The 72,089-nt window shown below is 37.5% G+C and overlaps 1 long non-coding RNA gene and 1 other non-coding gene across 2 annotated transcripts; both read left to right on the top strand.

The window, feature by feature from the left end:
• The first annotated feature begins 31,402 nt into the window (after nucleotides 1-31,402).
• LOC131828009 (uncharacterized) lies at nucleotides 31,403-40,415 on the top strand. Its single transcript, XR_009352181.1, has 3 exons — nucleotides 31,403-31,546; nucleotides 38,532-38,641; nucleotides 40,368-40,415. It is a non-coding gene; the product is annotated as an uncharacterized LOC131828009 (long non-coding RNA).
• A 13,437-nt stretch (nucleotides 40,416-53,852) lies between these two features.
• Nucleotides 53,853-53,956, top strand: LOC131828404 (U6 spliceosomal RNA). The gene has a single exon (XR_009352417.1). It is a non-coding gene; the product is annotated as a U6 spliceosomal RNA (small nuclear RNA).
• The last annotated feature ends 18,133 nt before the right edge of the window (nucleotides 53,957-72,089 follow it).

Consider the following 72,089-nt stretch of genomic DNA (forward strand, 5'->3'; position numbering starts at 1 on the left):
GATATCCCAACATTCTTGATCTCCTCTGAACTTTGATTAGTTTAAGAATTTGTTTACGCAGCCAGTGATGGTGGTTTTCACCACCTTCTTTGAGAATTCAAGCCACTCTCAGTATCTTATTCTCCATACATCTGTGCTGGAGATTGTGGCTCTAACTGTAGAAATAGAAAAAAAAAAAAAAAAAAAAAAGTCCCTGACTTTAAGAGACTACTAATCTAACTAGAAAGAGAAGATCTAAAAATAGTTAAAAACAAGTAAACACACATACCACTATGGAGAATCTCCTGGACACTAAAAATTTAAGACCATCTAGTTTATTTTACAGAGTTCTTAAACCTCAAAAATTTTACATTTTAATTACTTTTTTTTTCAGATTAAGGGAGTAATTTATAATAAATGGCCTTAGAAAACAGAAAATGATAGAGATAGGATTTAAATTTTAGTATAACTCCAAAATCATGATCTTTATATAGGGCTATTAGAGGAAAGTGAAGGGCCTCTCCCTGTCATGTACTCGGCCAAAGACTGCCACCTCACTTGATTGTATATTTTCACCCTCAGAGCTCTCTTCTCAGTGGCTGGTTGATGTTGGGTTTCAGTGGTTCCTATGCTTCAACTCAGAATATCTGTGAATAGTCATTCCCACCCCATGGATCACGAAGCCCTCATTTTCACTTGCATTGGAGCTCAACCTTTTCTCCCAGTCTTTGGTTTCTCATACCAGCACAGGAGCTATTCCCTAGTTTGTTTCTGTTTTTGTTTTTTGGTTTGTTTTTTTTTTTTGAAGATTTGATTTATTTATCTGACAGACAGAGATCACAAGTAGGCAGAGAGGCAGGCAGAGAGGGCGGGGTCTGGGGGGGGAAGCAGGCTCCCCGCTGAGCAGAGAGCCCGATGCAATGCTGGGCTGGATCCCAGGACGCTGGGATCATGACCTGAGCCGAAGGCAGAGGCTTTAACCCACTGAGCCACCCAGGCGCCCCAACTATTCCCTAGTTTATTTCCCTGTTAACCTCCTGCAATCCAAATCTCTATGTCAAAGTCAACTTCCCAAGCACTGGGCAAGAACTTATGCCATAGATCAAATCAAGAATTAATTGCACATAAGTACAATTTATTTCAATTATTGAACATTTAAAAAATAATTACAATTATACAGGAATGGTAGAGCTGATCTGAATTTGTCCATCTTTTCTAGATACACAACTAATAAAGTATTTCACAAGGTAGTAAGTGATAGTATGATTCATAATATTAAGAATAATTAGTCAAAAATAACTAAACATTTAAATATTCATTTGTATACCATTCTATAGCTTATTTTTGTGCAAAGCAATCTGCAAGGATGGTGAGAGATACCAAGAATTCTGTAACTCCCCCAGAACCCTCTAAAATAATCATAGTTATTCAGAGTTACTGTTAAGTGTAATATATTTATACTTTAAAAGATTATTCAAATATGAGGCAAGAGGAGGTAAGGGGCAAATGAGAGGCATAGCCAACGTATTCTTGAAATGCTCAGCTACATGGTTAGTATGGGGTAGCTTCCTGAGCTGATGGTTGCGATAGTCTTGAGTTATAAGTTAAGAACTAGACTAATGAAGTATACAAACAAAGGGTTTTTCAATGAGGAAAGAGGGTGAGGAAAAGAACACAGATCACTGTTTATGGAAGAATGAGATGATCTGTCTGCTTGTCTGAAAATTCCTCTTGGGGAAGAAAAAGGGCCCTGGGCCTTTGTTGGCTGAAGTTTGAGCTTCTAAAGGGCCAGAAATGGGCACCACAATAAAAGTAGAGGTATGGTAATTCTCAAACTGGAAATAAAATCAGGAAAATCTTTAAGGCAGTATCCAAGGTTGTCACATAGTCCAAGGACTGAGAGTCTGCCCAGTGCTTCAAAGGCTTCTGGTCTGAAGGATGAAGTCAGAGGCCAAGAAACTGGATAGAAATCAGAGAAATAAAATGACAGTGAAGTTTACAAAGGTGAGTGGGAGGTTAGATCTGGGGTGACTCCCTTAGGATCTGTGGGTACCTGAAAGTCAGGTATTTTTATAAGACTTTGAAGTGTTCCCCTATTGGAAGAAAGCAACTATTGAGAACATTGCACTGGTTTATGTGTATTGTTTACAATACATAGGAGACACAGTTAGAGATGTAATTTGACAAATCTACTTCTGTCTTTGTTTTACTGAATTCAAATAATGCTAACATGCTAACTCATGCTTGACATTGTCATCTTTTATTAATAATCAGAACAATTTTCCATAAAGTTTCTGCCTCTTGTATCCTACAATAATAATTGATTTCACATATTCAGCAAAGTGAGAGGTTTAGTGAGGCAACCAGTGGTCTGAGAAATGAAAAAGTAGTTGGCTTGAGCTATGCTTACTTGGCCCTAAATTTTATTTCTTAAGCTTCAAGGCTGATGTTAAGATGGATTGAATGGTGAATGCCAAAGGGTGTTTCTCAGTTGCTTCCTGGAAGTACTGCTGGCTGCTTCATTCCCCTGCTTTTCAGGGCAGTTGTATGAATCTATTATTTCATTAAATTATTCATTTAGTGAACATTTATTATTTATCAATTATATTCCTACAACTCTTATATATGTCCAGAGGGACAGGGTACCAGTGGTACAGTGTGGTGGGTCTTGAATCTTCAAAGCACAAAGATGAACAGGGTGACATTTCTGCTTTCAAAGGTCACAATGCTTATGTCTATATATAAGAGGCATATAACTGTGGGATGTACTAGGCCCTTACCTGTGCTCCAAGGACAGGGGTAAGATCGCAAGCCATCTCTTAATGACATGATAAAAGTCATGTCGTAAATTATACTACTCAAAGACAGGATCCACATAACACTTCCTGGCAATGGTATAATATTTTCCATTCTTCCACGAATAAAATTTGGAGTCAGACTCTGAAACAATCAAAGTAGATGAAAATCCACTTCTAAAATTATCTTATTCATTCAATTTGTAAAGGCATATTGACAAAGTACCTGGTGCCAAGACTTCTAAGGGATAAAAATATCATATAATAAATATAATAAATAAATAAATATAATATAATAAAATGGAAGTTATGAAAACAAGTGAGACTTCATCTCTGGGATTTGCAATTCATTTCTTCAACCAGCATCCATTTGTTTATCTCTTGCCAATGTGTAAAATTTTACCGTGGAAAGTATTTTCATCATCTAGGTCATACATTTTTTAAACAGAATATTATGAAAGTATTTGTTACTTTTAGAGCCCTAAGAGCATTATCTACTGGGGATGGATTAAAAAAAAAAAAAAGAATAGCTAACAGTATTCCAAAGTGAAAAGAAATTGCTTCTGATTTTTAAACATTTTTACATTTCAGTATTTTATGTGTAGTTCTAATTAACAATTATCACACACTTACTATATGCAAATCTTATGGAAGGATTGTCAGACTGTCAAGTGGGATTAAGCTATTTAAGAAGTTCATTATTTATTAGGAAAGAAAGAAAATAAATGCCATTAAAAGATAGGATGCAATACATATTTCTATAACTCGTATGTAGATATGCTTAAAGTGGTTAAATAAACACCAGGCAGAACAGTGATTAATAATGCAAAAGGAAAAGTGGAAAAAAATTGTTTTGCTATTTCTTTGTAATGTGCGTGTGTATGACTCTGTGCAAGTATGACGAATCAAGACTCATTGGAAGTACATCTCTTCTTGACAAAAGCCAAGGAGGTTAATAAAGGCCACCCTTTCAGCAGGGATCTAAAAGCCACTCTTGGATTCTTGAGTATTTGCTGACAGCTGTAGCTAACAATTTCGTAGGGAATGCTATGGAAGCAAGAGTTGTATTTTCCACATTAAACATATTTGAACTTGAGATAAAATTGACATCTACTATGGAAAAATGAATATACAAAGTCTAAATTTTAACCTTTTTGTAAGACAGCCTAAAAAATCTAAGCAAACACATGTTAGAAATGGTATAAAAAAAGTAATAATCACAATATGGAAGAGCATAGGATATGACAACAAATGAGCAACCAAATAAGTAATAAATGGGCAAAAGCTTCTGAGGTAGTGAGGAAAACCTAAGAAAATAGTCAAGAAGAAAGGAGTAGAAAGAATAAACTAAGGAATACAAAAGAGAGTGCGATGGGGAAAAAAATAAAATAAAACAAGGACAGATCATAGGGAAAATACTTATTTTTGGATTATCATTATCTTGTCCTTATTCATTTCGAATTCAGCTGGAAGATTCTCAGCTAGAAGTAGATGGAAAGGTATACTGATCTGGGACTGGTCAAGAAAACACGGTTTTCTTTTTTGCTCTTTTTTTTTCTTTTTTGCTACATGCAATGTAGCGAAATAGCTATAAAAGTGTTGGAGGCTGAAAAGCCAATCAGAGGACCGTGAAACAAAGCAGAGATTAACAAAGCAGAGATTAACAACCTAAACACTTGCTGGGTTGGAGAATTAAAGGAGGCAGAGAGACAGAGGCCAGAAGCCAGCAGCCCATTGAGTAAAATCTAAAATCATGAAGGAGACACAGCCACCCCTGAAATCAGTGCCCACAGCCAAATGAAGGGAGGTTATACCCTAGATTGTCCCTTTCTCCCAGTACTGCTAACACTCCCAGTTACTAGTTAAAACCATTCAGAAATGCAGTTTGCCCCTCTCAGACTTGCATGACAGAGCAAAGCAGGGAGACTGAGCCCTGGATCTCAGAGCAGAGAAACAAAGGAGAAGCCTGGAGACAAAAGAAAATGCACCAAAAAACACAGAAAGATCAGCCGTGCAAAGAATAATTCGGCCTAGTTGAAGTGAGGGCAGAATGCCAATTTATCAAATGGGACTAGATAAGGGGAATTAGATCAAGAACTGTGAGGATCCAACTAAACAAGCCAGGTGAGGAAATAGCACAGGAATATAGAACTTCAATTTTGAAAAGGTCATTCAAATAGAATTACCTTAAAAATGGGATGTAGATAGGAAATCACCGGAGTTAACCTAAGCTTTTTCTAAACCTTGGTGGCTGTTAGAGAATTAACTTTTCATATGCCGCCAGGTCAGGCTTTTTCTGGATCAGGGTTCAGGGGGCTTGAGAGCAGGTGGATGGCTTTTCCTGCTACGTGTTTCTCAGAAAGAGGGACTGAAATACCCTGAATTTGGGTGTCTATGAATCACAGAGTCCTTTGGGTACTTGTGTCTCTATGTGTCTATGTTTACGTTTAACTGTGCCATTCATTACACGAGGTTATGTAGTGTAACTTAATGTAAAATAAAATAGAGACTTTAGTTAATAGAGTTAACCATGTTGTTTCAAGAAACTGTATACATAATTTGGCTCTATTCCTGGACTTCTAAGGAAATGAAGGTCCTTTATTTTATGTCTTTGAGCGACTGTAAAATGGGGACTACTGTTGAGTTTCTCAGTAGATTATGTGGCAAAAAGAGCAAGTGATTTAGAATAGTGCCTTGTTCATAGTAAGTACATAGCTATGTATATTTATTTTTTTATGCTTTTACTGCCTTTTTAATTGTTTTAGTAAAATTATAGTTACCCACTTTGGATAAAGAATTATTTTATGTATTTGACCCAAAACTGGTGCCCAAAGTAGAGAAGACAGATGAAATAAATAGCACCCTTTTTAACATCCTGCATATAACACATAACCAGATGTGCATTCATTCAACAGCTGCTCCATTCGCACAGATGACACCTAAGTGTATATCTTTCCTGACCCTCAATCATGTACATTAAACTGTCCAGGAGACATCCCCCTCTGGCTATACCCAGTCATTTCAGACTCATCATTTCCAACCTGGAACTTACTCTTCTTGTTAGCTAATCAGGGAAACGCACTATTAAAAATCAGTTCTTAAGTGAGAGTTTATGAATTATTTTTGAGTTTTTTAATAGGTTACTTCTGCTTCCAATTGTCAACCATGGATTTTAAGTCTATTTCCTCTATATTTTGAAAGCAGTTTACCTTTACTCACCCCACTGTCAGCACTTTAACACAGAATATCTTAATCACTTGGCCACATTACTAAACAGGCTTCCAAATTAATTCATCCCAAACTGTACGGTTTCCCTATGTCCTAATATATTGCCTTCATTTTATAACATGAGTGTGGATGATTTTGCAAGCATCCACATTTGATTATGCAATTTTTGCACATAGAGCTCTCAAAATGCCCTTGCTTTCAGCTTAAACCTTCCTTGACATGCAATATAAATGTCGCTATAACCTGCTCCCACTTTACTTTATCTCTTGGCCTCATCTCACACAACCCCTTACATTCTATTACAATCTCCAGGGACACTAAACATCAAGCTGATGTTCCTTCTCTGGAACTTCTTCTTCTTCTTCTTCTTTTTTTTTTAACTTAGCCCATCTTTTATAATCGTGTCACTTCTGAACACAACCTAGAAAGAGAAGAGAACATAACTAGGGAGAAATCTAGAATGTTATGGAAATAATCATGGCATGTGGGAAGAATTGGTGGTCAGAATACTGACACCAGAAATGGAGGGAGAAGAATGAATCCTAGTGATTACTCAGTAATGAATAGATAAACTTCCAAGAGAATACTGGTGACATTAGGAGAAATAAGGAAAATGACAATGGGAATTGAGTTTAGCTGCATGTTCGTCTCTCTGTCTATAAAATGGGAATGTTAATTGTCTGCTTTACCCTTATCCTATAAAGCTAATGTGAAAATAATATAACAACTGTGGATGTGCTTTGAAGTAATGCATTTCTGTACAGTTTGAAAAGCTTTAGTTCATGAATTGGCCAGACCACATGGTACTGTTAGGATTTTTGGAGCTACTCCCTTTTCCATGGGACTCTCCATCCCGCATGTAGCATTGGAATACATTTGTTAAGGGTAATTGCTGCCAGAAAAATACTGCACGGTTCTTGAAAGATTCCAACTGGCACTTTAATCAGAAATGATAGCATTTAGGTGTATTCTTTGACAAATGAAATTTTGCTGTGCAAAAGTTTTTCTTTTAGGCAACTAAGTAGGACATGGTGCTCAGGTGCATTTCTACACAGAGAGCTTGAAGCCAGAGTAGAGGAGAGAGTTAAATGAGCTCAAGAGCTAATACCAGGCTTCAGAGAAGGGACCAGAAAACTGATGCCAGATTATTCATCTGGCTAATTTTCAGCCAGTTGGGAGAACACAAAAGAAAACAAATATGTCACAATTGAAAAACACACATAAATGCACACAAACTGTGTGGCAAATGAGGACAGGGAATCAGTTATTTTTTTTGGAGGTAAAGACTTAGCAAAATGTGTGCTTTGACTCTGCTTCTGGTACCTCATTCTTAGGGGCTAAAACATGCAGGATGCTTAAAAACAAAGTTGAGATTCTCAAGCTATATATCTATGGATCGATTTGCTTAAATCCTGACTTCCGAGAAGAAGACATGCAGTAGATGTTTCTCTGTATTTGGGTTTTGTTTCCTTCCAAATCTTCTTTCCAAATTTCAAAAATTTCTTTCAAAATTTCTCTTATTCATATGAAAGAAAATGAAAATCATAACTAATGATAATTGATAAGAAAAAAGTAAAACTTTGAAGAAAGATCATCAGAAATTGATTTTATTTATGACCACTACAGTAAAAGCCCAGAATGAAAGGTACCACAGAATACCTGAAGGAAGGCAAAATCTTTTGGAAATTTATATTCTCTTCTCTTACCTTTTTTTTTTTTTTTTTTTTTTTTTTTGAGAAGCAGAAGCAGCAGCTTTTAATTGTTGTATAGGAGGAAAATACTTGAAAATTTAACAGTCCATTTAGTTTTAATAAAGTATGACCTTTGAGGATAATTTAAAGTAACTATTATTTCCCAATTTCCTGTAGAGGAATATATAATCTTGCAAAGTACATAAATTGTGAAGCTGCTGTGTGGATTTACTTTTTGCCCCCTTCCTGTAACATCTCTGCCAGGTCAGTATATCTGGATATGTAAGAATGTTTGGCTACAGTTCCAGATCCCCAATACTTGAGGTAATTTTGCCAAAGAACATGCTTTTAGGGAGTTCAGATGTGACCAGATGTAAGTTTTTCCAACTGAAACCACAGGTCCTCCACAGGTCATTTGTAGAGATTTCGTTGGCTATGGTTTAAGTATCTCCTATTCTGAAGAAGCTTCTGGCTTCGAAAATGCAGATGAATCTGACCATCCTACCTATCTCCCTGAAATGTCCTGAGTCTAAAGTAAGTCCACATGTGCAAGCGCTTTGGGGGGTAGGGGGAGTCAAAAGCATTGCATAAATCCAATCAATGTTGTGAAATGCAGACACTGAACAGAGATGACTCCCAGGAAACCTTCTTTGTGTGCCTGAGAATATAAAAGTATCAACCAAACTAGTGTGATGAGAAGTTTCAGAATTCATTTTCACATCACTCCCCAAATACTCTTTTAGTATCCTGTCACTGTGTATGGGGAATCCACTTAGGTGTCTTTGAGTAGAAACTGCGGGGCAGCCATCCGAGCAAGCATTCTGAATAGCATCTGTGACGTGGCTTATTGATTTGGTGACAGAGATATCCCAGAAGTCAACTGGTGTCCCTTTGCACCATGACAACTGCACAGGATATTTTGTGTATTAACTATTCAAATTGAGGAAAGGCCTGGACCAACACTCAGTAGACTCCTCTCCGCACGTCATTGACGTTACTGCACAAGTAACTCATTTGAGATGGTTCTATCACTGTCACTGGAAAAATGCTTTATACTTTCCATGTGTTTACACACACAGTTCACACCTTTTTAATTTTACTTTTGTGGGATTCACTGTGGTTGACCCCCTTTGTGTCTTCATCATGAGTTTTACACTACAGAGCTCAGGAAGAGCCTGTCTCAGCTGGGACTCCTTGCCCACATTTCTAGAGGTGCGGACTCCTTGTCTTTTATTAATGGTTAAGACAATTTCAACCACACACTTCTTTTCACTTTTGTGCCCTGCTACAGTGGTCTGAGAAGTGGAGAGCACATCATACCTTCTATTGTGTTTTGTTTTGTTTTGTTTTCTCTGTAAGCTCTGTCAGCTTTCTTTGGAAGAAGTAGCTGAAGCACAACGCTTTTCAAAAACTCTTTTCAACTTCTATTTTTCTTTCAAGATTTTATTTATCTATTATTTGAGAGAGAGAGAGAGAGATCAGCAGGAGAACCTGACTCCCTATCAAGCAGGGAGCCCAAAGTGGGACTCCATCCCAACACTCCAGGATCATGACCTGAGCCGAAAGCGGTCGCTCAACCAACTGAGCCACCCAAGAGTCCATCTTTTCAACTTCTTTTAGGGCAAAGTTTTCATCTTCATCAGCTGCACATGATTCATTGTGGAGCCTCATAGAAGTAAGCGAATCTTAATGGCCGTACTGTATCCTGAAATCCAAATTATGTTATCATTTCACTGTGTTATGTTGGAGTAAACAAGTACAGGTCTGGAAAGATTGGTTATAATTCTGTGTTTACCTTAGTATTGTCTTGTGAAGACACCTTTATCACTACACCACTTTTTCCTTCGTTCTGTTGTGTCATCAGTTGCTTTCTTTCTAGTCATTCCTGTGGGTGGAAAGGCATGCCTTAGCAGTCTTGTCAAAACAAACCGACGAGCAAGCCAACAAACGCAATGGACATGCAAAGAAATTTTGACCATCTGATTCCTTTAGTTAGGTTGCCAGTTCCCCAACATGCTTCAACACGAAGCTTTTCAAAATACCACCTGCTCTTCCTGTTCCCTCTTCCTTGACACTCAGTCCCTTTTCAGACCACTCCAGTTGGTCTTTTAATTCCAGCCTCTCACTAAAATGTCTCTCGGGCGGGCTGCTAGTGAACCCAGTATCATCAGAACCCATGGTTAGTATTCTGTGTTCATCTTACTGAGACTCTCAGACTCATTTAAGAGTTGAAGAGATAATTCCTTTGCTCTAAAAATAGTTTCCTTTCTTAGTTTGCATGACCCCCAATTTTTCTGTCTCACTGTATAGGCCTTCTTATGATCCTTTTCTATGTCTTACTCTTTGACTTCCTTAATAAATTTGTCCATGTTCCAGCCTCTGTCTTCTGTCATATTTTATTCTCTAGTTTCATTTTCCCTTTGGATACTGTATGTCCTCAAATAATATATAAAAACTAGTGACCTTCAATTTATGTCTCCAATCTAAAAGACTCTCCTGAGCTGCATAGTCATAAATGCATATGCTCTATTTGGTGTTTGCTTTGGGGAGTACAATAAGCATGTCAAAATTATATTGGCAAGAATGGAACTATTTTTCTCCACATGCCCCCCAAATGACTCTTCCTACATGTTTTCACTAATTCCAGTAAATGACACTCTATTTCACTCAGTTGTTTTGTCTTGGAATCTAGAAGTCATCTTGAAATCATCTATTTCTTTCATATTGTACATCAAGCAAATCAGAAGACCCAGGAGGATAATATACTTTCAAAATATACCCTGAATCCAATCACTTATCTTTGTTGCCACTTCTACAATCTGGGCTATTTCTATTTCTCAACTAGAACAGCACAGAACCTTCTTACTGGTCTCCCTGCCTCTAATACTGCATTCCTTTGCTCTATCTTCTAAACAGAAGCCATGGTTATCTTTGTAAAAGCGTTCCTGAAATCATACACCTCACTGATTAAAATATTAACCAATGGTGTCCTATTATACTTTACCCAAATATAAGGCCCTAAATAGTAAGCAGGATTTGCCTAAGTTGGCTTACATGATTTTTCTTTACTCTTCATTCTATGATTTTCAGCCACACTTGCTTCAGTTTGTTTTCCTGTACAAAATCCAAGCCACCTTTTCTAGCTAAACCTTTTGTTTGAAGTGTTCTACTTTCTAATAATCTGGTCTACCTCTCCCTCAGGGAGAACTTCCTTTAACCATTGTTGCCTACCACTCCTTCTAGCAAACACAAATCTCTTTCTACAACTTAACCTACTTCTGTCTTCTTCATTGATTTATCAATTCTTGAAGCTATTTATTTCTGATCAGTTTCTCCAGTTAGAGAGTGAACTCTGTGAAGAGAGAAACTATGTCTGCACTACTCTAACTTGTCCCCAAAGCCAAGAATATCTGATCCCTGATAACAGCTCAATAAATTTTTTCTGAAATTGTCTCATTTAATTTTCATGATGATACAGTGAAAGATACTGCTACCACGAAACTGAAAATCCTGATCATAGTTTTTTGGGGTTTGTTGGGGGGGGGTTTGTTGTCGTTGTTCTTATTTTGGTTTTGTAGCACCTCTTTTGGCAAGCCTATTATGTATTGGGCAGTCTGCAGAGCACTTTATTTCCTTTACACCACCTTGGGGATTTGTAGGATCTCCCCAGTCTTCCTTTTATCAAGCCTTCCTTGATTCCTTTTCAACACAGCATTAGACAAATGAAACTGAAGCAGAGGCTTCTTGAAGACTGTTTGCTTTAGAGAGTACGCTGAAGCCACTTCTTCCTTCTGCCTTAAAATCCATTATGCCTAAATTTGCAACATTCACATTGTACAAAAGTAAAAGCTGGGAAGATCTGAGAGTCACCCTGATGTAACCGAGCTCTTGAACAGTTGCCAGCAGCTAGCTCTCTCCAGACGACTTGTAATTTGAAGAGAGAGACATAAAAAAGCAATCCCTGGGGTGCCTGGGTGGCTCAGTGGGTTAAGCCTCTGCCTTCGGTTCAGGTCATGATTTCAGGGTCCTGGGATCGAGCCCCGCATTGGGCTCTCTGCTCAGCAGGGAGCCTGCTTCCTCCTCTGTCTCTCTGCCTGCTTGTGATCTCTGTCAAATAAATAAATAAAATCTAAAAAAAAAAAAACAAAAAAAAAACAATCCCTTATTTGTTTCATTCACTGGTGGATGCATTTACTTGAAATTAAATGCATCCTAACATCAACCATTGTCAAGGTTTAAAAAGATCCCATGTAGAGAATAATCTTTATTTAAAGAAATAAGTTTGTGTTATTTCCAACTTTCAGGTAGCAAGACATGATCTATTATGTATATTCAATAAGCATCTGTCTTTCAAAGTGCTTTAAAGTACACTAACATGTCCCATTCTTCAATTTTTGTCATTCCACAATAGAAATGTCAGTCCTGACTAATATCCCTTTGGGCAATGTTTCTCAATCTTAAGTGTTCCTCATAATTCCCTGTGGGTTTTTCAAATGTAAACACTTAGAAATAGCCATTATATTAAGATTCAGGAAGATATATCTATAGAGGTATCCTATATCTATATATAATATTTTAGTATGTGTTGTACATTATATATAATATAGTTTATATATTATTTTACTATATGGGCAATTCTGGAATATATTATAGTTTAGAAATCACTGCCTAAATGTTATACTACATGGCTAAGTATAAATAATCCACAGTTTCATAGCATTACACCGGAGAGTATTTTATTCCCTTAATCAGTTAGCTCCAACCTGAGTGGAGGACTATAGGAGGACTAAACAGGATTAGGTAAAATTCAAATAAATATTGTAGAATGGGCACAAGTTTTTTAGATCATTCATGGAGATGGGAGCCTTGCTAAAAATAGCATTGAGCAGCAAGTACAGAGGGGCACTCACTGAATATTAGGAGGGATGGGGAGGATGTTGGTTGACAACAGCAAAGACCCATTACCTCAAAGTTGTTCTTGCTTTTGCTATAAATTCCACTATTTCTCAGCTTTTCAAACATATCCTGGGTAGGTTGTTATTTTAATAGTTAACTTAATCACACCTCAACTACTTTGGCAGAAAGAATTAACATAGACAGCTGTTTTCTATCAGTTAGTTACAATTAGTTGTACCATGTAACAAACCATCTGAAAACTTAGTGACTTAAAACAACATCCATTTATGAATTCTTATAGTCTGTGAGTCCGCAGAGTGGTTCTGCCCTGTGAGCCAGGCGTGGGTGATCTCAGCTGGACTTGCTCATGCATTTATGTCAGTCAGAGAGGGGTTAACTCTTCCCGGTTATCTTCAAAGGAGCTGACAAGACCTTGTACCACATGGTCTCTCTTTTTCTAAGAGTTTTTTCTGGGATTGTACTCATGGTGTGGCGGGGATTCCAAAAAGGAAACAGACACCCACAAGTATTTTATATGCCTCTACTTATGGCAAGTCCGTAATTATCCTAATGGCCAAAGCAATTCAAATGGTTCAACCTAGAATCACCATGGCAAGAAACCAGAAGACAGGAATAAAAGAAAGCCAGAAAACTAGGGCCAATTAACCCAATGGTGATTTATTTCAACACTGTAGATTTACAGTGATTATTGAAAAGATTTCCCACCATGCACCTAAACTGGTCTTTCTCCTGAGTAATGGAAGTTTTTATTTTTGGTGGGAATATGTCCACCTAGGAATAAAGACTGTATTTCCTTCCTCCTTTGAAACTATGTGTAACCATGTGATTAAGCAGCAAAGTAATGTAAGAAGTAATGGTAATTCTAGAAAGATTTCTTCAAAAGATTTTATCTTGGCTTTGTCATCTTATTATTTCTCCTTTTTTCTGGGTTCTAGTATCAGTTTAGGCATCAGAGAACCAACAACCAGTTTTTACTCTGAAATGACCATGAAGAGGAAAACCACATATTATAATGGTGGAGTAGAGAAATAGGAGCTTATGTCTCCAACAGCACATTGGAGCCATCATAATAGCTATATAATGCCTACTTTTAGACTTGTTTTCTCAAGAAAAAGAAACAAACTTCAATCTTTTCCAAACACTATGATATTCTTGTCATTTCTAGCTAAGTCTAATTTGTATGTGCAGATCTCAAATATTTATAAATGCTAATTAATTATCTATATTTTTAAAAGAGGGGAACCAGATAAGGCAAAAATAAAACACTTCTGGAGAAAATATCTTAATAGGTTTCCTTTATGTAGGATTTCTCAGAACCTTAAATGCTAATGAGTATATTGAATTACTAAGAAGGAGAGAGCATTCCATGTTTGCTATTAGATTGTAGAAGCAGAATGAACGTTTTCCAGAATAGAGTTTTGCAAATCTATTTTATAGTTTATATAAGCTATACCAATATAGTACATTGCCCATAGTTTCATCTGGTTTTTTTCCTAATCATCAAGCTAAATACTATTTATGCCACCAACTACTACTCTATAAGAAAGTATGACCATGGGACATCAACTGATACTGTTGTGTAAGGAAGTAAGGGGATGTCCTAATTTTGATTGGGATAAGAATGGAGAAGAAAGATTTTCTGTAGCAAAGAGTTTGTAATAAATTATCTCACTACAGTGTCTGCAACATAAGAAAAATGGGCATCTATAGAGAGTGAGCTATGTAATTTGTGCCTATTTTTTCCTAATGAAAGACACTGAACTAGAGGAAATGAAAAAGACCAATGCTAAGAAAATAAACTCACAAGGATAAAGAAAAGGGTATTTTCTGTTTGCTATTTCCTGGTTCACTTTGGAATATTTCTTTTTTCATGGAATTTATTTTAGCTTGGCATCAGCCTGTGAAAAAGGTGATCTCTCAAACTAGAACATTTTCTCAAGACTTTCCCAGCTGTAAAAATAATGAGTGAATCTTAGACAAGAACTCAGTAGTTCCTGAATATGGCCTCTGAGGATGGATACTCTAGCTGTAGAATTTTCTCTGGTGATTTTCTGAATATTTAATGACTCTTTATTTCACAATTTCCAACTTCTTTTAAATTTAGCTCATGTAATCATCAAGAGTACACTTTATTTTTTTACTGAAGTAGAGTTGACATGCAATGTTGCATTGGATTCAGGTGTATGACATAGTAATTGGACAGCTCTAGACCTTATGCTCTGCTTACCAAGGAGTGTTTACATTTCAAATACAGCTCAACAGTAATTTATGCAACATCTAATATTCCCAGGGTCCTGTATAAGATGCTGTGGAGAGTGTACTGTATAAGGTATTGAGTCCTTGTCTACATGGTGTTTATATTCTGATTGGATTGGCTGATAGGATACAAGGGAGACTGTGTCTTGGGCTACACAAGACTGTGAGTAAAAGCAAACATGCATAAATATGAGAAAGAGAGAGAGAAAATGAGCATTTGGGAGAGAAATGAAATGAGGGCAGGATTTAGAGAGGAGGAATTATAAAGAAAAATTCTGAAGGAGAAAAAGCTTTCATATACCAGAGATTCAGGGAAAACACGTAAAGCAAAGAGGATCACATAGGCAAAGACATGGAAACCAGACAACCAAAGATCCATTTGGATAGTATATACTAATATATTTTAAAAGATCACATATTTTGTAGAAATAAAATTGTCATTGAAGAACTAGTCAAGATTTCAAGCATGCTTAGCTCTGTGGAACAGGATCCTTGTCCTTTTGATAGCTTATGGAGTGGAAATGATTGGGGAAAACAGCAGGCGGAACCTGAAAGTCGATAGAGGTTGCTGCAGTTGAAGAGTTAGAAATTTATCACAGACTGAGCTGAGAAGTTAGCAAGGGGATATTAAAAACAGTTGAAGGCAAGAAACATTAAAGGCATAGAGTTACAATGTCTGATTCCTAACTTAGTATGATAAAGTGCTGCTTGTTGGAGCTGGGGAAGACGTGGCAACACCAACAGAAGAACTGAAGTTTTACTTGGTTATCTGAGAGAATTAGCCAAGTGGTGCACAAAGCAGCAGTCTATTTTTGAAACAGAACAAAAACCTCCATAAAACTCTACTCAGTTACACATACTAAAATGATTGTCTTTGGAAAGACAGAGAAATGCAGAAGGATATCATGATAAAGGAAAAAAAATAAATGAATAAAATATGGAGAAAATTCCATATCGTGATAAGAAAAGCAAAGGAAAATCCAAGAGATTAAAACACAAGAATCTTCCAAACCCCAAATACTTGTGGGAGAGCCATAAACCATATTAAATGTGCTCTTGGCCATGGATTCCTCCTATGATGTGATTTTATACTCTCATATAATATCCAGAGTAAGGGTTTACTGTGTAAGCCATGAGAGCTATTTTGTGTCTTGTGCAAAATGAATAGATTTAGTATTCATGCTCAGCAAACTCGAGACACAGAACTATTGAAGGTAAAACAGTAAGAGCTGAAGCATAACAGTGAAGTGACAAATAAAAGGAGAAGAAAACAGGAGGCCATTAGAAAGAAGGGAATTATGTGCCCAGTGATGGGCCACTCAGACCCTCCTTCAGGAAAGGGCTTCCCTCAGCTGTGAAGAGAGGCTACGTTTATTCAGAAATCAATCAATGCAGAAGTCAATGCCCAGTTTTCCAGCCTACTTCAAGATATACCTGAAGAATCCCTCCAGTTCTGGAGGGCCCCCCTGGGTTGTCCAAGGCCATTTTGAGACCTGCTTCTCTGCTCAACTTCTCCCTCAGCCCACTTCTGTTTCCTTCCCTTCTCTGCCTCAGAGGTTAATTACAACTCTTTAATAAATACCTACACATTAAACTACATCTCATAGTCTGTTTTCCCACACTGTTGCATCAATGTTGTCCGTGTAATGACCTATCTAAAGAAAGGAAATCATTCTGTATGCCCCTCTCCTTGAGTGACACTATTCACTCTCATAGACCATACAGAGAATCGATCAGGAGAAATTATTCTTAACCATGGATCTATTCTAGAACATAAGGATAAGAAGGGGATTCAGTTGGCAGAGCTAAGAAAAGAAGAAAAGACACAAATAGCAAGATGAACCCTGGAAACAGTTAGATGGGGTGGTGGGGAAGGCTCATTGGAGGATTGAGAGGCTGTATGTTTGTGGTAGACAGAATAACGTCCTAGGTCCCCAAATCCTGATCGTTGGAACCTGTCACTATGTGGCAAAAAGAATTTTGCAGATGTGATTCAGTTAAGGCCCTTGAAAAGGGGAAGGTATCCTGGATTACTCAGGTGAACCTAACGTAATCAGAGCTGTTCTTAGAAGTGGAAGTGCAAGGCAGGTAAGTAGAATCAGAGGGGAACATGAAGAGAAACTAAATGTGAGAGAGGTTCAACATTGCTGGCTTTGAAGATGGAGGAAGGTGGCCAAAGGCCAAGGAGTATGGGTGGCCCAGTGAAGATGAAAACAAAAAACAAAAGACAAGGAAACCTGTTATCCCCTAGAGTCTCCATAAAGAAAGACAGCTTGGCCGTCACCTTAGTTTCAGGCCAATGAGACCCATATCAGACTTTAAATGTAGAGAACTCAAGGACAATAAATACATGCTATTTTAAGCCACTAAGTTTATGGTAATTTTTTCAGCAGATATTTGAAACTAACACAGTGCTGATACCAGCTATATAGCAAATATGGGGAAAAGGAATAAGACATTGGGCTTGTGTTGAGCAGGGTGATCAGAATTCTATTCTGCCACTTAGCACTATGACCTTCATCAGGTCACAGAACGTCTCTGCACCCATATTTTCTCATCTAGAACCTGACCAATGTAACCACCATACAGAGAATCTCCAAGCTTGAGTCAAACACTTGCTGGACACACAGCTCGGAAGAATATTGCCTGAACCCAAGTGCTTCTGTTAATTATGGATAGTTTCCTCCTTTATCTCATCTTCTTCTTTCCCTCTGGGACCCTTGACATGCCCCACTCCTTGAAAAGACCCCCAGGGAAATAAAACCATAGGGATATTAAACCTTCTTTACTACAGTGTTTAGATGTGTAAAGCTCTGGTAAGTTAGAGTCATTATGAATGCAGATCCATATGAATGCTGGCCCATATGTACTTTTACACACACACACACACACACACACACACACACACACATACAATGAGGGGCAGGGATAGACAGGAAAAGAAAACTCAGTTGCATGCACTCATTATTTGTCTCAATTGGCACCAGCCTTTCTATTTCTCTATTAATTTAAGTTGGTATCTGTGCTCTTTAACCTCATCTGGCAGCCCAGTGCCTGCATTTATTATTCTCAGAGTGGAAACTTGCCATCCAACATCTGGTCTGCATTTGTTTCCCTTTAATTTCCTTTACCCGTTCTATCATCTATGCTTTTCTAAAAACAGTAATCTGAATGAATGTTAATAGCTCCTAGCATTTTATATTCAAACCTCTAGATTGCATTCTGTAAAGAGATCAGAGATACACCTGCTTGACCCAAATAGATGTCAGAAAAAAAAAAGAAGAAGAAGAAGAAGAAGAAGCAGCCTCTGTTTACATGTAAAGAGCATTGATCATAAATACATTACAATTATTCTTTCAGTCTGAGAAGGCTGACACCCAGGAAGACAAAATTTACAGCAAGGGCATAGCTAAGAGAATGCACTTTCCTCTAAGGGAAGAGAATGATGCATAGGTCAGGAATAATGAGAATAAGAAAATAGACATAGTCACAAATGTGTCTCAGTAGGTACTTGGTTAGCTACAGGAGAGTATCTAGTGTTTGTAGGGATGCCTTCCTGAGTCCATGGGTTCTCTATGGACAGAAGAACAAGGTAGATATGTGACCCTTTCTCTTAGACACCAGGTCAACCTTTGGCCATAGTTTGAATTAGTCACAGCATGAAAAGTAAACAATGGGTAAATCTGCAACATTCAGTTTTTTAAAATCACAACTTGTGCAACATCTGCGTTGAAGAAAGCGGAGCTCTTGGGAAATGTGACCACTCTGTCAGCACTGCATAATGCAAGACAAGAAACGAACAACCGGATGGAATTAGAATTGTTCTACATGTATGTGTTAGAATCCGATTGAAGTCCAACGGGTCTCAGCATTTTAAAAGCTGGATTTCATATGGGGCATTTGTAAATCTTGGCTTCTGCATGCCAAATCCAAAAGAAAACTCTTTTCCATCACCCTATCCCTCCGTTTGTTCAAATGGAATTAATGCCAAATCCCAAAGAGTTTATACCCATTAACTCTTTAATTTTATATTTAACTAAGAAATAGGCAAACAAGCAAGTGATGCCTGGGTGGTTCAGGGGGTCAGATTTAACTGCCTGTACTAATTGCTTGCCACTGAAAATGTTCTTCTGCTTTTGAAGTACGTCCTCTGCAGGTAGGGTCCCTTTCACTGCCAGTCCTGTTCTTTTGTCCTTGGCTACTTTCCTTAGCTGGGGAACTGCATGCCAGCCTGTCTTCTATGGCCTTGGGGATTTCTGTGGAGGAGAGTACCCAGGTTGACCCTTCCAACTTGGCTTTCAGTTAAGGACAGCAGTACATTTCCTCCCTTCCATTTATACGTTATCCCTTCATTAATACATTCAAAGGGTCGAGCCTGTTCTTCATCTACCAAAGTACAACCTCTAATTCTCTCTAACTTTACATATTTATTTAGTCTTTCTTTTTTTACTTTTTTGATTCAGAGAAATATATTTCTCAATGTTCCTTTTTAAAATTCGTTCCTCAATTTGCCTCTAAATTTGCCTCCTTCCTATCCCTTTAGAGACTTTCAAGTATCTCATCTTGGTCAATTAGCTCATCTTTTGTTTGTATCTTCCCTCATCTCCACCCCTTCTCCAAAGTATTGTCTAGCCTTTGCTTTGTCAATAAAAAACAGAAAAGCAAGTGATGCCTGGGCGGCTCAGGGGGTCAAGCATCTGCCTTTGGCTGGGGTCATGATCTGAGGGTCCGGCATCCAGCTGCATCTGGCTCCCTACTCAGTGGGGAGACAGCTTCTCCCTCTCCCTCTGCCCTTTCCCCTGTTTGTGCTCTCTTTCTCTCTCTCAAATAAATAAGTAAAATCTTAAAAACAAAACTAAAAGCAAAACCAAAAGATTTTCATGACTCTGCCACTCCTACAAATCTGCTGTCTTTCTATTTCCGGTTACTGGTAAAAAGTTCTATATTTACTGCTTCTGTTCCCTATGTTTTCTTCAATATTTTAAGATCTCTAATAAAGCTGCACTTCTATCAGGCTTCTTCCAATTATGCAATTCGGTGAAATTTCTCAGCTTTAATTTTTCTTGAAACTTTTGTCTCCATAAGACTTAAATATTACCACGTTATTATAATCCTATTTCTGCTCTCCAGTAACTCCTTCTACAATTTGTCTTTGGTCTTCCTTTATCTTACTCTTGGTTTCTTCCATGAGGATAATTATCTGGCTTATTACATTCCCTTCCCACAATATCCTCAGAAATATTTTCTATTCTATCACACTGCAGACAATTACAGATTGTGCTGTATTCTAAATGAGAAAGGCAGTAATTTCATTATAAAAAGAAATGGAAGAACATTAAGTGTGAACCCCCACCACACTCATTGTATTTTAGCTTTCCTATTTGTATTAACTTTCCAAGAATCTCTAGTCCAAAATCTTGCATCAAACTTTGGCTCTTTTTACTCACTTGGAAATATATCAGTTCTTCCTTCTCATTATATTATTTTAACCTATTCCACAGATGTACTCTTATGGCCACTTTATTTAAGCTTTCATTACCTAAACACAGATAACTTGATGCAGAGTCCACCCTTAAGAACTCAAAATTTACTGGAAGAGACAGGAATGCAAACAATTAAGTATATTACAAAGCAAAATAGAAAATATATCAAATGACCACAGAACCAACTAACTCTGGAAATGCTCGTGGTTGGCTTGACACATTTTAGCTATGCATAAGTTATTTAATTTCATTATTTCAGTGACTACTTATTCAACTACTAGAAAGAACTGAGAACTAGTCCATTCTCTGAAGGAATTATAAAGAGAATAAGCTGTGTTGTCTGTGCCCTGATTATACCAGCTAGTTGCATTAATAAGGCAGATAATAAGGGATGTCTTTAGGTAATAAATTGGGCATTCTCCAGATAATAAGGGATGTCTTTAAGTAATAAATTGGGCATTCTCAACCTGGTAGAATTCAGAAATTTTCACTCGGCTCTAATGGGAACTTAACATTTCCTTTCATTATGAATGTAGGAAAAACACACACATAGTGGTTTTAGGAACACATATAAGAATTGTCACTGGACTTCTAGTTTTTCATTTCACACCTAAGTGCTACAGATGTTTCAAAATTTTATTTACATCACCATACCATTGAAATTATAGTAATTGCTAGTTCTTATTTTTAAATACACTAATAATCATACATCACAAATTTGTTTAGTATTTTCATAACTGCATTCTCATACATTGGTTTCTATTATAATCCTATGTATGTTATTTTATGAACTTAAAAAATATTTTACATTCTTTGAAGAGAAGCTCATAGATGATACACTAGAGTGTGACGTGTCTACAGCACAAGAAGGCAAATAAATAGCTTCTATAAGAAATCTTGTGCTTTGGAAGTTCAGAAGAAAGACTGATGAAACTAGAGTGGGTGTAGCTTTCCAGGGGAAGCAGTGTACTCCGGTAACATATGAGCTTTTGTAAAGGCACAGAATATGGAATACCAGGAAGAGTCATCGAGATAGGCAGAGTGAAGTATCATAAATTAAGACCTAGAGACATGGAATGAGAATAATTCTTTGACCTGAGAGTCAGATGACTTCTTGATAAGGCAGACCACGTCTGCTGGAGTAAAGGAATTGGCAGTGCATATTGCAGTAAGCAAAACATCTTCTCCAGGAAGCAACATCTACTCTCGAAGAATCTGACTCAGTGGGTTTTAGGGTTGAATCCTTATCTCAGTGCTAATTTTTTTTTTTTTTTTGACTTGTGTCACATACAATTTTTTTTCCTCAACTGAGTTTCACATCATTCCTACTTGGTTTCTGTGTAATCTCAATAATGTCGTACAAGATGTGAACAGAAATGGTTTAAGAGCACAAAAGAGCAGAATAATGCTTGGAAGGAAGGGGACCTGAGGGTGGATAACCAACAGGAAGAGATTAGACCAAGACATGATACAAAGTGACAGGCCCACAGGCCATTTTCTAAATTTTTTGTTCATTCACACTCCCATTCTAATCCCCAGTGACTTCTAACCATGAAGATCAGACTTTAACTTTTCTTCAATAAACCTATGCCCCAATGTGTTCTTTAACTCTATTTAAGTAACATAATGTCACTGATAGAGCTGAGTGTACAGTAGGCAAGTGGAGGAACTTGGCTGTGGGTCAACTACAATTGCCTTTGAAAGCGCACCAGACTAGTGTTTTTTCTAACCTAATCCTCTTCATCATATATTTGCTTAAGAGAGAATCTCACAAGTTTTCTCTTCTACAATTCTGGCTTTTGTTTGATTCTTGACATATGTTCATTTGTTATTTTTGAGCAGGTTGTATATACTTTTTCCTAAAATCTACATTAAATCTGATTAACCACATGTCAGCCTTGTTACAGAGCAGACCATGAATTTTTATTCTTGTGTGTTTGTTACTTCACTTGGAGTAATCCATGAGTAAGGGTAGCAAAGAACCCCTTCTGTCTTGGCCTTGCATCTAGATTAAAAACAGCAGATATGGAAGTAATGAAACCTTCTGGAGCAAATCTTCACCGTGGTTTAGTTAGTTTTACAGTTTCATAGATTTTAATTGTTTGTTCAACTCTGAGTCCATTTAATTTTGCCCCCATTCACTTCTGAGGCTTATTCCTGCCAAAATTTTCCCCAATAGAAAAAAAGGCTTATAAAATAAATGTTAATTGCTACCAAAGGGAATTTTGACAGGCACAATGGATGCAGTGATATTGTAGTTATAAAATTCAGACCTTTACCACTGGAGCCAAGAGAGAAAGTAAACTTGAGACAACGCTGCTAAATAACATTGGGGAACTGATTCAAGAGATGGTATGTGTACCTTGCTCACTGTGACGCCTTGCTTTTTGTTACTCATCTTCAGCCTGCCCATCCTTCAAGTTAGAATGGATATTGGAAAATATATAAACTCTCCAAACATACTGATTTTTCTATTCACTCTCATGAAAACTTGTATCACTCTGTTGTAGGTGGCATTCGATCACACTAAATTACATCCCTCTCTTGCAAATGCCTTCTTCAATTCATCCACTGTTGTGCCCATAGTTGCCACCATGGAAACCTGCACATACAGAGGATAAAGGACTTCCAGTGTGTCAGAATTTTAGTGTGTGTTGGTTGTAAACGTCCCACTATTTGATAAAGGATCCAGAATTCTTAAAATTGCACTCTGGGAATCTACTACTTCTTAACTCTGTACTGAGTGTTGAAAATGGGTTCAGCACGGGGCTCGGTGCTATAGAGTGGAGGAAGGAAGGATATATTTCCAAAGAGATAAGCCTACCAAATGTTAGTAGAACATACATAAGCAATATATGAGTGCATTAATTAAGTACAGTATAGTTCAGAAGGTTTACGATAATACAAAACCTATATGGATGAAATATTAAAGCAGTCTCCTTAGGAGTAGATGACAAAAGAGAGGCAGAGAGATGTCCTGACTCTTACCTGTCCCTGACTCTTACCGTCAGGGAAACAAGAGTTAAAGTAGAGAGACAGGAATTATATTGGTACGTTTCAGAAATAGAATGGTTTGCCTATGGATGCACTGTGTTTAGTGCAAAAAACTGGGAGTCGGTCTTTGTGGCTTCAAAGTTCCAGCTATACCATTTGCTGGACGTATTTCTCCATAACTCAGTTTCCCCGTCCATAAGATGAGGATAATGGTATTACCTGGCTCACAGGATCAGTGTGAGTAGTAAGTAAGATAGTGGTGCACCTGGGTGGCTCAGTGGGTTAAAGCCTTTGCCTTCACTCAGATCATGATCCCAGGGTCCTGGGATCGAGCCCTGCATCGGGCTCTCTGCTCAGCGGGGAGCCTGCTTCCCCCTCTTTCTCTCTCTCTGCCTGCCTCTCTGCCTACTTGTGATCTCTGTCTGTCAAATATTAAAACAAACAAACAACAACAACAACAAAAAAAAACAGTGCTCAGTTGCTAAGCAGCAATCAATAAACATTAGCTGTTCTGTTGTCGTTTTATTAAACTGGTTGTGTGCGGCAGACATCTGATTGCAGATGTCTGGAAAACTGTACAAGTTTAAGTTTGTGGTTAGACATCGTGGGGGGCGGGGCTTTGAAACATTCAAACAGGCATTGCAGCAAAAGATACAAATATAGTATATGTACAAATAACCCAACTAGTGATTCTCCATTTGAAAGCTTTACTGCTATGGGTTGTTCCCTTTGTATTTGCTGATCACCTGCTTTAGGCCAACAACGTACCAGATATTGTGGCATATAGAGAAGAAACTAAAAAAACTAAAACTAAAAAAAATCTTCAAAACTAAAAAAACAAACAAACAAAAAAACTAAAAAATTTCATCGAGAGTGCCTTGGTAAAATAGCAAACCCTTTAATCTCTTCAAATTTTGCTCAGAATTCTTATCTCACTCTTCTACCTGCTTCCTTCCCTCACCTGCTCAAAAAACAAACCTATTTTGCTTTGGCTACTGAATTTTTTTGCCCATTACTCTAACATTTTATGATGTTTCACGATACTCCAGCTTTGCACCTATTGTTCCCGTTGCTGAAATTTCCTTTCCCAATCTCCATCCGGCCAACACTACTCATTACTGAAAATCCAATGAGATAGCACCTCCTATATTGAGACATTTTTGGCACCTCCAGGGAGAGGGGCCCCCAGAGCAGTTGGCACTTTCCTCTGTCACTGTGCTTGGCACGTTTTACTGTTCCCTGTATCACCGCTCCCCACACCTGTTGTCACTGAAACTCATGTTACTCCATGAGTTTTTGAAGATAAAAATTATACATTTCACTGTTTTACCACTGGATTTGGGCACAATGCTGCTTGTTTGGGAATCTGCCCATTCTGAGGATTATATGTGGCAGCTCTTAACCCTGGACAAGGTGATTTTGCAAAGCTAGGTTCTCTATTTAATACCACTTCTCCACCCTAGCACAGAATGCCTTAGAGGAACTCAGCATAGTTGTAATGTTAGTTGAATACAAATATAATCTTGAACAGAAGTCTACTGCCAAAATGCAATTATTTAATCCAATTTGTCACCCCCATACACATACACAAACACTCACCCTGGATTATAAAATTTGACTAAACAAATTGTTGAATTTGATAACACTTCCCACTATTTAGAATGGAAATTCTTCTAATCCACTAGGAGGTTTGTGCCTTAGCAAATACCTCCTAAGGTTGCTGACCTATCATATCCACCCCTCTGCTCCATTCATAGGCTTACTTAGGCTCTATTTCTGTGTGTGTGTGTGTGTGTGTGTGTGTGTGTGTGTTTTATTTATTTTTTTAATTTCTTTTCAGCATAACAAAATTCATTGTTTATGCACCACAAGCAGTGCTCCATGCAATACGTGCCCTCCGTAATACCCACCACCTGGCTCCCCCAACCTCCCCCCCCACCACCCCTTCAAAACCCTCAGATTGTTTTTCAGAGTCCATAGTCTCTCATGGTTCATCTCCCCTTCCAATTTCCCTCAACTCCCTTCTCCTCTCCATCTCCCCATGTCCTCCATGTTATTTGTTATGCTCCACAAATAAGTGAAACCATATGATAATTGACTCTCTCTGCTTGACTTATTTCACTCAGCATAGTCTCTTCCCGTCCCATCCATGTTGCTACAAAAGTTGGGTATTCATCCTTTCTGATGGAGGCATAATACTCCATAGTGTACATGGACCACATCTTCCTTTTCCATTCGTCCGTTGAAGGATATCTTGGTTCTTTCCACAGTTTGGCGACCGTGGCCATTGCTGCTATAAACATTGGGGTACAGATGGCCCTTCTTTTTGCTACATCTGTATCTTTGGGGTAAATACCCAGTAGTGCAATTGCAGGGTCATAGAGAAGCTCTATTTCGGAAGTGTCTCCTACCACTCCTGTTGATCTCAAGATTAAACTAGGAATTGATATTTGGCCGCTGCTGGGGCAATTATCTCTCCTCTTGTTCTCACAGCTTCATGTAATCTGTTTTTAGTTCTTGAAAGGAGAGGTCAGGGTGATCTACAGGTAAAGGTTTGCACAGAAACAGAAGAATGAGTAGACAGTGTTCTTTCCAGAAACAATCTCTCCATCTGGGAGCTTATTTTCTGAGGAGACAATTGGAACACCTGTGGTCTCTGATATTAGAGTTCCTGTGGTACATGTGGTACAATTGAGGTGGTGTTAAAAAATAAACCATTGTATTTCAGTTAATGTCTCTTGTTTCTTAAGCCGGTTTGTTATTATGACTACAAATTTATGACTGAGTCACTATTTCCATTGAACAATCAATGTTGCTTTCTTAGTTTGAAATACCCATATGCCCCAAATCCACTAAATTTCTCTGAGGCCAAACAAATTCTACCTCTTTTCTGAATTTTTATGATTCCATAGCCATACTTTTTTTGTATCAAACTTCCAAATTATGTTACTTATTTTTGTTCATTAATTTCTCAAGTCAACACAAATTACTTAGCACCTCCCATACTGCAGACAGCATGGCTGGGATATAAAGGTGAACAAGGTGAAATCTTGTCCCTATCATTCTCAAAACCTTTTGCAAGAGACTTATACCCATAACACAATTATATAATGTAATATGATACAATCAAAGTAGAAGTTTGCACATGGAAGCAAAAAAAGGGACTACATGAGAGACTGTGGACTCTGAGAAACAAACTGAGGGTTTTGGAGGGGAAGGGGGTTGGGGGGCTGGATGAGTCTGGTGATGGGTATTATGGAGGGCACGTATTGCAAGGAGCACCAGGTGTGGTACATAAACAATGAATTCTGGAACACTGAAAAGAAATAAATAAACTAAAATGAAAAAAAAGGGAGGGGGACAACCAAATATGCTTTACAGGGGAAGGGATAGTCTTCTTTTTATAATATAGTTAGCGACTTTTCATTCTATGTTCTTCATCTCATTAAGTAAGCAGAGGACACAGTAAGTATCCACAGACTGAACCAAGCATCACCATTCAGTACTAAGAAGAGTAGTTTTTGTAGACTAAGTTTCTTGGGAAACAACTCTGAGATGGAGGTTTAAAAGCAGAAGATTATTAGGCAGTATTCTTGGCAACAAGACCTCTAAATGAGTAGAAAAACAAGCCTGCACAAGAGGGGGAAAATGGACTGTGACAAGCAATTGTCATGGAGACCTCACTCATCCCACAGGGAGGTCTAGAGATGAGCAAACGCTTCAGCGTTTTCCCACTTGGAAGCAAATGAACCAGGCCATCGTACCCTTAAATGGACCATTCATTGGCTATAGGCTGGCTCATTGGAAGGCCACACACTCAAACAAGAAAGCTTCTTTTAACTGAGGCAATTCCCAGAGGAGTCAGCTCAGAATTTTCAGCCACCTACATTCACAGAAGCTAGGCAATGAGTGCCCCCATGCTAAGGGCAGATCTGGGTGTCATATTACAGCATCTACTCCAGCACTCTGCCAATGATAGCCACTCAATAACTACTGATAGAAGTTCAGCTTTATATGTTAGCTCTAAAACTACTCTAGAATTTTATTTTTCCATACCACTGTGCATGTGCTACCTGAACACTGAATTCTTTATTATTTTCTGAACTTTGGTTCTGAACTCATTTCATATTTATAATGGTCTTGTGGGGAACTAACCTCCCCAGGGTTGGGAAAAATTCATATCCACATCATGCATCTTGCTAGTTAGTGGACAAGACCTCAGACCCCGGGGCGCTCAGTCGTTAAATGTCTGCCTTCGGCTCAGGTCATGATCCTAGAGTCCTGGGATCGACCCTTCACATTGGGCTTCCTGTTCAGCAGGAAGCTCACTTCTCCCTCTCTCATTCTCCCGGCTTGTGTTCCTTCTTTCGCTGTGTCTCTGTCAAATAAATAAATTAAATGTTTAAAAAAAAAAAAAAAAAAAGACCTCCCTTCCTATATCGCTCAGCAATTAGAATTTTGATCAACTCAGGGCCACAAAGAAATCCGTCATGATCAAGATATCCACAGTTGACTAACAACAAAGATAACAGTTAAGGGGAAGTGACATCCTATGCTAATGAGTGGGGAGATCTTTGGGGTTCAAGTTAGAGGGAATGATAACTCTTGCCAAAAATCTAAATCAAAGAGATTTTTCTCTTGTTTAAAAAAAAATTAATCAAATCAAAACAAGAAAAGCAGCCAATAAGTTGGCTAGGCAAGAAAAAATATTGTATTTATAATCTATAGTAAATGAGCCAGCTTAATTCATTTTATTGAAATAGTCTAAACTCTATTCTGTTGGAAGAAGATCCCCCAAACTCCCAATAAATGTTGACCTTGATCAGCACATAAGCAGGTAGATGTTACACATTTTGGCAAAAGAGTAGCAAAGTGAGCACTGATTCTCAGTTGTTCAAATGGCTGGCTTATTGAATATAACCTCAACCCTATTTGAGAAACTTTGCTGACAGTTCACTTGGTTTCTAAACTCTGAAACTTTCAGAGAACTCTACCAGGAGAATAGTCTTTTACGTGAGGATGGAGAAATCTGGCCCTGAGATGTTAGAAGTCTGTGAGCTGGTTTTCATTGCATGACATGTGGCAATAGGGAGGGGGGGGATTTGTAGAGAAGCTAATTATAACCCATTTGGGGGGTCATGGGGGGCTTGATCATTTCCATCATCGCCTCAACCTCTTCTGTAGATTAGGGATATAACCCCTGCTACCTCCCTTTGAGGTAAAATGACTCCAACAAGTTGAGCAGATAAGAATTTAGTCTATTAAAGGGGCGCCTGGGTGGCTCAGTGGGTTAAGCCGCTGCCTTCGGCTCAGGTCATGATCTCAGAGTCCTGGGATCGAGTCCTGCATCGGGCTCTCTGCTCAGCAGAGAGCCTGCTTCCCCCCTCTCTCTCTGCCTGCCTCTCCATCTACTTGTGATCTCTCTCTGTCAAATAAATAAATAAAATCTTAAAAAAAAAAAAAAGACTAAAAAAAAAAAAAAAGAATTTAGTCTATTAAATACCAGCCACTAGAAATAATTGAGTATTAGGTTCTGCAGTTCTCATTCTCTCTGCCCGCCCTCCCTGTTCCACAGCCTTCCCTTTCTCCCTCTCCCCCATCTCCCTCTCTCCCCTCTTATTTCATTTCTAAAATATCTAGATTATCATTTAATCATAAACTAATTAGATCACAGATTTGGAAAGCACTTAGAGATCACATAATCGAATCTTACAAAACAAGGTCTACTTCCTCAATATCTTCCAAAAGATTTCATTCAGCTTCAATTGAAAGAGTTACAGTGACTCACCTCTTTGTGTCTGGAGGCAGCCTTCTGCCATGTCATCAAACTTTTATTGACTACCTACAGTGCATCAGGCATGATGCTACAAAAAAAGCCTAGTCTGGATAGTTCTAGTCTTTGGAAATACCTTTCCTTCTTTGAAGTCGAAGTCTTCCTTCTCTGGTATTCAGGCACTGGCCCTACTTCTGCTTGTTGATGTCACACAGTACAATACAAGCTTTAGCTCTTCCAACTACAAAACCTAAGGGTAGGCCCTATGGCATAGCACTTAAGAGCTTTCACTATGATGTCAGAAAATCAAAAGTGGTCCACTTCCAACCTGTTTTTTGCTACGCAATGGGCAAGGTTCTTAAATAGTCAAAGCTTCTGTTTTGTTTCTTTTTAAAATAGGCGTTCTAAAATTCACAAGAATGTGCTCTAAAAAAATAGGGCTTATCGTAGTACTTACCTAATAATTTTAAGATAAGAATTACATGAAGCAGGAGAAGGGGGTTGGGGTTATGGACATTGGGGAGGGTGTGTGCTTTGGTGAGTGCTGTGAAGTGTGTAAACCTGGCCATTCACAGACCTGTACCTCTGGGGATAAAAATATATGTTTATAAAAAATAAAAAATTAAAAAAAAAGAATTACACGAAGGTATCCATGTAAATGCTGAGCATTTCAGCAGGCACCGTGTAATTACGTGATAGATAACTTTTTTACTGCGAAATGAAGGCTCTTTCTCATGACAGAACAGTTGAGGCAATCAACAGCCAGGAAAAAACTCAACCACTGGCAATGTTTTTTCTGCCTTTCTCTTTGCTTGCTCCATGTGCTTTTCATGCTGTTGAGCCTTCTTGGTACTTAAAGCGTATTTTAATTTTGAAACACTTCAAACATGAGTTTAGGTGAAGGATAGCCGATTGCAGGATGGGCAATATAGATTTGTGATAACACCTATTTTGAATGAGATACCAATTAACAGACTATCACTGTAATTTCTGTTACTATGCCTGCCTATTATGTAGAGTTTTAGGGTAATGGGTAATGGGTAAATCAGGAATTTAATCCCTGTGTCGGAACCTTGGTTTTATCCCATGGAATCATTCTGCTCCTTCATTCAACAAGCATTATGTGGACCTCTACAATGCTGGGAACAGAAAGTTGAATTAGGCATAGGTCCTGCCCTCCAGAAAACCATACTTTGGTGTGGAAACAACAGATACAACACAGATAGTAGAAATAAAGTACATGACCATGAGACTAACCTCTAGTTAGACAAGTGACTTGGACAGAGTGTTGAATTAGACCCTTCATTTGCATAGGAAGAAATGGGGTTGCTTTTATTCAATCATAAAAAGAAATCAACAATTGAACAAGGATTTTTCAATCCAACCAGAATTTATTGAACTTGCTATTTACCTGGTACATAGTCCATTGGGGGCCATAGTCAATACCAAATAAATAAAATGCTTCTTATTCTAATAGAGATCCCATTCTGGAGGGTGAAGCAGAGAACTGTACTGTAGGAAGATAGTGACACATACAGAATTTTCCTCAGTGATAAGAGTGTTCTGAAAAGCTCAGATCAGAACACTTCAAAAATTGCACCTCTTTCTGGAAGAAAGTTCAAAATTTAGTAATTAGTAAAAGATATTTTATGAATCAGTAATTTTAGAATTAGTAAAAAATATTTTATGCTAAGTCCTAAAATAACAGAAACTTAAAAGAGTACTGAAAATGACATCTTTCCTTTTCTTACCTTTCTTGATATTTGATGAAGAGTAATTTATCACCTCCAAGATGGGGTCATATATTATTTCCCTTGCTTTTCTCCCCAGAACAGGAGTTCGTGTGGAGAGTGACTACTGACCCACTATAGTGGGGAGGCAATGCTCTGGGTAAGGTCACAAGAGTAAAGCAGCTGGCTTTGCAGAGGGGCAAAGCATGCCTACAATTCAGACAAGGAAGGGCTATAGGATTCCTATTTACTCTTGTTCAGGATTTTCATAGAAAACCATAAAATGTCAAAGAAGCATAATTGGTCTTTGTTTGCTTCTGGAGCAATTCCTCAGAGCTTTAGATCAATCAAAAGGATGCCTCTAGGCCATGCTTTCTGGGAGAAGATCTTTGAAGGTATTGTTTTAGATGCTATAAATCTACTCTGGTGTTTGCTGCCTGTCCAGACCAGCTTTAATTACTTACCAAACAGAATCTTTGTAAGACCAAGGAAAAGATAGGCCTTGCCAAAAGGACTTTTATTCTCTTAACTCTCACCTCCATCTCTTGCAGATCTCACCAGGATATGAAAAGAAGCTTAGTTTCTTAGTAAATCAAATATATCTCACTGGATTCTGAGACCAGGGAATTAAGAATCAACACGATGCTAAGACATGAAACCTTTTGGATGATACAAAACTGCCTACAGGCAAGACTCAGCGGTAAGAAAAGCAAATAATACTGCATAGGGCCCAGAATGACATGCTTTACATTAACAAGGGGGAAATAGGTCCAAATCCTGCTTTCAGACTGGAAGGCATGAGGTTCTCATTAGCACTAAAGGGATAGGGTCTGTGAGGAAAGCCAGACAGATGTGCTTGGAGAGGCAAATTTCAAATACTGAGAGTAGTGACCTTGTACCGAAGAAGGTTTCATATTTACTTGTAAGGGCTGTTTCTTATTTCAATTTGAAAATGACCTAGAAGCAATCAGCCAATTGATAACCTCTCCTCTGACTGATGCAAGCCGGGTGCATCTCACTCTCTCGCAGACAAGAGAGTGTGAGACCCTCAGACCCTCCTCCATTGAATCCAATATAGGCAGGAGTTGAGAGGAGAAAAATCATATCACAAAAAACAAGTTAAGTGAACAGTTTAAGACTTATTTTGTAAGGAAAGTGGGGTGGTCACCAGAGCAAGTCATTTCACAATGCCCAAGTGTAAAGCTGTTAATTGTCAAGAATGAGTTCACAATAAACTGAGCATTGCACAAGAATATAGAAAAAAAGGTGAAAAACAATAGGAAAACGTTTTTTAAAAAAAATCAGAAGTGTTAGGGCACCTGGGTGGCTTGGTGCCTTCAGTTCAAGTCATGATCCCAGGGTTCTGGGACTGAGTCCTGCATCAGGCTCCCTGCTCAGGGGGGAGTCTGCTTCTCCCTCTCCCTCAGCCCCTCACTCCTGCTTATGCTCACGCGTGCATGCATGCCCTCTTTATCTCTCTCAAATAAATAAATAAAATATTTTTAAAAATCAAAAGAGTTAGACCTTGGGATAACTGTAATTTTGTTTAGGTCTCAATTACATCTTTACTAGGCTGTCTTCTCTTGACTCAATTTCCCCATACTCCCTCTTCGGTGGTATTCTTCTTGGCCACAGCAAGTCTGTAAGTATAGCAGGCACTTAAATAGCACAACTTACTTTACAAAACAGTTAAAATAGAAGACCCAGACCTGCTTTTCCTGGTAATATAGACAAAGACAGGCAGACCTGATCTCTCAGCTCTCTAAGCATCTCAGGGTGCTTAGGGTCAGTTCTAAGCTTCTTAAGTAAAAGCTTAGATCTTTTTCATAGTTACAATCAGAGTTGTGTGCATATTATGGATTTTATACTATTTGTCTAAGTAAATTGACATTTCCCATGCTCTTATTAAATACATAAAAATGTCCATTTCCTTCTATAGTGAAATGTTTAGATGAGCTTAATAATTAACCCCATAGTATGAATTCAGAATCACTAAAACAAAAAATTATTTATTTTTTATTTAATTTTTTAGAAAGAGAGAGAGAGAGAAAGAGAACACGTGCAAGCAGTTAGGGAGGGGCGGAGAGAGAGAATATCAAGCAGACTCCATGCTGAGTGCAGAGCCCAATGTGGGTCTCCATCTCACTCCCCTGAGATCCTAACTTGAGCCAAGATCCTGATCTGAACCAAATTAAGAGTCAGACACTTAACCAGCTGAGCCACCTAGGCATCCCTAAAAAACCTTTTTAATCCAGAGCTAACTTTGCTTATTATGCCTTAGCCTGAAATTGAGGTGAGTGTGTGAAATATTGCAATGGAGAAGAAGGACTTTCTCTCCTTTGTATAAAAATACTCTTGGGCTAATCCTATCCATTTCCCTGTTTCCACAGGATTCATCTAAGAAATTATGACATCCATAAAATTAACAATATTCTGTGATCCTACCATATTTGGTTTCCTGTAATTATTCTAGAATACTGAAACATCGTAGGTCTGACAAAGAGCATCCTGGGATATACTGCTAACAACTTGCAGTCATGTACGGATTGAACTAAACTGGGTTGATAATGTGGGAAAATGTGGCTGTTTTTGAAATCCGTCTGAGCCTCTAGGAAGAATGACTTTCTCCTACTCTTACACTCTTACAGCAAGCTATTATTTTCTTCTATTCCTCCTGTATTCTACGAAGACCTTTTCACACTCTAAGGCATTCACATCAGTTTATTTCAGTAGATTTTAGCCTTCAAGGAAGCGGAGATCATTTTGCATTCTTTTTAAATCCTTCACAACATGCCAATTTTCAAAATTTCCTCCATATCAGTTCTAGGGGGAAAAAACACAGTTTATTAATAAGTAACTCAAAATTTAACGTGAATACAAAAGTCAAAAAATTTTTTTAAAAAGTCATTATACTAATCTTTTCACGATCTTTGCAATGCAGTAATTTCCAAAGTGGGGAGCATGCATCCCACGATGTATGTAAAAATCTGTAAATCATTAAATGAAAGGAAGGAGATATTAGAAAATTGGTGTATACTCATTTTTAGCTCATTCCTTATACTTTCCATCAGAAGTTCTTCAGTTCTTTAAATGTGAATTCATTCAGCATGATCAAGTCAAGGAACTTAGTCCCTAATGACTGGAAAGGGAAAATATACGTAGAGAAAATCGGGATTCATGGAAAGTTACAAATGTACATACCTCCAAATTACATCCTTCTCTTAACATTATTTTTTATCGTTTTGGTTTCTTCTCTCTTTTCCTGAATTGGGTTAGGTTTTTACTGAAGAATACCTACATAGAAAAAAAGGTAACATGCTATGCAATTAATCAAACTGATAAGAAGAGGCAGTCAAAATTAAAAATATATACAAGAAGTATAATCCCAAAAAGTCAAATAAAATATACACAAAAATGATGGGTAAATGATGATATATGTATATATGTATACATATTCACATTTATCACATTTCATTCAATTTAAGATATCTTCAAATGCTAAAATGTACCAGCAATTTAATAATATTTCCTGAGGAAAAATAAAAGAAGAAATCCTAGGTTAAATGAATATAGAAATGATAATTTACTTTCCAGTTATAGAAATGTTAAAATGGGGAAAAAATTGTTCAACTCCTTTTTAAGCCTTCTGTGGTGATGTTTTTCTGTTCTGTGGTATCCATGATTGGCTTCTCTGCTATCCAACTTAAATTTTCCTGGAAATGGTTTAAGTATTTAAATAAATAGGAAATTATTAATATTTCTCCTAGTTTTCTGTTTCATTTAAATTTATCCAGTCACTTTAATATCATTTCAGAATCTACTACAATATTAAGATGTTAAACATTTTTTATCCTTTAAATTTTCTACAAAGACAAATGTAATATTAGAAATCCCAAACCAAACAACCCTTATTTTGCAAATATTTTTGAACATTAATAAATCAAACAACTAAGTGGATTTGTAAACCTGGACAATTTCTACACAAATTTAAGGGCCCACTGAATTAAGTCAAAATCAACAAATCACAGTATAAAGCCATAGAATGGGTCAATGTTTCCTGGCGAATAAATCGATGAAGATACTTAATTAATAGATATTCAATTATTGAGTATTGACTAGTAGAAAATACAGAATGTGCTATGAATTCCTAAAAGGATTTGTTTCCTTCAAAACATCCTCTAAAATATTTCACTTGTTCTGATAAGCATTTCTTTAATTAATGCAGAAATATATGGCTGGAACCAGGAATTGTCATCATCCCTTTAAAAAGTACCCATCAGGATCTGGCCGGGATGATAGAACCCACACCAGTTACTTTATCACATAAAATATAAGAAGTTGGAGGATGGAAAATGTCAAAAGGAGACACTTCCGTAACACAGAGATAAGGAACTAAAAGATGTAAGATGCTTCCTACAGTTGCAGACAGATTAAAGAGGTTGGGGCATTGAAAATCTAGAAGCTGGTTGAGGAGTCCTCCAGAGCTGACGCTCAGACTTCAAGACAACAAACGAACCCTTTGGTACTGGTACTTCCAAGAGTAACTGCCTAGTTCTGGAAGTCAGTGCACCAAAAAATGTTGAAAACTAGAACCAAATATTTCTGCCAGGGTGAAATGTCTAACAGAAATCCAGCTGGCAAATGAGACACGTGGCTCATAGAGAAAGAGACCCAGCATCACAAACCAGGTTAAGAAGAAATTTTGACTGAGAAAAAATATTTTAATAATTAGTGCACAGGTGTGTGCACACACCCCCCTCTGAAAATATACCCAAGACTTTTAAAAATATGTGCATCTTATGAACAAACATGTCCATTATAGGAATTGCTTATCTGTAACTATTGCAATCTGTAACTATGCCCAGCATATTTTATCCTACTTTTTAAAACTTTCTCCTAGACATTTCTTAAACATTTCCTTAATCTAGGACTCCTTCATTTTTTTACATGCTCCAATGTATAGTTTATAATTGTCTAATGATATTTATAAATTTTAAAAAATCTAGTGATACCGCTATATTACTGAAAATCTTTAAACTTTTCTCTTTGCTTTTGGGATACAGTTTAATGTTTGAAGTCTTCATAGTATCATCTCCAACCACTTAAATAAGTTGGCAGTTGAGTCTGGTGTCTGGAATCAGATTGTGTGAATCAAACCCAGCACCCCTTGCAAATCCATTGTGTGTGTTTGAACAAGCTACAGAATTTCATTTAGCCTCTGTTTTCTCATCTGAACTTGGGGATAATAAGAGTATCTTCTACAGAAAGATGCTGTCAGGGCTAAATAAGCTAATAGTTGTAAAGTAGTTAACCCAGCACCTGGCAAATAGGATATCTTATCAGTTACTAGCTTTTTTCTTTTTATCATATTGGACTAGTCAGTATTCCTCAGAAATCACACATATTTGCACAAGCTCTTTTCCTCTTGAAAAGAAATTCTTTAAAAAAAAAAAAAGAATTTAGTTTTTTATTTGACAGAGAGCTAGAGATCACAAGTAGGCACCCCACTGAGCAGAGACCCCCCCCCACCCCGATGCAGGGCTTGATCCCAGGACCCTGAGATCATGACCTGGGCCAAAGGCAGAGGCTTAACCCACTGAGCCACTCAGGTGCCCCAAAAAGAAATTCTACCCACCATTTTACCTAGTTAAATTCAATTCAACTTTCTTTTTCTTTTCTTTTCTTTTCTTTTTCTTTTTTTTGGAGATTTTATTTATTTGAGAGAGAGTGAGAAAGAGAGAGAGCATATGCTGGAGGGAGAGGCAGAGGGAAAGGGAAAATCAGACTCCCCACTAAGCAGGAAGCCCTATGTAGGTCTTGATCCCAGGGTCCTGGGATCATAACCTGAGCTGAAGGCAGACTCTTAACTGACTGAGCCACCCAGATGCCCTCCAGTTCAGCTTTCAATATCCGGTCAAGCATTTCCTGATCCAGATAGTCGTCCCGAGCCCCTGCCTGAAGCAGCTTCTCTTCCTTTTTTGCTTCCAAAGCAACTTTTGAACATGAGATCAAAGTTCGTACTGAGCCAGGCAAAGAAATGCCTTTTACTGATTTGTTAATCTTTCCTAATGGATTCTAAGGTCCTCACAGGCTGGGCCATGACTTATTCAGTGTTGATCCCATAGGGGCAAAGTCTGGGTCTGGCACATGTTCAGGCTTTAATATGCATTTGTTTACACACAAAATGTTCAGAATAGTATTATTTATAGGTTCAGAGTTTTGGAATTTGACTAACCAATATGACCTCAGAACTCCACTTTGTCACACAGTAATAAAATCAAACAAGCTGGTTAGCCTTGGTAAAGTTCAGGTTTTGATTGTTTGTTATTTATCTGGAAAAAAGATAAAATACATCACAGTGTTTAATATTTAACATAATGGCTTGGCACATAGTAAACATTCAACAAAATTCAAAATATGGATCTATGTTCCCTTTTACACATGGCTATGAATGTCTTGCAAGCTTAAAGTGTTTAGGATACTATTTATATGTTTTGTTAAAAAAATCCCAATTTTCTTAAAAATCAAGAAACTTAAAACACTCATTAATCTCACAGTCTTTGACAAATATAAGACAGTACGCTTACACTTAAGAATGGAAGAAGGATTACCTTTTTATCTTTGGTTAATGGAAATTATGAAACCCTACTTGTTTCAACATTGAGGAATATAGTTCCTCTTACACGTGTTCAATTTTCACATTTATGTATAAGGTTAACCTCTTTTAATCGTCCCCCTCAACAAATGTTTTTGTTGGAGGTTCTTTTTCCTTTTCTTTCCAATGTCACGGCAACACTCCAGTGATACTGACTTGGAGCACAGAGCCTTGGCCAGAGCATGTGGCGAAAACCCACACTGGAGTGTCCACATGAAACTGGAAGAGAATTGAATGAACTGCAGCTCATGCCTTCCCTGGGGGGCAGATTAGATGACCCAATACAACTTGTTCATTTGTAGTTTCTATGATTCATAAACAGAAACAAAACATTGTCTCAACCGAAAAGGGAGAAATGGTGTTTTTTCTGAGAAATGTTTTCATGTGTCCCTGCCCTGCGTGCTCACTCTTTGGTGACACTGTCCACAATTTCAGCCCCTCGGATGGATAGATTTCCATACTTACTGACAAAATATTTGAAGACATCGTCAGGTCTCTCATCTTCCCCTTTCAGTTCATTTAGCCCCATTACACATATTAATAGCTATGTCGTGTTCTGTAAAATGGAAGACCTATTCCTGAGTACCATTCTGGCTAATATTACTAATTGAAGAAGTTCACTCTTTTATTTGAAGTTTTCCAATGGCTTCATACTAAAGGTGAAAAATCACAAGGTCCTTGCCATTTGAACTTAATATACTTCATGTGTTTTCCTTTGTTAGTTCAGTATGGTATCAACAAACAAACAAGTGTTCAAATTCAAGGAGAACAGGGTGCATTTGAATATTCTCCTTCTCATACCTTGGACAAACAATCTAATCTCCTAGAGTCCCATTTCCTCATCTGCACAACGGGTTTAATAATAATTTTTGTTATAAGATTTAAATGATCTAATGAGTAGAAAGTATGTTTTATAATGTGTGTGCCCAACCATGGCACCCTCCCTTTTTTTTTTTTAAACCCTCCTTCTTTTTGTACAATCCTGAGACTCTGTACTAGTTCCTAAAAATTATCATTCTTATCTCAACAGCCATTGAATGAATCAAAAGAATGTACTTGGAGTTTGTATTATTGCTTCAGACATGCCAAACATTTGAGCCTATCTACTCTCAGATTATCATCATGGACCCTCCATAAAAGGTAAGATTTTCTTTCTTCCCTCCTTCCCCATTTTTTTGGGGGGGGTCTCCTTCTTCTTTTTTTTCTTTCCTTCCTACTTCTACTCGATAAAATAGAAAATATGAGGAACATTTTTTTAATTAATTTAGAAGTTCTCATTATTATTTTAATGTACTTTGTCAACAGGACTAATTCTTTTTTTAAAATTTTTTCAATTTATTTATTTTCAGAAAAACAGTATTGATTATTTTTTCACCACACCCAGTGCTCCATGCAATCTGTGCCCTCTATAATACCCACCACCTGGTACCCCAACCTCCCACCCCCCGCCACTTCAAACCCCTCAGATTGTTTTTCAGAGTACATAGTCTCTCGTGATTCACCTCCCCTTCCAATTTACCCTAACTCCCTTCTCCTTTCTAACACCCCTTGTCCTCCATGATATTTGTTATGTTCCACAAATAAGTGACACCATATGATAATTGACTCTCTCTGCTTGACTTATTTCACTCAGCATAGTCTCTTCCAGTCCAGTCCATGTTGATACAAAAGTTGGGTATTCATCCTTTCTGATGGAGGCATAATACTCCATAGTGTATATGGACCACATCTTCCTTATCCATTCGTCCGTTGAAGGGCATCTTGATTCTTTCCATAGTTTGGCGACTGTGGCCATTGCTGCTATAAACATTGGGGTACAGATGGCCCTTCATTTCACGACATCTGTATCCTTGGGGTAAATACCCAGTAGTGCAATTGCAGGGTCATAGAGAAGCTCTATTTTTAATTTCTTGAGGAATCTCCACACTGTTCTCCAAAGAGGCTGCACCAACTTGCATTCCCACCAACAGCGTAAGAGGGTTCCCTTTTCTCCACATCCTCTCCAACACATGTTGTTTCCTGTTTTGTTAATTTTGGTCATTCTAGGTGGTGTAAGGTGATATCTCAATGTGGTTTTAATTTGAATCTCCAACGGGACTAATTCTAATGAAATAAGTTCATGCAAATCCATTATTTGAGCATTAGCCTTATTACCATTACTTTTTAATGGTAATAGCAATAGAATATTGAAGCTCATTGTATTGCAAAGTTCCAGTAATTCTAGAGAGAAATAATTTTTGCATTATAACTCGGTCCAGATTGTATGTACTTTGTCTGCTAACTTTTCATCACCACAATATTTATGATTTAGGATGTTATGAGGAAACATAGACTTGTCCATACATTTGCTTCATGCTCCCCACCTAAAATCATAATTCTTCAGGCGCCAAATTCATTACCCTAGCAGTCTACACCCTTGGACACGTGTACTCACTCAATACAGAATAAACAAAGAGACATGAAGTGATACATAAAACCAAACTTCTTATAATATAAAAACAAGAAACAACTTTTCTTAAAAGTACGAAAATCTGGGCAAGTTTGAGAGACATGACAATTATTATAAAATTAACTCAGGATGAATGACAGTTTTTATAATTCTGAAGTATTCTCGCTGTGTTATTTCACTTTATCCTCAGAATGATCCATGGGTTTTTTGGAAGGTTTTTTGGTGGTGCTGATAGTATTGGTATTTTTCACTATTCCACAAAGGAGGAAACTGAGGAGTAGAGGGTGTAGTGATCTTAAGGTGCTAACCCCCAAATGACAGACTCAGTCAAACCAAGTTTTCTGAAATCACATCACACTCTCTGATATTACCTTCACCATTCTATTTATGGTACTCCCCTCTTAATTGTGGTTTCAGTGACCCTTACTCAACTCTGGTTTGGAAAAAGATGGTCCTCCATCTGACGTCTCATAAGAAGGTGAGTAGTAGCCTAATGCTAAGTCATAGTGCCTACAGCATCCCCCTCACTTCATCTCATCACCTGGGCATTTTATCATCTGACATCATCACAAGAAGGATGAGTATGGGGCAACAGGATGTTTTGAGAGAGAGAGTCCACACTCACATAACTTTTATTACAGTATATTGTGATAATTGTTCTATTTTGTTATCACTTATCATTGTTAATCTCTTACTGTGCCTAAAGAAAATAAATTAAACATCATCATAGGTATGTATGATAGGAAAAAAACATAATCTGTGTAGGGTTTGGTTCCATCCATGATTTCAGGTACCCACTGTGGGCTTTGGCATGGATCCCCCATAAACAGGGAGCAACTGTTATCACTGTTAATTTGAGATTTCCTTACAGGGTTTCAACATCTTTAAATACTTTGTTCTTGCAAGCTTTCTCACCAAAGCTTCTTTTCCTGCCTTTCATGGAGGTTCTGGCAATAGTCCTAAGTATAGACAAGGTGAAGTCTCTTCTCTGCTAACTGACTTATGGAAACTTGGTTATGTCATATACCATTACTGATATTCAGTTCGTTATTTCCTCATCTGTTAGAGAGGGAATAATGGTATCTCTTCCAAACTGATCTCTGAGGCTGTATTTTTGAAAGTAGGCCAAGTGAAAAAAGTTAAAGTAACTGAAAGATACATTGCAACTTGCAAAAAACGTGATACTCTTCTCTCTGTTAAGAATACCTAAAGCTTACCCTTCCTTCCCCCAGCCCTTCAGATCTTGTAGAACACAATTATAGTTCCACAGAGATCTTTAAAGATTTTACATTTTCTCCCAGTTTGTTCTTTATGTAACACTATTTATACATCCTACATGTTATTTACCAAAAGTTCTAATAATACAGCTAGTAACTTGGAAGCCATACAAGAGTCTTCATACACATACAATCACTTAGCAGGGGGCCAGGGACATGTTAATTTTCCCATGAACATCAGTGAAAAACACAATAAAAACATAAAGAGGATGATGATGGCAATGATGATTTTGATTATAATTATAATAATCTTTTTTCTATTCCCTGAAGATTGTAGTTGCTTATTCTACTTTTTTTTTTGGTCTGCCTTATTTTATGATTTTAGTTGATTAATTACATTTCTATCTCTCCTCACTCCACCACAATTATATATTTAATTATATGATAGTAGAAGCTGAATTTATTCCAGCTTTTGTGGAATAAATTGTTATTTATTGTTGTGCTGTTAGTACTAAGTGTCCAGAAAATAAGTTGGCACTAAGTAACAATATATTAATTGAAGAAAAAAAGAAAAGTTTTTTTCTTCAAGAAACAATTACTCAGTCTGTGAATTGGATTGCTTTTGGTCTTATTTAACGAAATGATAAAAGGAAAAAAATAAGAATGGATTATCCATACTTAAAGAACTTCTGCTCTATAAAAGATGCTGTCAATAGAGCAAGAAGAAAAGCCACAGACTAGAAGAAAACATTTACAGTAGCTACATCTGATAAAGGACTGTTACCTAAAAATTTACAAAGAACACTTAAAACACAACAATAAAAAATCAAGCAACCTGATTTAAAAATGTGCCAAAGACCTCAATGGAAACCTCATTAGAAAAGATACCCAGATGGTAAATATGCATATGAAAAGATACTCCACTTCATATGTGTTCAGGGAAATGCAAGTTCAAACAACAATGAAACACTGCTACATACTTATTGGAATGCCTGAAATCCAGAATACTAATAACACTAAATGTAGAACATCATTGCTAGTAGGAATTCAAAATGGTACAGGCACATTGGAAATAGTTTGACAGTTTCTAATGAAACTCAATAAGCTCTTACCATACAATCCAGCAATCATATTCCTTGCTCTTTATCCCCACCTGAACTGAAGACAGGTTCACACAAAAACCTGCACATAGATGTTTATAGCAGCTGTATTTATAATTACCAGGATTTGGAACCAACCAAGAAGTCCTTAGTTCTTAGTCAGTAAGTGAATAGATAAATGAACTGTGGTATGCCAGATTATGCAGTTTTGTTCACTGCTAAAAAGAAATAAGCTATCAAGTCATAAAATCACCTGGAAGAAACTTAAGTGCCTACTTTTTAAGTAAAATAAGTCAATCTGAAAAGACTACATATTGTATGATACTGGAAAAGGTAAAATTACAGAAACATTAAGAAAGATAAGTGGCTGTCAAAAACAAACACCCACATCCCCTCCAGCAACCTTCAGTTTGTTTCCTATAGTTAAGAATCTCTTGAGGAGATGAAGATGGAGTCAAGATGGCAGAGGAGTAGCAGGCGGAGATGACATCAGGTAGGAGGAGATCACTAGAGAGTTTATCAAACCATTCCAAATACATACAAATCCAACAGGAGATTGAAGAGAAGAGTAGCAATTCTAGAAACAGAAAGTCAACCACTTTCATCCACTTTCTGAAAGTATTTTATTCTCTTGTTCATATATTCTTATCTGGATAAAATGACAAGGCAAAAACATCACCACCACCAAACAAACAAACAAACAAACAACAACAACAACAACAAAAACAAGAGGCAGTACTGAGGGCTAGGGACCTAATCAATATGGACGATGGTAATATGTCAGATCTAGAGTTCAGAATGATGATTCTCAAGGTGCTAGCTGGGCTCAAAAAAGGCATGGAAGATAGTAGAGAAACTCTGCCTGGAGAAATAAAAGCCCTTTCTGGAGAAATAAAATAATTAAAATCTAACCAAGCTGAAATTTAAAAAGCTATTAATGAGGTGCAATAAAAAATGGAGGCTCTTACTACTAAGATAAATGAGGCAGAAGAGAGAATTAGTGATATAAAAGACCAAATGACAGGGAATAAAGAAGCTGAGCAAAATAGAGACAAACAACTACTGGACCATGAGGTGAGAATTCAAGAGATAAGCGATACCATAAGATGAAACAGCATTAGAATAATTGGGATTCCAGAAGAAGAAGAAAGAGAGAGGGGAGCAGGAGGTATATTGGAGTGAATTATTGTAGAGAGTTTCCCTAATATGGCAAAGGGAACAAGCATCAAAATCCAGAAAGCACAGAGAACACCCTTCAAAATCAATAATGATAGGTCCACACCCTGTCATCTGATAGCAAAACTTACTAATCTTAGTGATAAAAGGAAAATCCTGAAAGCAGCCCAGGACAAAAAGTCTGTAACATACAATGGTAAAAATATTAGAATGGCAACAGACTTATCCACAGAGACCTTGCAGGCCAGAAAGAACTGGCATGATATATTCAGAGCACTAAATGAGAAAAACATGCAGCCAAGAATACTATATCCAGCTAGGCTATCATTGAAAATAGAAGGAGAGATAAAAAGTTTCCAGGACAAACAAAAACTAAAAGAATTTGTAAACACCAAACCAGCTCTACAGGAAATATTGAAAGGGGTCCTCTAAGCAAAAAGAGAGCCTAAAAGTAATAGACCAGAAAGGATCAGAGACAATATACAGTAACAGTCACCTTACAGGCAATGCAATGGCACTAAATTAATGTCTCTCAATAGTTACCCTGAATATAAATAGGCTAAATGCCCCAATCAAAAGACACAGGGATCAGAATGGATAAAAAACCAAAACCCATCAATATGCTGTCTACAAGAAACTCATTTTAGACCCAAAGACACCTCCAGATTTAAAGTGAGGAGATGGAAAAATAACTTACCATTCTAATGGACATCAAAAGAAAGCTGGGGTGGCAATCCTTATATCAGATCAATTAGATTTTAAGCCAAAGTCTATAAAAAGAGATGAGGAAGGACACTATATTATACTCAAAGGGTCTGTCCAACAAAGACGTCTAACAATTTTAAATATCTATGCCCCTAACATGGGTGCAGCCAACTATATAAAACAACTAGTAATAAAATCAAAGAAAACATTGACAATAATACAATAATAGTAGGGGACTTTAACACCCCCCTCACTGAAATGGACAAATCATCCAAGCAAAAGATCAACAAGGAAATAATGGCCTTAAATGTCACACTGGACAAGATGGACATCACAGATATATTCATAACATTCCATCCCAAAGCAAGAGAATACACATTCTTCTCTACTGCACATGGAATATTCTCCAGAATAGATCACATGCTGGGTCACAAATGCTCTGAAGCTAGAACTCAATCACAAGAGGAAATTTGGAAAGAACCCATATACACAGAGGCTAAAAAGCATCCTTCTAAAGAATGAATGGGTCAACTAGGAAATTAAAGAAGAATTGAAAAAAATCATGGAAATAAATAATGAAAAAACAATGGATCAAAATCTGTGGGACACAGTAAAGGAAGTCCTGAGAGGAAAAATATACAGTGATACAAGCCTTTCTCAAGAAACAAGAAAGGTCTCAAATACACAACCTAACCCCACACCTAAAGGAGCTAGAGAAAGAACAGCAAAGAAAGCCTAAACCCAGCAGGAGAAGAGAAATCATAAAGATCAGAGCAGAAATCAATGAAATAGAAAAAAAAAAAAAAAAAAACCAATAGAACAAATCAACTAAACTAAGAGCTGGTTCCTTGAAAGAACTAATAAGATTGATAAACCCCTGCCAGACTTAAAAAGAAAAAAGAAAGGACCCAAATAAATAAAATTATGAATGAAAGAGGAGAGGTCACAACCAACACTGAAAAAATACAAACAATTATAAGAACATACTATGAGCAACTATACACCAGCAAATTTGACAATCTGGAAGAAATGGATGAAATCATAGAGACATATAAACTACCACAACGGAGCCAGGAAGAAATAGAAAACCTGAACAGACCCATAATCAGTATCAAGATTGAAATAGTCATCAAAAATCTTCCAACAAACAGGATTCCAGGGTGAGACAGCTTCCCAGGGGAATTCTACCAAACATTTAAATAAGAATTAATACCTATTCTCCTGAAACTGTTCCAAAAAATAGAAATGGAAGGAAAACTTCCTAACTCATTTTATGAGGCCAGCATTATCTTGATCCCCAAACCAGACGAAGACCCCATAAAAAAGAATTACAGACCCATGTCCTTGATGAACACAGATGCAAAAATTCTCACCAAAATAATAGCCAATAGCATCCAACAGTACATTAAAAGGATTATTCACCACGACCAAGTGGGATTTATTATAGGGCTGCAAGTTTCGTTCAACATCCGCAAATCAATCAATGTGATACAATACATTAATAAATGAAAGAACAAGAACCATATGATACTCAATAGATGCTGAAAAAGCATTTGACAAAGTACAGCATCCCTTCCTGATCAAAACTCTTCAAAGTGTAGGGATAGAGGGCACATACCTCAATATTATCAAAGCCATCTATGAAAAACCCACTGCAAATATCATTCTCAATGTAGAAAAACTGAGAACTTTTCTGCTAAGGTCAGGAATATGGCAGGGATGTCCATTATCACCACTGCTATTCAACATAGTACTAGAAGTCCTAGCCTCATCAATCAGACAACAAAAAGAAATAAAAGGCATCTGAATGGGCAAAGAAGAAGTCAAATTCTTACTCTTTGCAGATGATATGATACTTTATGTAAAAAACCCAAAAGACTCCACTCCAAAAGTGCTAGAACTTGTATAGGAATTCAGTAAAGTGTCAGGATATAAAATCAATGCACAGAAATCAGTTGCATTTCTCTACACCAACAGCAAGACAGAAGAAAGAGAAATTAAGGAGTCAATCCCATTTACAATTTCACCCAAAATCCCAAGATACATAGGAATAAACTTAACCAAAGAGGCAATGAATCTATACTCAGAAAACTATAAAGCACTAATGAAAGAAATTGAGTAAGACAGAAAGAAATGGAAAAATGTTCAATGCTCATGGATTGGAAGAACAAATATTGTGAAAATGTCTATGCTACTTAAAGCAATCTACACATTCAGTGTGATTTCTATCAAAATCTCACCCATTTTTTTCCCAAAGAAATGGAACCGATAATCATAAATTTATATGGAACCAGAAATACCTCAAATAGCCAGAGGAATGTTGAAAAAGAAAGCCAAAGTTGGTGGCATCACAATTCCAGACTTCAAGCTCTATAACAAAGCTGTCATCTTCAAGACAGTATGGTACTGGCACAAAAACAGACATACAGATCAATGGAACAGAATAGAAAGTCCAGAAATAGACCCTCAACTCTATGGTCAACTAATCTTCAACAAAGCAAGAAAGAATGTCCGATGGAAAAAAGACTGTCTCTTCAACAAATGGTGTTGGGAATATTGGACAGCCACATGCAGAAGAATAAAACTGGACCATTTCCTTATACCACACACAAAAATAGACTCAAAATGGATGAAGGACCTCATGTGAGAAAGGAATCAATCAAAATCCTTGAGGAGAACACAGGCAGCAATGTCTTCAACCTCAGCCACAGCAACTTCTTCCTAGAAACGTTGCCAAAGGTAAGGGAAGGAAGGGCAAAAGTGAACTATTGGGACTTCATCCAGATCAAAGCCTTTTGCACAGCAAAGGAAACAGTTAACAAAACTAAAAGACAACTGAGAGAATGGGAGAAGATATTTGCAAACAACATATCAGATAAAGAGCTAGTATCCAAAATCTATGAAGAACTTATCAAATTCAACACCCAAAGAACAAATAATCCAGTCAAGAAATGGACAGAAGACATGAATAGACATTTCTGCAAAGAAGACATCCAGATGGCCAAGAGACACATGAAAAAGTGTTCCACATCACTTGGCATCATGGAAATATAAATCAAAACCACAGTGAGATACCAGCTCACACCAGTCAGAATGGCTAAAATTAACAAGTCAGGAAATGATAGATGCTGGTGAGGATGTGGAGAAAGGTGAACCCTCCTACACTGTTGGTAGAAATGCAAGCTGGTGCAACCACTCTGGAAAACAGCAGGAGGTTCCTCAAAAAGTTGAAAATAGAGCTACCCTACGACCCAGCAATCGACCTACTGGGTTTCCCTAAAGATACAAATGTAGTGATCCAAAGGGGCATGTGCACCCAAATGTTTATAGCAGCGATGTCCACATTAGCCAAACTATGGAAAGAACCTAGATGTCCATCAACAGATGAATGGATAAAGAAGAGGTGGTATACACACACACACACACACACACACATGCACACACACAGTGGAATACTATGCAGCCATCAAAAGAAATGAAATCTTGTCATTTGTGATGACATGGATGGAACTAGAGGGTATTATGCTAGGCAAAATAAGTCAATCAGAGGAAGACAATTACCATATGATCTCACTGATATGAGGAAATTGAGAGGCAACATGGGGGGTTTGAGGAGTAGGGAAGGAAAAAATGAAACAAGATGGGATCAGGAGGGAGACAAATCATAAGAGACTTTTAATCTCACAAATCAAACGGAGGGTTGCTGGGTGGAGGGGGCTAGGGAGAGGATGGTTGGGTTAGGACATTGGGGAGGGTATGTGCTACGTTGAGTGCTGTGAAGTGTGTAAACCTGGAGAATCACAGACTTGTACCCCTGGGGCTAATAATACATTATATGTTAATTAAAAATTTTAAAATTTTTTTTAAAAAAGAATCTCTTGGGGTACCTAGGTGGCTCAGATGGTTGAGACTCTGCTTTTGGCTCAGGTCGTGATTCTGCAGTCCTGGGATGGAGTACCACATTGGGCTCCTTGCTCAGCAGGGAGCCTGCTTCTCCCTCTGCCTGCTCTCCCCCTGCTTGTGATCTCTCTCTCTAACAAATAAATAAAATCTTTTTAAAAATAAATTAAAATAATGGAATCTCTTATGTTTGTCTTCCTCTCTGTTTTTATGGGGGGATGGGGTAACCAGGTGATGGGCATTAAGGAGGGCACTTGATGTAATGAGCACTGGGTGTTATATGCAACTGATCAGTCACTAAATTCTTTTTTTTTTTTTAAAGATTTTATTTATTTATTTGACAGAGAGAAATCACAAGTAGACCGAGAGGCAGGCAGAGAGAGAGAGGAAGGGAAGCAGGCTCCCTGCTGAGCAGAGAGCCTGAAGCCGGACTCGATCCCAGGATCCCGAGATCATGACCTGAGCTGAAGGCAGCGGCTTAACCCACTGAGCCACCCAGGCGCCCTGATCAGTCACTAAATTCTATCCCTGAAACTAATAATACAGTATATGTTAACTAAATTGAACTGAAATAAAAAAATTAAAAAACAAACAGATTAATGGCTGTCAAGAGCTTTACGGGAGGGAGAGATAAGTAGAGCACAGAGGGAGCTCTTCTGCATCATACTACAATGGTAGATACATGTCATTATAGATCAGGGGTAACGCATAGAATGTATATGACCTAGGATGACCTTTTATGTAATTTACTTGTTTTGAATAATAATGATGTTCAGTGTAAATTCACAGACTGTAATAAATGTACTTCTCTGGCACAGGACATTGGTGGAAGAGGTCATATTCATGTGACAACAAGAGGTATTTGGAACTCCATATCCTTTCTGCTCAATTTTGTTGTAAACCCAAAACTATGGTAAAAATAAGTTTATGTAGTTTTAAAATGAAAGAGAACATGTCACTACATATATCACAGATTAACAAAATAAGAAAATATTGAGAAAATTTCATCATAATACACTTGATCATTTAAATGAAAACTGAACTTGAAGCAAACATAGGGAGAAATAGAAAATATGCACAAAGTTTCTGAATTCTTAATTGAAAACATTTCCACAAATAAACCTAAAGGATCAAATGTCTTCATTGGTGAATTCTCCTAAACATTTAAAGAAAAGAAAACAATCTTAAACAAACTCTTCCAGAGAACAGAAAAAGAAACAATTGCAAATTTATTTTATGGGTCCAGTATGACCTTAACACAAAACTTGACAAAAACCATGCAAAAAAGATAAAGCAAGTATAGGCCAAAATCTCTCATGAACATGCACACAAGAAAATCTAAAGAACATATTAGAAAATTGAATCCAGAAATACAGAAAAATAATACTTTGTTATAATCACACTCAGTTTATTTCAGGAATGAAATGCTGGTTTAATATTTGAAAATAAATCATAATATAACAGAATAAAAGATAAAAACCATATGAAAACCTCAAAAGATTCATAAAAAGCCTTTAATAAAATTCATCACCAATGATTAATCCATGATGAAATAGATATAGAATAGAATTTTCCTTAATTATCTGTTAAAATATAGCTACCACAAAAACCTCTAAATCTTTTTTGATTATCAAATATTAAAGATACACACTGAAGTTTGGTAAGAGATATGGATATCCAGTGATATAGCATCTACTAGTATTTTTATAACATTTCATATACAACAGAGCAAGAAGAATAAATGAAAGGTATAAGAATTAAAAAGAAATAGAACTGTCATTATTCATGCACAATGTAATTGCAAAATACATGCAAAATAATTCTATAGATAAAAAAAATCTAATAACTGAAAAGAGCATTGTTGGTTGTGAAGTGATATGTAAAACTCAATTATTTAAATTATTAGTAACAAACAAGTCAAATTAAACATTAGAAAACATTTCATTTATCATAGCACCAAAAACATTGAGTGTCTTAGAATAAACTTAACAAAAGTTATTCATACTTCTACACTAAAAATTGTAAGGTATTATGGAGAAATTTTTTTAAAGACCTAATAAGTGGAAATATATACCAGATTTATATGTTTGAAGATTTAATATTTTAAAGATGTCAATTCTTCCTAAACTGATGTATAGAATCAATAAAACTCTTATTATAAATCATATATGGCAATTTGTTGTGGAAAATAGCAAGCTAAATTCTAAAATACATATAGAAGTAACTATATTTCTAAACAACTAAAAGTATCAAAGGAAATCTAAAAGATGAACTATGTTGAGAGGCATGAACTAACAGATTTAAAAATAAGATAATAAAGCAGTAATTAAAAATTATGATTTGTGCACAAAGATGGAAATATAGACCAATGGAACCTAATAGAATATCCAGTTTGAGACCCAAGCATAAATTGTCATTGATTTATAGCAAAATATTGTGGTAGACCCATGGGGGAAAATGTGATCTTTTAGATAAATGCCTTGAGATTAATTGTATATTCTATAAAAATTAATTTGACACCTTCCTCCTTCCATGCACCCAAATTTATCCCATATGTACCTGAGTCCTAAAATTGAAAGGTAAAGTTACAAACTTCTAAAGAAAATATGAAGGAAAACCTTCATAATCTTAAATTTGGCAAAGATTTCTTTTTTTTTTTTTTTAAGATTCTATTTATATATTTGACAGACAGAGATCACAAGCAGGCAGAGAGGCAGGCAAAGATTTCTTAAACAAGAACACACTAATGCACACGTGCACAATCACTAACCATAAAGTGAAAGACTGATGCATTCGATTTGATGAAAATTGGTAATTTTTAAAATCAAAACATACCATTAAGAGAGCTATCATGCAAACTGCAGTGTGGAGATGTAATCATAGATCTGGCAAAGAAACTGTATCCAAAAAATAATTGGATATTAAAAATATCACAAATTAATAAGACAAGTACAACAATACAATTTAAACATGTCAAAGGACTTATTTCACAGGTGGCCAGAAAGCATTAGAAAATATGTTGCTCTTGTTATTATTTATCATCAGGGAAATGCAAATTAAACCATACTAACCCCTATCTGCCCACCTGAATGACTAACATTTTAAATATGTGACAATGTCAAGTGCAGTTGAAGAAATAAAGCAATAGGATCTCTCACACAATGTGGATGGTAGTTCAAATCAGTAAAACCACTTTAAAAACTGTACAGTAATAGCAACTAAAGTTGAGTGAATGCATACACAGTGGCTTGGCTATTTTCATTCTTGCTAAATATGTAACAGAATACATGCACACTGCACCAAAAGACACATACACAAATGTTCAGGGAACTTTATTCATAATTTCCAAAAACTAGGAAGAGCCCAAATGTCCATTATCATCAATGAATTCCTACAAATTCATACAATGGGATATCAATTAACAGTGAAATAAATGAATGAGGGCTATGGAACAATCAAGTGAATAAATCTATGATCAGAACAATGAGCAAAAAAACCCAAATAAAATAAAAAATAGATGCACAGGAATTTACACCACACTATTCCATTCATATAAAGAGATGAAAAGTGGTTTAAGATGGTAGATATTATAGTGATTCATTTTAGGAGTTGACTGTGAGGCAAGGGATGTGGTTGTCTCTATATTCTTAGAGATGATTACATGCCTTTAATCAGTTTTGACAAATTTTCAACATATATACTTAGTAGTTATTTCCATATTACATATGGTAAACTTTAATAAAAAGGTAACAGAAATGTTTGAAGTATTTCCCAAATTTGTTTTATATATACTGCAGTGACCATTGGAAGACACACCTACTGCTTTTTCAATTCTTTGTTGAACATTGACTTTATCCCAGTGTATTGTGGCAATTATGGTTGGAAGAGAAAAATGGTTGACATCTGGCTTTTGCCCTTGTCCTAACTTACTAATTAATAGAGACAGGAGGACATGTGAACACAAATAATAAAAGGCAGAAAATGCTGTGAGGCACACTTTGGGCTAAGCAGTGGGGTACCAGTATCTTCAAAGAAGTGATGGCAACTGAGTTGGACATTGTGGAGGGCTAGTAGATCTAGGCTCAGGATTTGGCATTACGAACAGGGATGTTTGATGGCCCTTGAGAAGGAGTAATGAGCAAAAGAGCTACATTGAAGGACAATTGATTTGACATTGCGTGGAAGACTAACGCTGCTCTAACAATTGAATGTATATAGCCAGGCACAAGTACTTACTTGTGATCTCTATATACAGATCTCTTTCCATATGTCAAGAATCCAAAGAAAAGGAGGTAACTAGCCAAGGTGATGATGCCCAGATCTTGATTTTTTAGGTACTTGAAGCAGGCCTGCTCTTGCCTCAATCTTCTGGAGTTCTTAGCAGTGGCAGTAAACAAGAAATCCTGCAGAGTACCAGATCATATCCATGCAACAGAAACAGATTCATGCATATGGCTGGGATTGATGTTTTCCTAGAAATAGGCTACATTATAGGTGATTTTCTCTGCTAAAGCCATGATTTGGGGTGGGTGAGTAGAGTACTTATGGGGATGGGACTAGGAACAAGGATGGGGATGGGAATGGGAACGGGACATTGTTATCTTAAACAGGGCTTTTTTATGACTTCACCTGTTTTTATGACTGTGGCACATCTCCTGAAAAATGATTTCAGGGAATTGCACTTCAGGTCATCTGCCTCACAGTGACTGTTTTAAAGATTCTTGGAGGATGCTTTCTGCTCTTTCCACAGTATGAGCCCTGGGCAATGAGCCAAAGTTGTTTTAAATCTCAGTTGAAAGCTCTGGCTCTTTGCACATGAAAATGTGCCAAAAGGAAGTCTAATAACTTATCAAGTTGAGGCACCTCAGGGAGGTCCAGAAGCAGGAATTTTTGAAAAGGGGTTTAGGGAGCAAGGTTATTAACTCTTGACCCAACTGTAGCCCTTTTTTGAGCTACTATTTGTATTTGGTTAATTGAGTACATTTTTTTTTTCCCAAAGACAATCAGCCTGAGAGTCCTGAGACCTAGGTTTTCTCAGTGAAACTTTTAAATGGGGGCACCTGCATGGCTCAGTGGGTTAAGTGTCTGCTTTTGACTCAGATCATGATCTCAAGGTCCTGGGATCAAGCCTGCTTTGTACTTTCTGCTTAGTGGGGAGTCTGCTTCTCCCTCTCCCTCTGTGCATCTCTCTCTCTCTTTTTCTCCCACTCTCTCTCAAAAATAAATAAATAAAACCTTAAAAAACGAAACTCTTAAATGAATTGTGCTATTGACCAACTCCAATGATCAGTCAATGCCTCACTTTTCTTCTCTAGAAAATGGAGATGGAATGTGTCTGACATACCTCTTTAATACACCTTTAAAGTGAAAATTCTGTTAGAGAGCACAAGATAAATTATCTCAGCAAATTATTTGGCCAACATATCTTGGGCACAGCACTAACAGCTACAAGGAATTCAGAAAATACTTAGGAAATATTAATTTTAGTTTCCGGTCATGACCTACAAAGCAAAGGACGCCAGGTTCCTTCTAGAATGATGAAGTGGTTACTGTGGTGTACCACTCACATTTCTATCCCTGCCTTCTGTCCTTTTTAGATGGAAGTCTTCATTCCCCAGTAGTATGGAAAGCTGACAGTTCATAGATTGGTATTCCTATATGTTTCTTGCCCAAAGTCCTTACCCTTGGACAGAGGGAGGTAAAGGCCCTGACCCTTGCTCACAACTCCAGAACTCCCCAAGGGGTTGGCTGTGTCCTGAGAGATAGATTTGCACTTCTTTGCACAATCTTGCTTCCCCAACAAAATGCCTTGGGCAGCACATATACCAAAGTTGGAACTATATGGAGAAGATCAGTGTGGCCCCTACATAAGGCTGGCATGTGAACTCATGAAGCATCCCTCATTTTCCAACCAATAAAATCTTAATTATGAAAGAAAAAAAAATGCCTTCATGCAAATCTCTAGTGTCTGCTTCTGGGGAACCTGGCTGATGATAATTAACCAAAAAAAAAAAAAAAGTGCTATGGGAATTTATAGAAGGAAGAAGGCAAATCCCATTTTGGGGGAAATAGTATATGTGATGTCATTTGAGAGAAGTTTGGGGCTTCCACTGGTGTTAGAAGAGGTAGGGAAAGAAGTGTTTATTACTATATTGAAAGGAAAGAGAATAATCCAAGGCTTGGGGATCAGAGGTATACAAACCTGAAAAGTAAAGTTCAGAGAGCCTGGTACATGCTCCTTTCTCAGGGCACTAGGAGCTTAGGATGAGAAGGCAGATGAGTATATATAATGGAGAGTCCTAAAACCCCAGCTTACAGTAACAAAGTAAATCAGAGGGAAGGGGAAAGCATGGAAGTCTTCTTTAGAAGAGGAGTTTATGCAATACAGGCTATGCTTTCAGAGACTGATCCAGAAGCAAGCATAATGAAGGAGTCTAAAATGGAAGATACTTTATGGTGCTTAATAATCTTAGATTATATTTAAAAAATTAGAAGAGTTCCAAATGAAATGAAATACTGAAGCAGTTTGAAAATATATAATTACTACCTGGAATGTGCCTTTTTTGATTTTTAACTTAATCATTATCCAGGCAAGCTGGCTTGAGGATGACTGCAAGGGTGGAGGGAGAAGAATATGAGAGAAAGAAAGAATGTGAGAGAGGGAAAGAGAGAGAATACTACAAACAGGTAGGCTACATCGTGTATTACCCCATGACCAGTGGTTCAAGAGATCATAGCTCTCCAACTCTGCCACCTTGGATTAGTGAGCAAATTAAACACTCTGGAATTCTAACTAACTAAAGCATAGGCTGAGCCAAGTGTGGCGGGCTCATATCCTATCTTAGGGTTGAAATTCATTTAGGCAAATCATTTTACTTTTCCAATTCTTATATTATTTATTTGTAGAAGTAAATGGATTCTGATGAAATTTTAAGAGAACACTGTGTGAATCACTTCGCCATGTGTGGTGCATAATAAACAGTCTATGCATAAAACTTCTGCTATCATTAGCTCTGTTGCTAATGGTCTAGATCTTTGGAATAGTCTTTGATACCTCTGAGCCCCTAATTCCTTACTTGAAAAACTAGTTGGTAGCTTTTTACAACTATTACTTTCCATATTTTTAAAGCTAGGTTTCAAGTATGATTTTCTTTAAAATCAAATTAAACATGCCATTTAGTTAGCCCCAACTCAACAAGATAAGTATACTTGGTGAACTCATTCCCCAGAAACATGTAAGGAACTTGCATGGGAGGAACAAGATACCCCTGACTTTAGTCCCTGCCAGAGTGAGGGTCTCTTTTGGAATTGTCTGATCAACAGCACATGGTTTTCTGAGTCTCTGTGGGTGCTAGATCTACCAAGTGTTTTGAATTTTTTCTTTTTTTTTCCTACTGGAAAGATATTATCTACTCCAACTATTCACAGAACATTTGTATTCCTTGCTGTTGGGTTTGAGCCAGAGCCAAGGGCTCTTAACGCTTCTTCTGCATGACATCAAGGTGTTTCCTGTGAAATACTGCCATGGCCAGGCACTGGATCAAACCTAATTCATGAACAGATTCTTGTTCCTCTGCTATGCTTTCAATCTCCTCATCTAGGTGTTCGGAAAAGCTTCCTGGGCATCCGATATGTCAACACATCTACACAGCTTGGATTTTAGCAAAGACCCAACAGAAGGCAGACAACAACAGAACTTGCTGTGGCAGAACATGGACATAATCCCTTTCTCACTTCCCCACCCTAATCCCTCACAACTCATGCAGTACAAACTTGTGCAGTGTGCAGTGTACAAGTGAAAAGGGAATCTGAAGGCAGCCTACTTTCCCAACTCTCTCCCTCCCTCCCTTATGAATGGGGGATAGGACCAGAGGACAATGTGATGAACTAGTATCTCTAATCTACCATAGGCGAGGTTTTCTACTAGGTATGATGCCAGTGCTTAGACTTCTATTGTAAATCTTTTGTACTCCTTTATTTTCTTTACATATGTTACATAGTTCCTAGTTAATGGGGAAAGAGTGCTTGGGATGTGTGCCCCTTGTGAGCCTCTGAAGATATATTAGCAAGATGTATATATTACGTTGCTGTCCAAGATTTTCATCTTGTCTCCTGTTTTTCACCCAGTTACTATTATAAAAATATCTATTACACATTTGATTCAGAAGGCTTAGATGCTTGTTCTGGTTCTATCTGTAAGAGTTTATATGACTTTGGTAAGTCAGTTGCCCATCCTGAGTCTCGGTTCATTCATCTGAAAAATGGGAGTAATGGCAGGCTGTGCTGAACTTTGGATGAAATTGCGTAAGTGTTCTGTGGATTTCAAAAAACGTAACAAGCATATGAAGTGGAATCATGATTTCACAATTTTACATCAGGCTGCCCTGACCAGAACTTCCCAACCTCTGGACCTCCATCAACAGATATCTGTCCAACTCTGCTATACATAGAAGAAAACATAAGACTCATCTTTCATTACTCTTTGACTGCCATCTTTTATATGACTTCCTGGCAAGTATACAATGGTTTATCTGGTGAGGTAATTATGTTTTCATCAATGGCTAGGACCCAAAACAAATATCTTTACTGCCTTTTTGAGAAAAATTCTTGTAAAAGTCTAGTGTTGGTGCTGTAAGGCGTGTCTTTCTATTTAGAAGGGAAAAGAAAGAACTTCCACTGGGCTTCTGATTCCCACTATCTTCCAGATACTACACTGAGAGCTACTTACCCCCTTAGTAGAGTAAACTTTACCCCATATTGAAGAGATCAGCAGTGGAGAGAAGCAGGAAAGATGTGTATATCTCTATAATTTATCTATCCCGGTATAGTTTATCTTCTATCTTTGTGGACCAATTTTTGTAACTGAAATTCCTTATTTTTGTTAGGACAGCATTGGAAGAGAAGATAACTGTAGTCAAGACAAGCCAAACAGTGCTATAAATATAAGTACCTTAACTTGAATCTCTGTCATGTCATCTTTAATCTGGATCTATCGCTGCCTTGTAAGTCCTTGTCATCTTCCACATGGCAGAGGCTAATTCCTCAGGACAAGAGATACTTTCCATAACATTTAAATACCTCAGCATTTCCCTATTTTCCTGCCTGTGGCCTACTGCATAGCATAGCATCTTAGAGCCAGTTTCACATTTGAGAATACTACCTTCATCCAGAACCGAGATGGCACAAATGACTTCCCCATTCAGGAAAGTAAGTCACCTATGTAGTTGAAGTGATAGGGCCTCCATAGTATGGAAATTTTGAACGTAAGCAATAACATCCCATTAATCCCACTTTTCCCAAGCAATGCCCTCATAGAACAAGTCAGGGGTTTTTCTCAGACACTGAGACAGCTGAGAGTCAGTGAGAGGAAAATCCAGCACAGCTGATTTAGTAACTATGTTAGTAGTCTCTTGAATATCTGTCATGACTTTAAGTATTCAAACACTTCTACTTCATGGTCAGGGTGAACCCTACCACATGGCCAATTGCTCATGTATCCCCATTTTACATGAGAATGAACAATGTGAAGTTCATAGGGCTTCAGGGTCATTTAATTGCCACAGTGTTCATACAGCCTTCTGTTACTGGATTCCAGACAATCTCTTAAACCACATCTTGATTCCTAGACCGATTTATCCCTATAGATAACTAGCAAACACCTTAGACACCTTGTTACCTTGGACTTCCTAGACATGACATCTACCTAACTAACATACTGAGAGAGCCTCTATATCTGACTGTACTTGTAATTATCATTTGTAGAAAGGAGTGAAAGTGCTTTCATTTTCTCAGGAAAGAAAAAAAAAAAAAAAAAAGGATGCCTCATTATGTAGTAGAGAAGCCAGATATTCTGAAAGATGTAAGACATGACGCAGTGACGAGCTGACTGTTACGCAGAAACCTTTTGCTCTACTTCAGATATTTTTGACTGCTTCATTTTTCCAAAATATCACCTGCCTCCCAGATCATATTGATACCACTCATTCCAGCACCCTAACTGAGCTTCCTGAATCACCTGCTTGGAGTCTGATTTGAAGCCTCAGGCTGAACTCTATTCATGCCACATGCCCTTCTTCTTCAGAACTGGATGAAAAGGGAACATGGGATCTGCCTTACTGAATGGTCATAGGGAAACAGATGATGTGAACTGGGGGTCTGATCAGACTTCCAGAGATAAACCCTGACCAGCAGAAGCAGGAGATGGGAGGGATCAGGCTGATACCTTCATCCTCCTCCCCTTTCTATGAACTACTCTGAGATGTGGTTCTCGATGGAGCTCTCCAGAGAAAGGAATATGTGCTAGAAAACCATCCTCAGGGGCGCCTGGGTGGCTCAGTGGGTTAAGCCGCTGCCTTCGGCTCAGGTCATGATCTCAGGGTCCTGGGATCGAGTCCCGCATCGGGCTCTCTGCTCAGCAGGGAGCCTGCTTCCTCCTCTCTCTCTCTCTGCCTGCCTCTCTACCTACCTGTGATCTCTCTCTGTCAAATGAATAAATAAAATCTTTAAAAAAAAAAAAAAAAAAAGAAAGAAAACCATCCTCACAGCACCAGTCTCTTTGAGACTGACTGAGAAAGTGACGAGCAGAGTAACTCAATGAATTCTCAGCTTTTCTTGCTTCACATCTATTTTTTTAAATGCCTGTTGGTTGAACTTGCACCTGGCCCCCAAGTGCGTGTCTGTGCTTTTATCCTTGCCCTGAGCTTTGCTTTTAGAGAACCTAGGCCAAGAGCATGTCTTAGTTACTCTTATTCCGTGGTAGCCAGTACAGGTAGTGGGCACATTATACTCCTCAATAAATTCAGAAATACGAAGTGAAACTGAATGTTTGAAGGAAAATAAATCAACAATCAACAGAATGTTGGCATTTGGAATTTGTTTCTTAATGTGACATGAAAGGTTAGCATTAGTAGTAAGAGAGGAAGTATCTAGAAGCAAATCCCCTTTTCTGCATTTTGAAATCACAGTCCTACTACCAGATCCTTTTCAGGTGACTAAAGCTGAGGATCATTCTGGAGAGACTTGAGTTGCTAGGACTTTATTTCCCCAGGCCCTTTTTGGGAAAAACAGACTCAACTAAACAACCAATTCCATGAAATTCCTTTGAAAACAATCCCTTTTCCCTAAGTTGGTGCTGAAATTCTCCCACTCACTTCTTTTGGCTTACTGTGATCAAAATCAAATTCCAGAGCCTTCTTTAAAAAAGGTCTTGTTTATCCATAGATAGGAATTTAGAAAGATATAAATAAATACATAGATAGGTATGTAAGCACACACACGCACACAACATAATATTAAATCTTACAATTACTCTGATATGTTAGTCAATTTTCCCACCTAATTAAGAGCAGAGTGATAGAGCTTGAGGCTATGTTATAGTCAACCCACCAGAAAGGGTGTGTATGAGAAAGAATCTGACAGATGTGCATGGGTGGAGACTTGTTATCTTATGCTAAATTTTCTTCTCTAATAGCTGTATGGGTGGCTTGCCAAAACAAGTAACAGTAGGTATGTGATACTCTTTTCTTAAGTGAGATCTTTATCATAGTAATGACACAAGCAAGCTCTTTGTAATCAGAATGGAATATGCCAGAATGTTATAAACCTATCATTGTAGTGATTCTACATTTTTGTCACTACATTTATGATGAGCTCTGTGGAAACCTGTCATGGATGTCATCAGTCCTTTGATCTTCTCATACAAGTTGATAATCCCTTCTTGAGGTATGTAGCCATCTTGGTTAACCAGAGACAGTCTAGAACACAAATACATTGCAAACCTATTACTTGGTACTCATTGGCTGGGTCATCTTCCTTATTTTCAGTTAATTTACTAAACAATTTGTAAGGTCTCTATCTGCTTTAGAATTCTTGAACTCCATATGTAATTTATTTAATTTCCATACTGAGACTTGCTGTCTCACTTCGTAGGACTTTTGAATCACAAAAAATTTCATCTCAAGTTTACTTATAGTTATAACCATTCACTAAAATGATATGTTGGCATGAGTCCTGCTACTCAAAAGATGGTCCATAGACTGGCCACATCAGCAGCAACTGGGAGCTTGTTAGAAATGCAACATCTCTGCACTTAACCCAGATCCACTAAATAAGAGTCTATATTTCACCAGGATCTCCAAATAATTTTGACACACAGAGAAATGTGGACTAGAGGGCTGACAGTGGGGAGATCTTCCAGGTCTGATGTCAAGGTTTATTGCAAGCCATCTCCTTCTCAACAGTAAGTTTAGCTCACAGGTGCCAAGTTGATTCTTAGATTACATGAGCTGCTTGGCAGTGAGGAGGTTGGAACTTCCCTGCTATAATTAATTGCCAACCAACAAAATGTTTCAAACACTGCCAATGATCAAAAGATCTCTTCTACCATATCTTGTTTCATAATTTCACATTTTTGTGTCTACTGGAGAGATTGACTGCTATGGGTCAGCATTTTAGCCATTTCTCAGTCTTCCCATATATACAATGTCTGTTTGGTTGTGACTGTAGAAGGTTTCCTTATATTGGTTGAAATATAACTCAAGAATACAGGGTTTTTTTGTTGTTGTTGTTTGGGATTATTTGATAAGTGACCCTGGTCAAATTAAGCACTATATTTTATTTCTTCTACCATCTATCAGCCAAGTTTGGATTTCTGAAAAATTAACCTTGTTAAATTAACCTTAAATTAACTTGTTAAAAGCAAACAGATTCCAGAAGTCAGATTTTGAATTAAGCCTTATGTATAGACTTATTTAAATGTCTATTGTGTTTATAATTCAAAGGTTTGAATATATTTCCTTCAGATTTTGAGAATTTGTCTACTGAAACACTGATTTCTTAGGTGTTATTTTAAAATTGAAACACAAATACTTAACCTCATCAGGAACTGTCAGCCTCTGCCCTTTTCCCAATACGTGCTCCGCACTCCACATGATGAGTAACCATTGTCATTGTTTTTTTGATGGGACCAATGAAAATTCAATTTTAATGAAACTCCTCCCACTCTGAATCTGGGTGAGATCTGTGACTGCAGCGACCAATAGGATATTGTAAACATGGCACTAGGCCAACTTCCAGGCCAACTCCATAAATATTGGCAGCTTCCACTTCCTTGGAACATTCTTTCTTGGAGCCCTGAGACCATTGTACTAGAAATGTGGACAGGCTATATATAGAGATGCGGTACCAAGCCCCAGCTGTGCTAGCCACGCTGGCTCAGACTCCAGACATGTGTGTGAAGAAGCCTCCATATGACTCCAGCCCCATCTACAACCTCACTGTAAATGTATGAAAAATACCAAATGAGGAATACACAGCTCAGTGTCTAAACCTCCAGCATCATGAAAGATAATGCTAAGTTGCTGTATTAAGCCACAGAGCTCTGTGGTTGGTTGTTAAATGTTAATAGATAACCAGAATAGTTATTCTGGGGGCGCCTGGATGGCTCAGTGGGTTAAAGCCTCTGCCTTCGGCTCAGGTCATGATCCCAGAGTCCTGGGATCAAGCCCCACATCGGGCTCTCTGCTCAGCAGGGAGCCTGCTTTCTCCTCTCTCTCTCTCTGCCTGCCTCTCTGCCTACTTGTGATCTCTGTCTGTCAAATAAGTAAATAAAATCTTTAAAAAAAAAAAAGAATATTTGTTCTGTGTCTGAGTGCTGAAACTCTTCATTTCATTAGATGTTTCATATTTCAACATTGGTATCAGGTGAAAGCTCCCTGAAACTTTCATAGAAGTAGCTATTCAGTCCATATGACAGATTCAAAGCAGAAACACAGTTGAGAGAAGCTTCTGGGAAAGGGCATAATAGCAGGACCAGAATGTTGTGTGGATTGAGGCTGCCCTGATACCCATAGCAAATGAAAAAAAAAAAAAAAAATATATATATATATATATATATATATATAAACAAACACTGGGCATTCATGTGACGAAAAACACCTCATTTACTTTTCTACTCAGTGAAGAGTTATTAGTTCTTATTATATGACAACTGGGAACATAAGACATTAGATCTCATTCGTCATGGAAGACATATGTTAGGAAGCTTGAAAATATACTGGTAGCCAAACACAGACATTTTTAATAAAAATTGTAATTTATGACTTGTTGCCAAATACAGTATGCCATTTATTAAGATGATGAAAACTAGAATAAGACCAGATTTGGGCAGAGTGTCATATCATTTCTCTAAAGATAGCTGAGCTCTTGTTCTGTCAACTGCCTTCAGAGCCGGTCATTGCTATGGAGTAAATGTTTATGTCCTCCCAGTATTTGTGTGTTGAAACCCTAATACCCAATGTGATGGCATTGGGAGGTGGGCCTTATAGGAGGCAAATTGGTCATGAGGATGGCTTCATTTTTGGAATTAGTGCCCTTATAAGAAGAGCCATGAGAGAGATAATTTCTCTGTCTGCCCTGTAAGGACAGAGCAAAGAGTCTATTTGCATACTGGGAAGAGGGCTCTGGCCAGGAATCAAGTCAGCTGGTGCTTTGATCAAGGATTTCCCAGCTTCCAGAACTGTGAGAAATAAACATCTGTTGTTTGAGTCACACAATCTATGACATTTTTAGTGGTGGCAACCTGATGGACTAAGACAGTTATCTTTGACACAACCCTGCCTCCTGAGTTTGTAATTTCATATTATTTTTGGTGTCAAATGTATTATCCATACCATTCACCTCTCTTTATATGAGGCACTTCAGATCTATTTCCAAAACTGGCACTCACTTTTAAGGGATGACTTTTTATGAATCTATTCAAATTATATTATTTAGAGCTTATGAGAATTTCATGAGAAGAATCACAAGTTATCTGGAGTAATGAAATATCTTACCATATATTCAAGGGTGCATTAAAAATGACAAAGCTAATCTGGCTTTAAACTTATACTTCATTGATTCTGCCTTTGGCAGGCACACACAGAACCTCAAGCACTTTCTGGTGTTGCAAATGTCCTATGACTGTTTTCATCATTGAAGGAGGAGTTATGCTGGATTGAAGCACAGATTCACAGAAGCTGCCACTGCTTTCCCCTCTCCACCAGTCAGAGTTTGTCTTTAGAGTATACCTTAGAACACCATGATTCCACTGGCCAGATTCAGAAAAGATAGTTGCCATTGCACGTACAAGGACAATGCTCTTCTCTCCTAATGCCTAAACACCGCACGGTGGCCAAACATCGTGCTGAAGAAAGAGTTACCCGCAACTCAGCAACTGTGCTGCTTGTCAGATAGGAAAGGAAGAATTTTAATAATAGTGTTCCTTTTTTTGGAAAGATTTTCAGAATTTTAAGGAATTAAGCTCAAAAGCAACAACAAAAAGATAACTAGAAAATACCCAAATGTTTGGATATCAAAGAATGCATAGAGTGTTGAGTAAACAAATCTAGACATAATTTGTGATGTTTTCTTATTTCATTTATATAAAGCTCAAAAATGGGCAAAACTAATGTATAATGTTAGAATTCAAATATAATAGTTGTGTTTGTGGATATCAGGGCAATGGTGGCAGGGAAGAAGCATGACAGGGGCTTTGGGGCTATTGATCATGATGTATTTTCTACTCTAAGTGTGCATATAGTATGAAAAAGCAACATTTATGACTTCTGCACTTATTATATATGTGTTTAATTCCACTATGTAATCTTATAAAAAAATAATACCAGTAAAAAAGGGGAATGGTTGGTAATGGAGATTATTTTTAAAAACTACTCAACAAAATCATCCCCTTCTATTACAAACCAAAATAATATCTATAAAATGGAAGGGTGAAGTCTAATTTAGAAAGAGAAATTATATGGCTATATATGGCTAGACCTTATAGCAGAAAAATTTCTGTGTAGAAATGTGATAGAAGAAATCACAGAAGTATTTCAAGTGTTTAAATACAAACTTCAAACTTCTACACCACAAGATAATAATGAAAGCGTTAATGTCCACAACACATTGGGAAAATAATTTGTCACCATCATGAAAAATCAATATCTTAACATATAGTGGTCTATTCTTATTTATTTTAAAATAGAAACAAAAAGGAAGCTTCCAGGTAAGGCTAAAAGAGCTCGTAAACAACTATCTTTCATTTCTTGAAGATTTCCATTCTTTTGCTCTACTATGAACCAGACGCTTTATGAGATAGTGATACAGATGTCATCTTGGGACATCTTTTTACTTTTCTCACTCTTATACAGATCCTCTGTCCTCTTTGTTATTTTTTTTTATTTCCTCTTCCCTCATTTTGCTGAAGCACATCCTAGAATATCTTACCTAGAACAGGTACATGTGAAATAAATCTTATGGGTACTTAAATATCAGGATTTTTTTTAAATTTTGCTTCATATTTCCTTATATGCAAATCTCTGCTGAATGGAAACTAGTAGACTGCCTGCTGGAATCCTGTTTGGGGACATGAGGAATAGGCTTGACTTTTCTTGAGTGTGAACTTTTGCCTGACACCCCTGTTTCTGCTCACATTCAGTGTTTCTCCTTTCCATTTTATCTTCTGTTTCCAAGATGTGAGCCCTTCCTGCACTCTTTACCACGTATCACCTCTTCTTTCACACCATTTTCTTTACATATGTTTTTGGTTGCATGGTCCCCTCTGGTGTACTGCATCAGTGAGAGCCCCAGCAAGAAACAGATGGATTTTTACAAAATAAGATGATCTGAAGAAGCTTTAATAAAATTAACAAAGCAGTGAGCAGAGTGTAGGGAGCCACAACAAACAGGGGAGACCCCACAGAATGGAGGAAGAGAGTAATGAGGAGGAACCAATAGGAGAGAGGGTTTTAGGGACCGTTGCCTTTGACACAGGGATGAATTAATCTCCAGCAACCTCAGAGAGAAGAATAGATTCCTTAACTCTAAAAATGTCTTTCTGAGGCTCCCTATTATATTAGCTCAACCAGAAGTCAGGGAGCAAGGACAGTCTTCAATGTAGTCCATGGAGATCAGATTTCTGGGACAGAGATCAGAGTGGGAAAAGACAGAAAGTAGAACTGCAAAGGCAAAGGGAAGATATCCAACACATCTGGTAAATCAGTTGTCATTCTTCTATATGGATTCTTTCTTTCATAAAAGAATATATATCTCTCATCTGATACTATCACATCTTTCTGGATAGTATTATTTGTAAGAGAAAAAAAATGAATGTCCCTAATCAGTCCTCAAGTTATTGAACCCATTTTAATTTTTATATTTTCTTTATGCTTTATTTTCTTTATACTTTAGTTAATTGCTCTATAAAATAGGGTCTAGTTCATTTTTATCTCTTCTAGTCCATTTCTTTACCACTAAATATTTTTCTGGTGTTCCATTTGTTTACTGTTTAATATTATACCAACACAATATAATCTATTTGGTTCTGTAAGAAGTACAAAGAAACTTATTCACCCTTAATGTTTCTAAAATCTTTGTAATTATTTAGATATTTTAATGGCCCCCCAGAGATGTTTGTGGGCTAATAATCCTGGATCTGTGAATGTTACCTTACATGGTAAAAAGGACTTTGCAGATCTGTTGAAGTTAAAGACCTTAAAGTGGAGAGGTTATTCTGGGTACTTGGGTGGGCCAAATGCAATCACAAGAGTCCTTATAAAAGAGGGGACAGTAGGCTTGGAGTCAGAGAAGGAGATGACAGGAGAATGGACTCAGAGAGTGATGTCATTACTGGAAGGGGGTCATGAGCCAGGGAGTGCAAACAGCCTTTAGAGGCAGGGAAGAGCAAAAAATGGACTCCCTGCTGGAGCCTCCAAAGGAAGGCAGTCTTGCTGACACCTTGATTTTAATCCCATAAAACACAATTTTGGACTTCTGATCTCAAAAACTCTAAAATAAATTTGTGTTGTGTTAAGACACTAGGTTTGTGAGAATTTGTCACAAAGCAATAGGAAAATAATACGGGCCTTCTTCTTTTTCAATTTCTTTTTTTTTTTTTTCATGGTGACATTAGAATCATATAATAAATTAACCATAAGGTAATCTGAAGTTGCAAACCCTCATCCTGATTCTTAAGGCTAGGCAGCATCTCTCTTTCCTTCTTTATGTTCACTTTGGGGCACTGTCATCTTCATGCCCAATGTTAGAACTCAAGTCTTTGTTTGATTCATCAAACATTTCACCTTTTTATCATATAAGGTTTTTCACAGATAAGGTCCTCATTACCTGAAACTTTTCTTTTGACTTTTCATTCAACTGCTTCTTCATTCTTCAGGACTCACTTATATATCTATTCTCAGGGAATCTCTTCCTCTTCTCCAAGGACAGGTGCCCTGGTTTATCCCATCTCACATCTTCTTTTCAGTCTCATGAGGTATCACAATCAAAACAGTTATTTTTGGATGTATTAGCTGAAGGCTTTTGGGCATTACTTTACAATATGGACTTTAATTTTTATTGATAAAATCAGAAGTGTTTATCTCATGGAGTTATTACAGAGAATAGTTGAAGTAATATATTTAGAATTGTTCTTCAAACACAACCAAACTTTGCTGAATCTGCTTGAAAATGCTTTTCTCTCATTCTGAATGACCAGATTCTTGTCTTTCTTCAGATCTGTATTATTTTATTTTATTGTATAGAATGCCACTTTCTTTTTTTAATAATATATCATTGGTTTTTGATGAAGTATTTGATGATTCATTAGTTGCATACAACACCCAATGCTCATCACATCACTTGCCCTCCTTAATACCCATCACCTGACTAACCCATTCCCCTGTGCCCACTCCCTTCTGTAACCCTCAATTTGTTCCCCAGAGTCGAGAGTCTCTCGTGTTTTGTCTCCCTCTCTGATTTCTTCCTGTTCAGTTCTTTTCTTTAGATCTGTTTTAAATGTAATCTCTTCAGAGGACAGGTGTCTTCCTAGAAGCAGGAAGTGAGAAAAATTTATCCAAGATTAGAAATTCCAGCCACCCTACCTACCTACCACTCAGGCTTTGTGTGAAGGAAAGAGAAGTATGGGAGGAAGGGAAGTCAGAGCACCACTTCCTGGCAGCTCTGCTGGGGAAACAAAAAAGACCCAATGAAAGAGATGGTTGTACAGGACAGCTAGAACAATAGAAATTCTAACAAATATGACTTGGCCCCAAATGTAGCAGAGAAGAAACAGAGAAAACTCTAAGACTCAAAGGGACCACAAAACTCAGACAATGGTGATCCTAAGGCCACCTAGACCAAGGCTGAAGACCACAGCAGAGATCCCACAATGACCCACAATCACTGGCATAACTCTAGAGACATAAAACCCTCAGGAGAACTGAAATCATTTCCCTCCATCAGAGTGGTGACTTAGAAAAAAATATTAAGTGATAGATACACAATGAAGTTATATTTCTTAGACATCTCTAGATTGAGCAATAATGCCTTCTAAAACTATTCTATAGTCTTTCTTTCCTATTGGTTTCATGAGAACTGGGACAAGAGTTAGCCTGACACATTTCTCATAAACCAATCTTTAATAAAAACTTTTAGATGAATGACTACAACAGATATTGACATATCCCTTAGTAAGCATTCATATGTGAATTCACACTATACTTTCCACATTCAAAAAGAACTTTAGAATTACCTTTTCGTCTTGTATTTCAGAATCGGTTTTATATGCCTGTGGGGGAGGGAGGGAAGAAAAAGAGTTATTGAAAAGGTCTAAAATCAAACATGTTTTAATGAAAATGCTTTCTTCTTTGGGAGTGAATCTGAAATTTGGTGTACCAATATATAATCAAGGCCAACTTACATTGAAAATAATACTGGGCTTTGTCTGAGCTCACTGACAATGAAAATATGGCTGGAAAATACAGCTGGACAGAATTAAGTTCGTTTCCTTCCACAGTGGTAAATGAGGTCAGTGTCTGGAATAAGATACTATGTCCAGTTATGTTTAGTCAACCTGGTGAACTGCTTCCAACCCTATCTCAAAGTATCAGGGGTTTGAAGGGCTTTACTGCCCCTTTTCCAGCAATAAATCTTCTTAACCAATAAAGAGGACATATCCTTGCTTACCACTTGAAAATATGGAGCCTTTACATCCAGAAGCAATGTTCAAATAGTGAATATATATTTTAAATAAAAACAACAACAAGGGCTCCTGGGTGGCTCAGTGGGTTAAGCCTCTGCATTCGGCCCAGTCATGATCTCAGGGTCCTGGGATCAAGCCCCGCATCGGGCTCTCTGCTCAGCAGGGAGCCTGCTTCTCCCTCTCTCTCTGCCTCTATGCCTGCTTGTGATCTCTGTCTGTTAAATAAATAAACAAAATCTTAAAAAAAAATTGTTTAACAACAACAACAAAATATTTTGAAACAGTTGGTTCTATATCCTCATTTGGCAGATGTGGAAACTGAGCCACAGGGGGTGATTCTACCATAAGAGTTAAGGCTACCAAAAAAAAAAAAAGAGTTAAGGTTACAAGACACATCTTCTAAATTGCAATCCAAAATTTTTTCCAGAATATTGCTTTTCACTTCATAACAAAGGAAAAAATATTTAGAAGATCATCTGCATCTTTTATAAGGCTCACAAATATTTCTGTGCTTCTATTGTTTGGTGGGAGATCTTGTGGTTAGGAACAAGCCTGGGCCAAGAGCCACATTGCATGGCTGAATAGAAACCTGAAAAGATCTTTAATTGTACCATTTTTAAGATAAACAATTCATTCAAGTGTGTTTAAAAATCAGAGCAAATGATTCATCTTGATGTGGATCTGGCTATAAAAAGGAACGTATCTCTGGGTGGGATTAGAAAGAAAGAAAAGTATTCCTGCCCAGATGAAATGAAGGTACTCCTAGAGCCTGATTGCCGTGATTTCAGACGATGATCAGTTGACAAGGAAAGAGAATCCTAAAGTTCCTGACCTTTCAGGAAGTGTACTGGATGTGAGGTAAAGTTGGTGAAAAGAAGCTGATATTTAAACCAACACACAGTGATTCTTTAGACTTTGGGGGTATTTAGAGTAATTTTCAATTAGTGATGGCAATGGCCTACAAAGAAGTTTCAAACAGGGAAGTGGGGAAGAGCAGACAACTTTTGAGAAACACTAAACTGAAAGAAAAACTTGAAGGCTGAGCTGAAGGAGGCTTCAGTGGCATAAATATGACCTACACCATAGAAGAACGCAGTCCCACCAGCCAGAATCAGCCCCCTAAAGTGTATTTAAATAAGTTATAATGAACATTAAAAATATAAAACATAAGGGGGCAGCCTGATAAACGTAACCACAATAAAATTAAAAACATAAATGCTTAATCATTAAAAGATACCACGAAGAGAGTGAAAAAGATAAGTCACATACAGAACAAAGATATTTTTTAACACATGTAATGGACAAAGAGTTCATGTCCAGAATATAAAAAGAATTCCTATTTATTAACAGGAAAGAAATGAAAGTAAAATAAAAAGAGACAAAAACAGGCATTTCGCAGAAAATAGAAACACAGATGACTCTAAACCTGTAGAATACTGTCAATTAATTGTATTCTCAGAGAAATACGAATCAAACCACTAGCCTGATATTCCACACAGAGCAGTTTGATAAAATTATGCAGCTGGATTATATGAAATGTTGATGAGGATATGGAGAATGGGACTATTATCTCCTGCTAGTGGGGCATAAATTAGCACAACTGTTTTTGAGGGGGAGTAAATTTGAACATGTTCATTGCATAATCCATGACAGTTCCTGTCTTCAGTAAACTTGCACCCGTACCCTGGATCAGGCAACAGGCACCAGGTACTCACAACAGTGTCAGCAAAATACTGGGAACAACCAAATGCTCAGGCCAGCTAAAGGACTGAATGAACTGAAGGATTCATGAGCTGAAGGAGTAACCACAGGAAGCAAGAATTCATTCACTATCAACAGCAATGAATCTCAAACTCATCATGATGGCAAAGGTACATGAAGGATCAAAACCAACCAAAACTAGATAATTTATTAAATGCAGATACATCACTAGATGGTGAAAGTACAGAGAAAAGCAAGGAAATGATTGAGATAAAATGGAGGATTAGGGTTACCCCCTTGCAGGGAGGAAAAGAAATGGGAGAAGATAGACCGATGGCCAAAAACTATTGGTTGGGTGTTGACTACACGGGCATTAGCCATGAGAATGTGTCCTATAGGCTTTATAATGTTTGATATATTGCAATATAAAAATGCCTCCAGGGGCACCTGGGTGGCTCAGGGGGTTAAAGCCTCTGCCTTCAGCTTAGGTCATGATCCCAGGATCCTGGGATCAAGCCCCGCATCGGGCTCTCTGCTCAGCGGGGAGCCTGCTCCCTCCTCTCTCTCTGCCTGCCTCTCTGCCTCCTTGTGATCTCTGTCTGTCAAATAAAAAAATAAAATCTTAAAAAAAAAGTGTCCCCCAAATCAGTAAGCTGGAGAAGAGAAAGAATAACAAAGTAGTAGAGGGAGAAAACAAGATTGAATATATACATTGAACATATATAGAGAGAACATATATTGAAAATATATAGAGATTATAGATTATATTATATATACAGAGTATGGACTATATTATATATAATATATAGATATAGATATCTAGATATCTAGATATATATTGACTAGAGACATCAATCGATGGACTGATCAATCAGTCTCCTACTGGATGACCCCAACACAACTCTGCTAACTCAGTTGTGTCTGCCACCTCTCAGGGAAGGTGTTTTTTGTTTGTTTGTTTATTTGTATCTTTTGGTTCAGCCACCTAGTCATCCCATTCAAATCTACCCTATGCATTCTGGGTTGAAAACATTAGTGTTTCATGAGAAACCATGGCAAGTAATCAGACTCTCTACTCTACTGTTTCTAACCAGCTCATCATGAGCAGTTTCACGGTTCAGTATACCACACGCATACAGTTCTAGCTAAAGTGGCCTTTTCTTTTCTTTTCTTTTTTTTAAAGATTTTATTTATTTATTTGACAGACAGAGATCACAAGTAGGCAGAGAGGCAAGCAGAGAGGGAGAAAGGAGGAAGCAGGCTCGCTGCTGAGCAGAGAGCCCGACGAGGGGCTCAATCCCAGGACCCTGAGATCATGACCTAAGCTGAAGACAGAGGCTTTAACCCACTGAGCCACCCAGGCACCCCTAAAGTGGCCTTTTCTAGGGGAGAGGGGGATCATAATTAATTTCACCTACCCAGATAATCGGAATCTCAGTCATACTTCTTAGGAAGGTGGGTTTGAATCTAGATCCAGTGCTAATTTGCCATATTGTATTTGTTTGATTTACTCATATGGACTAGTTTCCTCATTTAAATGGAAATAGTCCTTCCAGACTGTGCTGTTATGAGAACACAAGCAGGACCACAGAGTACATTCTCTGGCACACCTCAACGACAGCCTTGAAAGCTGTCAGATCCGTTCCAACGAGCGTGTATGTATACAGAATATTTCCTGGAGAGCCTTTCTTACTTTAGACTGATTGAACTTCACACTATGGTTGGAGAATTTTATAAAGTCGAGCAGAAGGTTCATCTTATGTGTATTTGTGTGTGTTCCCAAAACAAACTCTAAGTGATGTAGAGGAACAACAACTTCCAATTTCTGAGCCGTAAGAATTAAAACATTCTTATCCACTTCGTGCATTCTACTGCATTTCTTTCTGCTTGTTTCTGCATTGCCAGGGATGTTTTTATGTATCAGAGCATGTCTCAGGGATTGAGGAGAATGCACAACTCCTAGTTTGCAACCAAACTTCAGTCTTCATTATCTGTAACTACGCTGGGGTCTTTGTTTAAAATTCGCTGAATTTAAGAAGGTTCTCTCTGTCTTCAATACATTTAGCAACAAGTCTGCTGGCAGTGGCTTATCACCAGGGAATTGTACAGAGTTGTGCCTGCTGTACGGTTCTGCTCTCTCTCTCTCTCTCCTTGTGCATTACATCTTCATCTCTTAACAATGATCTCTGTGTTCTGCTTTGGAGCCAACATGGCCAAGTTGAGATTTCTATCCATTCCTTTTGGCAAGAAGGAAATCTAAGAAATACCCCTGTTTCAGAGATGCCTGAACTCAATTGTTATCCTCTTGAAAAACTGAGGATTTTAC

This window comes from Mustela lutreola, chromosome 3 (assembly GCF_030435805.1).
Source record: "Mustela lutreola isolate mMusLut2 chromosome 3, mMusLut2.pri, whole genome shotgun sequence".
Lineage (NCBI taxonomy): Eukaryota > Metazoa > Chordata > Mammalia > Carnivora > Mustelidae > Mustela > Mustela lutreola.